The sequence below is a fragment of the Sus scrofa genome, chromosome 6, assembly GCF_054392235.1.
Source record: "Sus scrofa isolate SSC_HxYL_T2T_F1_AM1 chromosome 6, Sscrofa_HxYL_maternal_Yorkshire_Landrace_v2.0, whole genome shotgun sequence".
Classification (NCBI taxonomy): domain Eukaryota; kingdom Metazoa; phylum Chordata; class Mammalia; order Artiodactyla; family Suidae; genus Sus; species Sus scrofa.
In genome coordinates this window covers 62,956,976-63,025,744 of record NC_139388.1, presented here as the reverse complement: position 1 = coordinate 63,025,744, position 68,769 = coordinate 62,956,976, and the positions used below count along the sequence as shown (strand labels likewise).

General features: G+C 57.4%; 2 protein-coding genes, 1 long non-coding RNA gene and 2 pseudogenes across 9 annotated transcripts; 4 read left to right on the top strand and 1 right to left on the bottom strand.

Annotated features, from left to right (window-relative positions):
* Positions 1-5,288: 5,288 nt before the first annotated feature.
* Positions 5,289-13,810, top strand: LOC100521696 (leukocyte immunoglobulin-like receptor subfamily B member 3). Of its 3 annotated transcripts, XM_084962047.1 has the most exons (14): positions 5,289-5,400; positions 5,556-5,591; positions 5,765-6,049; positions 6,184-6,486; positions 6,700-6,996; positions 7,246-7,548; positions 8,103-8,153; positions 8,775-8,825; positions 9,814-9,936; positions 10,278-10,320; positions 10,398-10,435; positions 10,632-10,684; positions 11,436-11,588; positions 11,667-13,810. In XM_084962047.1, the coding sequence occupies exons 1-14, from the start codon at positions 5,367-5,369 to the stop codon at positions 11,811-11,813; spliced, it is 1,917 nt and encodes a 638-aa protein (XP_084818173.1). In that variant the 5' UTR covers positions 5,289-5,366; the 3' UTR covers positions 11,814-13,810. The 3 variants fall into 3 exon arrangements, with proteins under 3 accessions (XP_084818173.1, XP_084818174.1, XP_084818172.1); XM_084962048.1 differs by lacking the exon at positions 8,775-8,825; XM_084962046.1 differs by having other exon boundaries at positions 6,184-6,996.
* A 7,881-nt stretch (positions 13,811-21,691) lies between these two features.
* Positions 21,692-25,379, top strand: LOC100521875 (leukocyte immunoglobulin-like receptor subfamily A member 6; annotated as a pseudogene). The gene is made up of 8 exons (XR_014806692.1): positions 21,692-21,878; positions 22,089-22,124; positions 22,284-22,567; positions 22,721-23,026; positions 23,247-23,528; positions 23,801-24,100; positions 24,934-24,984; positions 25,132-25,379. The product of XR_014806692.1 is annotated as a leukocyte immunoglobulin-like receptor subfamily A member 6 (transcript).
* Positions 25,380-35,427: 10,048 nt separating this feature from the next.
* LOC146402476 (uncharacterized) lies at positions 35,428-38,408 on the bottom strand. Of its 2 annotated transcripts, none has more exons than XR_014806690.1 (3): positions 38,143-38,408; positions 37,427-37,525; positions 35,428-37,071 (listed from the first exon to the last, which is right to left on the bottom strand). It is a non-coding gene; the product is annotated as an uncharacterized LOC146402476 (long non-coding RNA). The 2 variants fall into 2 exon arrangements; XR_014806691.1 differs by having other exon boundaries at positions 38,252-38,408.
* A 1,981-nt stretch (positions 38,409-40,389) lies between these two features.
* On the top strand, positions 40,390-47,765 carry LOC100522579 (leukocyte immunoglobulin-like receptor subfamily B member 3). Of its 2 annotated transcripts, none has more exons than XM_084962030.1 (13): positions 40,390-40,501; positions 40,659-40,694; positions 41,078-41,162; positions 41,307-41,609; positions 41,822-42,118; positions 42,369-42,671; positions 43,223-43,273; positions 44,243-44,371; positions 44,708-44,750; positions 44,829-44,866; positions 45,060-45,106; positions 45,854-46,006; positions 46,085-47,765. In XM_084962030.1, exons 5-13 carry the CDS (start codon positions 41,866-41,868, stop codon positions 46,229-46,231), a joined length of 1,164 nt encoding a protein of 387 aa, XP_084818156.1. In that variant the 5' UTR covers positions 40,390-40,501; positions 40,659-40,694; positions 41,078-41,162; positions 41,307-41,609; positions 41,822-41,865; the 3' UTR covers positions 46,232-47,765. The 2 variants fall into 2 exon arrangements, with proteins under 2 accessions (XP_084818156.1, XP_020950608.2); XM_021094949.2 differs by having other exon boundaries at positions 40,878-41,162.
* Positions 47,766-55,744: 7,979 nt separating this feature from the next.
* Positions 55,745-60,025, top strand: LOC146402475 (leukocyte immunoglobulin-like receptor subfamily A member 6; annotated as a pseudogene). The gene is made up of 8 exons (XR_014806685.1): positions 55,745-56,130; positions 56,342-56,377; positions 56,549-56,833; positions 57,517-57,798; positions 58,072-58,375; positions 59,207-59,257; positions 59,392-59,619; positions 59,740-60,025. The product of XR_014806685.1 is annotated as a leukocyte immunoglobulin-like receptor subfamily A member 6 (transcript).
* The last annotated feature ends 8,744 nt before the right edge of the window (positions 60,026-68,769 follow it).

Sequence of the window (68,769 nt, the reverse complement as noted above, 5' to 3'; positions counted from 1 at the left end):
CCTAAAAGCACAAGCAACAAATACGTGAAGAGACAAGGAGGAGCCCGTCAAATGAAAGCGACTGCACACAAAAGAAACAGGCAACTGCGTGAAGGAGCAGAAGCAAGAAGATCCCTGCAAACCGTCTCTCTGACAAGCCGTCACCTCCCCAGACACAGGGGGAGCACACACAACTGCATGCAAAGCGGTAACAAGCCGCTTTTCATGGGCAAAGCACCCAAAGAGACGTTTCTCAAAAGAAGATCCAAACGGCCAAACAGTCCCTGAAAAGCTTCGGCCCCTCACCGACCAGCAGGGAAACCCTGGTCAAAACCACAGGGAGGGAGGGAGTTCCCTGACGGTCTAGGGCTTAGGACCCGGCGCTCTCCCCGCAGACCCCGGGTTCAATCCCTGCTTTGGGAAGGGAGATCCCACCTCAAACTGCAGTTGCCATGCATATATAAATACAGGTGTTTAATGGGGGCCTCCTTCCTCTTGGGGCAAATCATGAAACACACACGGGGAGAGACCCCCTTGCACCTGTTACAACAGCTGGTGGGAAAAGACCCAGGGCAGCAAGGGTGACAAACACGAGCAGAAAAGAGGGCCTTGGGCATGGTTGGTGGGAACGCAAACGTCTGTCAAAGAGAAGGAGAGAGACAGACCGGCACATGCAGCTATTTCCCATCTTGATCTATGTCCCCAGCAGGTGACATCAGCGTCACAGAGAGACACCTGCATGTCTCTGTCCACTGCTGCATCCCTCACGACAGCCGGAGCCGAGCCATGGAAACCACCTCGACGGCTGTCGGCAGATGAATGGGTCAGAAAACATCATTCTCACACACACTCACACACACACACTCACACACTCACACTCACACACTCAGGATATTCCTCGGCCTTCACAAAGAGGGACCCCTTCCTTTGGGGACAACATGGGGTAACCTGGAGGACCTCATGCCAAGGAAAACAACCGAGACACCGCAAGACCAAGACAGCGGATCTCACTTACCTGCGGGACCGGAAACTCTCAGGGAAACAGCACAGTGACAGCTGCCAGAGGCTGGGAAGGGGTCAAGGGCGGAGCGGCTGGTCCCGGGGTGCGAACAGCCAGTAACACAGATGATTCAGTTTTGGACGCAGTGATGTGGTTTGAGGTAACGGCACTCCTGGGTATATGCCTTGTTCTGCTGAGCAGGTGGACCTTCATGGTTCCCACCACACACACAGAGACGTGAACTATGTGACTGTGGTGACTATTTCACACTGAAAAATGAATCGAAGTGTCACGTGGTGAAGTTCCCATCAGGGATCAACGGAAACCAACCTGACGAGCATCTATGAGGCTTCGTGTTCCATCCCTGGCCTCCCTCAGTGGGTTAAGGGTCCCACATTGCTGTGAGCTGTGCTGTGGGTCACACATGTGTCCCAGATCCAGAGGGGTTGAGGCTGTGGCCCAGGCTGGCAGCTGCACCCCAATTCCACCCCTAGCCTGGGAACCTCCAAGTGACTCGGGTGCGGCCCTAAACCGAAAACAATAAAGAATCCACTGGTACCTCTTCCGCACGTACAATTTCCACCAATTTCATCTCAGTAAAGCTGGTTTCGTTTAATTTGACCAAGTACGTGGGAAGGTCCCTGCTCTGATTGGCGCCGGTCGCTCCCACGCTGCTCTTTCGGAACAAGCACGCCTTCCCCTCCCGCTTCAGAGGGGACTCGGTTCCAGGCATCGCGTCCTGGATGCTGAGCACTCGTACACACGAGTGTGTGTGTGTGCGCGTGTGCACGCCTCGGGCACATGTGCAGGCGTGTCTGTGTGGGCGCGAGTGTGTCTGCGGCACGTCCCACAGCTTCGGGGCCATGTCTCCCTCCCTGTCGCATCTCACTCTCTCCACGACATCACCTCGTGCTCCTCTCACGAGCGGGAAACCCTCACTGGGAACTCGCCTTCTTTCGCTCTCAGTCCATCAGGTCAGCGGAAAACGTTTGCTTCCTTCAAAAAACGTGTGTCACGCGGGGAAAGGAGAGGCAACGACAGGGCTGGTGAGGGGATCCCTGCCCCCTACCCCTCCTTCTCTCTGGTGAAGATGCAGCCTGGGGCGCCCCCCAGCAGCGCAGCCCGGGAAGGACCCGGCCTTGTCACTGCTGGGGTCTGGCTTCCACCCCCGCCCTGGGAACAGCCACAGGCCTGGGTCTGGCCACAACAGATGCAGCCTGAGGAGTGGGGGAGACCCAGCTCGACAGGGTCCGAGGTGCCCAGGATCTCTCTGTGTTCAGGGATTTCTCCCCTGATGACCCGGGCCCTGTTGACCCTTACAAACAAGTGGGCTCCCAATACACGCTCTCACCATTCATTCCTCGATGTGCTTCTCCAGTATCTTCGGGCATCACTTTCTGGTACGGTGGCGTCGCAGCCCAATATTAGCTCGTCATTCTCTCCGTGGTACCTTTCAGTTTCCAGAAGAAGACATTTAGGACATTTTTAGGGCCCCTCGCCAGTCCTCCTTGAATTTTTTAAGTAGAAATGTCCATAAAATAGAATTAGCCATTTTAAAGCATACAATTCAGGGCAGGAAACGGTTTTTCTAATTTGCCCTCTCTTCTCTTCATTTACCAGGAAGGCTCAAGATACAGAAGTCTTTTTTTTTGTTTTCTCTTTTTGTTTTTGTTTTTGTTTTGCCTTTTAGAGCCGCACCCATGGCATATCGAGCTTGCCAGGCTCGAGGTCGAACGGGAGCCACAGCTGCTGGCCTACACCCCAACCACAGCCACGCCAGATCCGAGCCGCATCTGTGACCACCACAGCTCAAGCAATGCTGGATCCTAAACACACTGTGCGAGGCCAGGGATCCACACACAACCTCATGGTTCCTAATCGGATTCCTTTCCACTGTGCCACAACGGGAACTCCCAGATGTCCTTTTAAATCTAAGCATTTCAGCACCGGGCTGGTCTGTCTTCACCTCTGCAAAATGCTCAGTTCCTTCTCTCTCTCGTTCCTCCCATGGCATATGGAAGTTTTGGGGGGCCAGGGAGCAAATCCAAACCACAGCTGCGACCTACCAGGCAGCTGCCGCAACACCAGATCCTGTAAGTTTCTGCACTGGGCTGGGGGGATCCAACGCCCGCCTCCACAGACACCCGAGCCACTGCAGTCAGATCCTAAACTCACATCCACATGGTGCGAAATCCGGGTATTTGTGTCCTGAGCATGAGTTTCTTTCCTTCTGATGCCCACAGCAGACACCAAGGGGGACCCCCGCATCTTCTGCAGGATCTGGAACTTCCACTTCTCACCTCTCTGCACAGCCTTCTGGAACAGCTCCAAGATTCCCTTTCCTCTTGCACCAAGGGCCTCGCTCGCGAGCTCCTCCTGCGATCAAGGGTCTCATGTGTTGATGCCACTGCATTTGTCATTGCTAACACTTCTGTTTTTGGAAACTGCCGGGGCTTCTAGCACATAACCCACACACTTGCTGCCACTTCCTTTCCAGAGACGGGAACGCGCTCCATGCAGGAGGGCGCCCCGGGTTTCCCCCACTGACGCCTCACCTCGCACGGACCGGCCCCCTTCCTCGGCAGCCTGCGGTCTGAAGGCCGGTCCCCCTCCGGAGGGGACCTGGACGCCTGCTGGGGCGCACACCCAGCCTGCAGAGCAGGCTTCTCCCAGGGCACTCCTGCGAGTCCGGCTGACCAGGGCAGGCCGGCAGCCCCTCTGGCCCCGCGGGGTCCAAGTTCTCAGAGGCAGCACCTGCTGGAGGGGCTGCCGGCAGGATGCCCAGGCAAGCCTCGCACCCACGCCCGGCCGCCCACACTGGCTGCACTCGGTTTCAGGCCCACGGGGGCCGCGGCTCAGCGCTGCCATGGGTCTGGGTCTGCGAGCAGAGCCACCTCACCCAGGACCTGCCCAGCAACACGGGAGACACAGAGGCACAACGTCCACCCTCGCCTGGAGCCCTGACCCCTCCCCACTGTGAGCAGCTGGGGTCCCCCTCCCCGAGGCCCCCAACTGACCCGGACCCCCTGGGGCTTCTCCTCTCCTTCCCTGGGCCCCTCTCCACTCTGGGAACTTTCTTCCTTTCCTTCTGCCTGTGCCTGTGGCCACCTGGGTCACAAACGGTCTGAGGGGCCTTTCTCAGGGTTCACAGCAGAGCCCAGCTCCGGGGGGAGGGGGGCGGTGGTGCTGGTGGTTGGGCACAGCAAGCATCGACTTTGCCAGGGAGTCTGAATCCACGGCCCATTCATGTCCCAACCCGGTCCTTCTGTCACTCAGTCGGGAAGGTAACGTGACCCGTCCTCCAAGGGACTCAGTCACCGCTCAGCCCACACCCCTCCCAGGAGTGGGGTTCCTGACAACAGGTGGAGGAGGAAACTCAGGCTTAGAGAAAGGGCACTGCTCTCGAGGCTCCAGGAGCAGAGGCGACACTTGAAGGAAGTGGTTTCCTTCAAAGGAAGCCCTCACCCACATCAGGGTCCTCTAAAGCTGCAAGGCAGGACCTCGGCAGGAGGAGGACGCCCCGCCAAGGACCAAGGGTCGGGAAGAGGCAGGAAGAGCTCAGGGCCTGAGCCCACGGAGGTGGGGGGGGACGCTGTTGCAGGAGAGACACAGAGAAGCCCCTGGAGGGGCTGGGACAGACAGAAGCCCACCCTCGGGGACAGGAGAAGAGGAGCCTCTCCTTCCCACATCTTCCTTCTTCCCCTCCCAGCTCACTGCCACCTTGCCTGAACTGGACTCAGAAGCCACACACAGGTCCGTGATGCACTGAGCCCTGGCTGTGGTGGGCACCTGCATCTTCCCTGAAGCATCGCCAGGGTCTGTGGCCCCGTCCACTCCCAGCACCCACAGGGACGTGCTGGTGGGCGGGTTGGGGAGGGAGCTAGACCCCAGGGGGAGCCTCTCAGAGGGAAGGACGGGCCCTGGTTCCCATCACTGGACAGGGATGCCAGGAAGGCACCAACGCTGTCCCCAAAACAAGAACCAGGGGAGTTTTTGGCATGGCTCAGTGGTAACACACCCGGGCCTTCCTTAGTGGGTTAAGATGCCGGTGTGGCCACAAGCTGAGGTGTAGGACACAGATGCGGCTCGGATGCCGTGTTGCCATGGCTGTTTTGCAGGCTGGCACCTGCTAGCTCTGATGCCACCATAGCCTGGGAAATTCCATATGCAGCAACAGGGGCCCTAAAAAGACCAGGAAAAAAAAAACCCACAAAAATAGAGCCAGGCTCCCGAGAAGAGGCAGTTCCCCTTCCTGTGGGGCTGCAGACCTGACAGCCCCGTGACAGGAAGGACCAGCCTCCGAGGGGCCACACCCTGGGCCCTGTCTGTCCTGAGGGCGCCGGGCTCTCCTCCAGCTGCACAGCCTGGACCACGGGGAGGAGACGCCATGACCCCCATGCTCCCGGGCCTGCTCTACCTCGGTGAGATGCAGGGCGAGGGGAAGCCCTGCTCCGGGGGTACCCGCCCCCTCCCCACACCGGCATCTTCTCTTGGGACACCCAGCACGCAGGGGCGCCCAGGCACGAGGGGTTCTGCTCAGAGTCCAGGGCGAGTCCTCACGGGTACTCTCTTCCAGGGCTGAATGTGGGCCTGGGGACCCAGGTGCAGGCAGGTGAGTCGCTGCCCAGGGGTCCCAGCGCCTCCTCTCCTCCGTGGGGACTTGGGGCCACCCCCAGGCACTGGGCATGGAGACGGCAGGGAGAGGCTGAAGGGGGGGGGGGAACCAGGTAGGGTTGGGCTGAGAGCTGGGGAGGTCTCGTGACCTGGTCTCTCATGTCCTTCCAGGGATTCTCCCCAAACCCACCCTCTGGGCTGAGCCAGGCCCTCTGGTCACCTGGAATAGCCCTGTGACCATCTGGTGTCAGGGGGCTCTGTGGGCCCAGGAGTTCCATCTGGTTAAAGAGGGAAGGCAAATTCCCTGGTACCAACTGAGACCACTGGAGGATCGGGTCACGGCCAAGTTCTCCATTCAATACATGACCCAGGTCTACGCAGGGAGGTACCGCTGTTACTACATCAGTCCCATTGGCGAGTCACAGCCCAGCGATGCCCTGGAACTGGTGGTGACAGGTGAGAGGACACTCAGGGGGCCCAGCCTCAGGTGCTGCCCTCAGGAAGGGAGTCTGCTCTCAGGGTGGGTCCCAGCCCTGGGGGAGCTCAGGGGCCATGAGCCCCATGTAACAAGCTGCCCCCTTCTCTCCTAGGAGACCACAGCAAACCCGCCCTCTCAGCCCTGCCCAGCCCTGTGGTGGCCTCAGGAGGGAACGTGACCCTCCAGTGTGGCTCATGGCACAGATATGACAGGTTCATCCTGACTAAGGAAGGAGAACACAAGTCCTCCTGGACCCTGGACACACAGAGACACCCCGATGGGCAGACCCAGGCCCTGTTTTCTGTGGGCCCTGTGACCCCTAGCCACAGGGGGACATTCAGATGCTATGGCTATTTCAGAGACAAACCCCAGGTGTGGTCAGAACCCAGTGACCCCCTGGAGCTCCTGGTCTCAGGTGAGGGGGGCCCAGCCTGGTCCCAGAGGCTTTGGGGCCCCAGGCAGGTCCCTGGGGGCCTGGTCAGAGCAGAGCCCCATGTGAGGGGGAGGCTCAGGGGGTGGGGCTCCTGGACAAGAACCCAAAGTGTGAGAGACAGTGAGACCTGGGGGCCAGGGGGGACAAGGGGGTCATGGGGGAAGCAGCCTCTAACCCAGAGCTCTCTCTCCCCAGGGGGCTCTGGGAAGCCCTCCCTCCTGACCCCGCAGGGCCCTGTCGTGGCCTCTGGACAGAGCCTGACCCTCCAGTGTCGCTCTGCCATCAGCTATGACAGGTTTGCTCTGGCCAAGGAGGGGGCACAGTACCTCCTCCAGTGCCTTGCCCAGCAGCCCCAGGCTGGGCTCTCTCAGGCCCACTTCCGCCTGGGCCAGGTGAGCGGCCTCCATGGGGGCCGGTACAGATGCTATGGTGGACACAACCTCTCCTCCCTGTGGTCGGTCCCCAGTGACCCCCTGGACATCCTGGTGGCAGGTGAGGAGCCAGCGGGTCAGACGGGGACCCACACTCTGCACAGGCCCTGCTGGGGGAGCCCCAGAGGGGATGCTGGGACCAGGGGGAGGGGTCCCCAGGGAGGGAGGGACAGCCAGACTGGAGGTCGGGGGGATGGAGAGGCTCAGAGAAACACAGACACACACAGATGAGGGTCCTCGGAGATGCCCTGCCGAGTCTCTGTTCAGAACCAGGGCGGCTGGCAGCCCCTCACCCCTTCCCTCTCTCTAGGACGGTTCCCTGCCACACCCTCCCTCTCACAGCAACCGGGCCCCTCAGTGGCCGCAGGACAGAACGTGACCCTGCTGTGTCGGTCATGGGTTCCCATGGACACTTTCCTTCTGTCCAAGGAGGGGGCGGCCCACCCCCCGCTGCGTCTTAGGTCACAGCCCCGAGCTGGGCAGAACCAGGCCCAGTTCTCCATGGGTCCTGTGACCTCAGCCCATGGGGGCACCTACAGGTGCTACGGCTCACTCAGCAGGGACCCCTACCTGCTGTCACAGCCCAGTCAGCCCCTGGAGCTCGTGGTCTCAGGTGAGGGGACCTGTCCTCTGTGTGTCCCCATGGCCAGCTCTAGGGGGACCCCCTTTCTAGGGTGCAGTGAAGTGGACTCAAGGGAGGGTCACCCCCCAGGGGGATGGAGGGATCCTGCCCCCTTCCCTCGTCTCGACTCCAGGGTCCTCGGGGGAGGAGGGAGAAGGCCATGGGGCGGCCCCAGGGCAGATTCAGGGAGGAGTGTGAGTGGAGATGGGGGGCCCCCAAGGAGCTGCAACCCCTCGCCCACCCACAGCCCTTTCCCAGGATCCTCTGGGGCCCCATCCCCACACACAGGTCCAACTCAAAGCTGGGGAGTCACGGGGGCCTCAGTCCAGCGAGTGCACCACTGGCCCCAGGCCTGTCCCTCGAGCTCTTAGCTGACCTAACTCCTGCTCCAATCCCAGCGCAGCTTGTGTCCTAGAGTGGGGGAGGGATCGGACAGAGATGTGGGGGGACCCCAGGGCTCCAGGGGCTCTGAGGGGGGGGGTCATGGGGGTCATGGGGAGGGAGATGTTGGGACCAGCCCTCTCACCTCCCATCCTGACCCCCAGGAGGCTCCCAGGATCAGCCCCTCCCCCCCACGGACTCAGGCCCCCGCAGGGGTAAGTGCGGGTCTGTGGATGGGGGTCCCCTACCTGCTGTCACAGCCCAGTGACCCCCTGGAGCTCGTGGTCTCAGGTGAGGGGACCCTGACCTTGTTGTGAGCTCAGGCAGCCCAGGACCCTGTCCCCTGATAGCGCCTGGCTGGGGTGGGCGTGAAGGGACCTGCCCCTCAGAGGCCCTGCCTCCCCCACTCACCCCCCCTCCCCTAGGTCTGGAAGGTGCCAGGCGGGCACCGGGAGGGTCTTGGGGAGGACACAGGGCAGGTGCAGGGAGAGTTTAGTGAGGTGGGGACTCCAGGGGCATCCCCAGCCCCCAGCCCCTTCCTGGCCTCATTCCCAGGACCCCTAGGAGCCCCAGCCCTCACCCCCAGGCCCCAATTCAGCAACAGGGAGTCTCGGGGCCCAGTTGCTCATGGGAAGCACAGGCCACCCAGGGCAGTTTTGAGTCTTGGAGGAGCTAATGCTGCTCAGAGGCTCAAGGAGAGGCTGGTCATCCAGGGGGTGGGGTCGGGCAGAGACTGGGGGGGACCCCAGGGCTCCAGGGGCTCTTGGGGGGGCGAAGGGGGTCACAGGGAGGGGGATGCTGGGACCAGCCTCCTCACCTCCCATCCTGACCCCCAGGAGGCTCCCAGGATCAGCCCCTCCCCCCCAAGGACTCAGGCCCCCGCAGGGGTAAGTGCGGGTCTGTGGAGGGGGGTCCGTGGGGGGCAGGGCGGGGCTGTGCCCCCAAGTCAGGCACCTCTGGACACTCGGACATGGATGCCCCCACCCCCCGAGGGCCTCTGCCTGTCCACATGTCAATGGAGAGAGTCGAGGCCCAGAGCTCGGGGGTCCTTCCAGGTCTGATTCTACCGGGACCCACGAAAACAGGAGGCCTCACAGGGAGGCCCCCAGGAGGGACTGGATGGGGCCTGTCCCCTCTTGGCCTGATGGTGACACTGTGGGTGGGAGGGGGCGGGGGCAGGACAGGGGCCCAGGGTTCCAGGCGCTTCCCCTTCAGCTCGGGGAGCTCAGCTCCCGGAGGAAGCGTGAGGGCTGGGCTCAGACTCCCGGCTGCAGTCCCAGTTCCCGCTGTTGAACCAGCCAGGGGCCTCCCTCCTCAGAGTCTCGGGTCCAAGGCTGGTGGGCTCCCTGGTCCCCTGCCCCGGGATCACAGGGCTGCCATCAGGTGAGGAGCAGTGACACCCACTTCATGGAGCTTGGGGGGGACACAGCCCCCAGCCCAGACCTTCCCAGGGCACCAGAGCCTGCAGGGGGGGTGCTCCTGGGGGGGGGGGACAAAACTCCATCCCAGGTGCCTCCCCACCCTGTGCCAAGTCCTGCTGGTCTGGGGTGGGCAGGGTGACAAGGAAGGACCCTCAGCCCCAGATGAGACCCTGGGACAGGGCCCCCTGCACAGGAGGAGACCCCGAGCAGGAAGCGGGTGTCTGCCTGGGGGGCAGCACGAGGAGAGCTCAGGGAGCCCAGAGTCCTGGGTGCCAGTCCCAGGGCTGTCGTCCAGGCTGGGTCGCACAGGGCCCTGATTTCCCCGTCTGGGCCTCAGTTTCCCCATCTGTAAAATGGGCGGGTGGGTAGGGGAGGTGAATGCACAGACCCCAGCAGGAGTCTGGCACACAGTAGGTGCACGATTAAATGGCTCATGACCTCACTGGTGCCCCAGGCCTCCCATGGTACCTGAGCCTTCTGATCGGGGTCTCGGTGGCCTTCGTCCTGCTGCTCCTCCTCCTCTTCCTCCTCCGACATCGACACCGACACCGGGGTCAGGACAGATGCAGGAAGTCAGGTGAGCAGGGAACAGGGGGACCCAGGCCCCCAGAGGCGCTGGGTTTAGGGCACCAGCCAAAGGGAACCAAAGAAAGAGGTGGGTAAGGTCAGCTTAGAAGGAGATGGTCCAGAGTCTCAGGTCTGAAAATCTGGAACAAAGACTCTTAACGTCAGGTCACAGGCAGACATGCAGGGGGTTTCTCGAGTCTCATGTCCTGAAACACTGACACCCACGTGCGGGAAGGAGTCAGGGTTTCCTTCTTGCCCTGGAGCCCCGTGGAGCAGGGGGCATAACAGGCCCAGGCTGAGGTGTGCCCGCTGACCCCGCCCAGGGCAACGCTGACCTCCGACTTCCTGCAGGGGCTGCAGACCCAGAGCCCGAGGACAGAGGCCTGCAGAACAGGTGACTCCTGCCCCAAGACCCCAGGCTCCCAGCTGCCCGCGACCCCATCCACCCCTAACACCCCCGTCTCCTCCCAGCTCCAGCCCAGCCGCCGACACCCAGGACCAGAACCTCTGTGAGCAGAAGAGGAGGGTGGCCCTGGGGGTGGGGGCGGAGAGCTCTGCGGGGGGTGGGGGGACGGGAGCCCAAGGTGGGGCAAGGACTGATGCAGCACCCATCACCTGCCTTCTGGGTGCAGGGGGCCCAGCCCTGAGCGATCTCAGGGAGTCCTGCCCAGCAAGGCCCCCGTCTCCCCGGTTCTGCCCCAGCAGATGCTGCCCTGAAGGACACACAGTCTGAGGAGGGGACGGAGCTGGACCATCTGGTGAGACCCCTGCTCCTGGCCAGGCCACCAAAGACCTTCTTGTGGCCCAACTTCACCCAGGGCAGCCGTCTCAGTGCCCACACCCCAGCCCCACCAGCACCCACACTGGCCTCTCCTCTGGGCCCCTGGGTATCCCCCTGTGCCTCCCCCTCCTGTTTCCTCATGACCCCACCTTCGGGGTCCCCTCTCCCGACTCCTCCTCCTCTGTCTGACCCTCTGGTGCTGGATGCAGCCCCGCGGCTCAGGAGGATGCGTGGATAAGGGAATGGCCCGCAAGTGCCCAGGCTCCCGACCTTCCTGCTCCCAACAGACGGGCCCAGGGGAGCACCTCGCCCGGCCCCCTGTAGGTGCTGCAGCTGCAGAGGGAGCACGGTCCACACTGCCTGAGCTCCCCTGCAGCGGGGAGAGAGGCACTATGCAGAGGGGCAGGCAGGGTCCTCGGATGCAGGGAGATAAAGCAAGAGAAGGGGACTGGGTGCCGGCGGCGGGGCCGCATGTCCAAAGGTCCTGGCTGAGGCCGAGAGGGGCTGTGGCAGGAAGGTGGGCGGTGTGGCTGGAGCCACATGAGCAAGGACAGGTGCTGAGACAGAATCAGGACCGCGGAAAGCGTCCAGAGGCCCCGAGGTGTGAGGGAGCCCTGGCGATTCCATCAGGAAAGGGCCCCCAGCGGACCACAGAGGGGAACACTGACTGCAGGAGGGGAGCAGGACCCGGGAGGTGCTGTTTCTGTCTCACTGTCTCCCTCCAGCAGAACGGGAAGCATGGAGCCCTCCAGGAGCAGACCTACGCCCAGGTCAACCACTCCAGATCGAGAGTGAGGCGGGGGGTGGCCCCCTCTCCTCCCTCCCCGTCGGGGGCACTGCTGGACAGACCAGCCGAAGACGACAGGCAGGGGGACGGTCAGGTGGGTGTCTGCCTCTCTGGGCCCCCAGGCTGCCCCTCACCCCAGAGGTACAGCTGGACTCTCTCTCCCCCACTGCAGGCTGCTGCATCTGCAGATGCCCAGGACGTGACCTACGCCCAGCTGAGCCACGGGACCCTCAGTCGGGGGACAACGGCACCCCCTCCCTCCCAGTCTGGGGAGCCCCCAGCAGAGCCCAGCGTGTATGCTGTTCTCGCCATCCGCTAGCCCCCCAAGGACCCAGACCCCGCATTCCAGGGACTGGATTGCAGGCACCCCAGCAGGCACAGGAGCTGCTGGCCGTGGACACCCCCTGAGGACCACCCCCCAGCCAGGACTCCTCACACGAGTCCAGGAGCTCCGGGGGCCCTCTGGGGTCACCTTCCACCCTAAGGAACTAACAACCCCACATGTTGGACATAAAGCAACAGACATCTCAACTACCAGGGATTTGGAAAGAGAATCGTACATTATTCCAAACGAAGGTAGAAGGAGGGAAATTAGAATGACAAGAATCACTACCAAGGAGGACAAGCAAAAACTGGAGGAAAATCCAGAGAGCCAACATGCCATTCTTGCCAACACCGATCACACGCTCAAACCCCAGGCACGGGAACCAAGGGTCAAGGGACGAAGGCACACGTGACCCTTGTCGGGACACTACGCAGACCCTACAGATGGGGTTTTCTGGGGTTTTTCTTTTCTGGCCACGCCTGCATCATGCAGAAGGTCCTGGACCAGGGATCAAACCCTCACCACAACAATGACAATGCCGGATCCTTAACCCACTGAGCCACAAGGGAACTCCCCTACAGTTTTAAGTAAAGAACTTTATGGAGTTCCCACCGTGGCTCACGGGATCAGCAGGATCTCTGACCACTAGGATGCAGGTTCGATCCCCGGCCTGGCACCGGGTGTTAAGGGTCCAGCATTGCCGCAGACACTGCATACGACTCAGACCTGATCCCTGGCCTCGGAATTCCGCATGCCGCAGGGAGGCCAGAAAAGAAAAACTAAATACACAAATAAACAGAACTGTGTGAACAATTTTATGCCACAAGAAAATTCAGATGAAATCCAGACAGGTTTGAGGGACAAAAATCCTCAAAAATACAATTTACTAAAATGATGGAGATAAACAGAAATAACAAACCTTGGAGTTCCCGTCATGGCTCAGTGGTAATGAATCCAACTAGCATCCATGAGGATGCAGGCTGGATCCCTGGCCCCGCTCAGTGGGTGAAGGATCCGGCGTTGCCATGAGCTGTGCTCTAGGTCGCAGATGTGGCTCTGACCCCGTGTCGATGTGGCTGTGGTCGAGGCTGCCAGCTGCAGCTCTGGTTTGAACCCTAGCCTGGGAACTTCCATAGGCCTCGGGTGTGGCCCTGAAACAGGGAAAAAAAAAAAAAAAAAAAAAAAAAAAAGGCCAAAAACAGATCTGAATTGTGGTCTGTGTTAAATATGTTGAAACTGTGGTTTAAAATTTGACCCCCAAGTGGCCTCTGCGTCTGGAAGTGTGTCTGGATTTCACGTGCTTCTGAACAAGCACGTCCTTATGAAACACACACACGCACAGACACACAGCGGACTTACCCCGGCTGCTCCAGAGAACAGGGAAGGACCGGACTGCTCTCCCCAGCACATCTGACTCGGCCACAGCAAAGCCGAACAGATACCAACACCTGGCCAGGGAGCTCGAAGACAGGGAACGCGCAGGGAGCTCGGCTTTTGTGTTCTGGGTTTCATCCTCCAAAGCCAACCAACACTCGTCAAACACTGAAAGATGACAGAGGGAGTCCCACTATGGTGCAGCAGCTTAAGCCTCCAGGCATTGTCTCTGCAGCAGCATGGGTTCCAACCCCAGACCAGCACGGCAGCCGGCTTCAGGGTCCGCTGTTGTCGCAGCTGCTACCAACGTCACAGCTGTGGCTTGGAGTCTGTCCCTGGCCCAGTGACTTCATATGCCATGGGTGTGGCCAAGGAAGAAAAAGATTAAATAGAAAAAAAATACTGATGGAGTTCCCTGGTAGCTCTCGTAGGTGAAGGATCCAGCATTGTCACTGCTGTGGCTCTGATGATGGGTTCAATCCCTGGTCCTGGAATCTGGGTATGACATGAGTGTGGCCAAAAATATATATATATATACCAAAAGATAAAAAGCTTTTGATAAATATGTCACCAATCTATAATTTAAAAACACAGAAATAAAAGAACATAAACTATCATTTATCAAAGTATCTGTAAAAATCTAAAATAAAATATTATTTTTTGTCATGCCTGGAGCACGTGGATATTTCCCCGCCACGAATGTCATCTGAGGCACAGAAGTGACAACGCCAGATCCTTAATCCACTGAGCCACCAGGGAACTCCAAAAATCTTTCTTTCTTTTTTTTTTCTTGAGACTTAAGTTTTATTGGGGAGAAAATGAGTACTTAAGCCAGGAAGCAGCAGCACAAGTAACCCTGAGAAAATCACTCCTCGGAAATCATTTTCTATTGGGGTTTTCTTGGCTTCTTTTGGGGAGGGAGCCACAACGGCAGCATATGGAGGTTCCCAGGCTAGGGGTTGAATCGGAGCTACAGCGGCCAGCCTACTGCACAGCCACAGTGACACAGGATCCGAGCCGCGTCTGGGACCTACGCCACAGCTCACGGCAAGGCCAGATCCTTAACCCATGAGCCAGGCCAGGGATCGAACCTGCAACCTCATGGTTCCTCGTCAGATTCCTTTCCACTGTGCCACAGCAGGAACACCAGAGATCATGTCTTAAAGGTAAATAATGTGAAATCTGTCTTTGCAGTTAAGGCTGAGTCAAGAATGTTCCCTCTTACACTTTTATTCGGCAGGACACTGGAAGAACCAAGCCATTAAATAAAGTTTGCCAAAGGTGATAAGTGCCGAGGGATGGAATAAAACTCTATGGCTCACGATTACCACGCTGCACGCACAGAAAATCAAAAATAAGATTAAGCATCTCTCCCTCTCATTTGAAAATATTTACCTCATGTCCCCGAGTGCCTCCTCGATGCATACAAATCAGCTGCACCTCAGACTTGCAGGCGAGGATCAGGAGGAGACAGAAGCGTGTCTCCCCATCTTGCCCCCATCAAGCAGAGCTCCACTCCTGGTGTGACATGTATAAGGTAGAAACAGGCGTATCGCCTTTTATTGTGTTCTATACCACTGCACTTCCTAGAAATGAAGTTTTTTCTTTTTAAATTGAAGGGTTGTGGCAGCTGATAGACTGAGCAAGTCTATTAGTGACAGTTTTCCAAGAGCGTTATTGTTTAATTGAAGGGTGTACACTGGTTTTGTGCGGTGGGGGGGGGGGTTGGTTGGTTTGGTTTGGTATTTTCGCTTTTTTTTTTTTTGGTCATTTGTCGTTTTAGGGCCATACCTGCAGCACACAGAGGTTCCCAGGCTAGGGGTCAAATCGGAGCTGTAGCCACCCACTTACACCACAGTAACACAGGATCCGAGCCACGTCTGCCACCCACACCACAGCCCATGGCCATGCTGGATCCTTAACCCACTGAGCGAGGCCAGGGATCAAACTCGAGTCCTCATGGAGACAAGTCGGGTTCCTTAAGCCCTGAGCCCCAGCGGGAACTCCTACGGTCGAATTCGTAACCCACTGCGCCATGGGAACTCCAGCGTCTTTGGTTTCTCTACGATCATTTTAAGAAACAGAGTAAATGAGAGTTTGGCTTCAGTTCCCAGAGCCTGCACAGTGACGACAGGCGTTTCAAGTTCAGGCTGAGCCCTTGGGACAACCAAGAAGCATCCAGAGCCGTGCCCTCCTCAAGAGGCCAAAGAAACCCTAGGATGTGCCCACACACAGATGTAACACAGATTTTTTTTTTTTAAGCCTTCAAAGGATACACTGACCCACAAAGTCACGGAATCAGCGTCCAAAGCAGAGTCAGTCTCGAAAGACAGGAAAGCGAATCTCCCCCTGACAAGGTAACTCCGACAGGCCCTGCACGGTGAAGCCAAACCAGCCCTCACTCAGGTGGACTAGCAGGGACCAGGGCCCCCCTCACACACCCAAGAGAGGTGGTGGTGGGGGCCCACAGAGCCCTGCTTACGACAGCAGCCTGGCCCCTGAGAAACAGAACGGGTCAAGGGTACTTGAGGCTGGCAGTTCCCGAGGGGCCCAGCGAGGTCAGGGTCTGGCTTTATCACTGCTGTGCCTCAGGTCACTGCTGTGGCACGGATGCCATCCCTGGCCCTGGAACTTCTGCAGGCCATGGGCGTGGCCAAGCAAGGGGGGTGTTGGATGGTGGAGTGCCATGACTTCACCCAGCGCCCACCCACCCCTGTCACAGCTGCTGTGCCGCATGGATACCATCCCCAGGAGAGAACTGGGCAGCCTTTGGTCACGTGACTGTGGCTGTGCCCCAAGGAAGTAAGCAGCTGCTCCTCTTCACCTGGGAGGGGGGACAGTACACATTCACCCTTGGGACAAATCCACCTGCCCTCGGTCACAGCACAGCCCAGGGACCCTGAGCACTGGTCCACCAGGCTGATGGCGTCTTGTGAACGGGGCATGAGGAAGAGAGGGTGGGGGTGTTCAAGTTGCTCTGAGACAGACTCCATGTGCTGGGAGTGATGGCAGGTCTTTTTTTTTTTTTTTTTTCCTTTTTTTATAGGGCCACACATGCAGCATATGGAGGTTCCCAGGCCAGGGGTCCAATCAGAGCTGCAGCTGCCGGCCTACACCACAGCCACAGCCACACCACATCCTTAGCTCGCTGAGCGAGACCAGGGATCAAACCCACGTCCTCATGGATACTAGTCAGGGTCTTAACCCAATGAGCCCCAACTCTTTTTTTAAGAAAAAAAGAAACTCAAGGATTCAGAGCCTGCCAAAGCAGAGATCCTGGCAGAGGACCTGTTCTCTGAGACCCGCCAAGACACAGCCCCTCCAGCAAGGCACACGCCACTGCACCCGGCAACACCCAGCACAGAGAGCGGCACAGCTCTGGGTCCGCATCCTTGGACTGTGGAAGCAGCAGGTGTCATACCTGAGAGGAGAAGGGACTTCTCAAGGGACTGAGACCGGTGCGGGTCTGAGGGGAGCCCACGGTTTTAGAAACGGGGCTCTGCCAGAGCCTCGGGCTACCGTCCAGGACCCGACGAACCCGTGGGCACTGGGAGGCCTGGCGATTCTCGCGGAGCCCAGGGGCTGAGGGGAGGTTCGGTCCCTGCAGGTTCAGGTCATCTCATCCATCACCTGCAGCGGAAAGCCAGGTGCCATCGCAACACGGCTCCTGACAGGCCCCCGGTGCCCGATAGACACTGACGGAAAGATACATCGGGCGTCTGTGCGGATGGAACTTCCTGTGACGACCTGGGCACTGCCATCCCCACCAAGTCACAAGGCTGCAACCCACTGATGGGGGACAGGTAAACCTGCGCCAGGAACGGGTCTGGAGGTCAAGGTGAGTCCCCCAAAGACAGGGCTAGGAGGCCCACGATACCGCCCCCACCAACAAAGTGACACCCTCAGCTGTCGACTACAGCGTCAGGGCCTGGGTCACCGCTGGGCAGTGCCAGGTTTGGGGGAAGCAGTGATGCTCGGGGCTCTGCAAGATGCTAAGGAGACCAGAGGCATTCAGCCCTTGCTGGATGCCAGCTGCTGCATGCGGGTGGGTAAGCAGTGGGATCCTGCTGGATCGCCCGGGGAACGGAATCTGAGCACTTGTGACGGAATATGCTGGAGGAGGGTGTGAAGGAAGGAACCAATGCGTATGAACGGGTCACTGTGCTGTGCCACAGAACATGGTAAGTCGCCTATAGGAAAACATTTTAAAAGGAGTTCCCGCCGTGGCGCAGTGGTTAACGAATCCAACGAGAAACCATGAGGTTGCGGGTTTGATCCTTGGCCTGGCTCAGTGGGTTAAGGATCTGGCATTGCCGTGAGCGGTGGTGTAGGTTGCAGATGTGCCTCGGATCCTGCGTTGCTGTGGCTCTGGCTAGGCCGGTGGCTACAGCTCCGATTAGACCCCTAGCTTGGGAACCTCCATAGGCCATGGGAGCGGCCCAAGAAATGGCAAAAAGACCAAAAAAATTTTTTTAATGAATAAATTTAGAAAATGCTTCCAATGCGCAGACATCTGGGGGCTGAACAGGATACTACACTCGTGGGCAGGAGAACAGGCTAGACAGAGAGACGTCCCCGGACTCGGGCAGAAGAGGCTCTCCAGGAAGGAGACGGGGCCACAGGGGTGGGCACAAAGCCCTTGGGGCTTTTTTTCCTGTCTTTTTTTTTTTTTTTTTTTACCTTTTCTAGGGCCACTCCCATGGCACATGGAGGTTCCCAGGCTAGGGGTCTAATCAGAGCTGTAGGCACCGGCCTACACCAGAGCCACTGCAACGCAGGATCCGAGCTGCGACTGCAACCTACACCACAGTTCGTGGCAACACTGGATCCTTAACCCACTGAGCTGGGCCAGGGATGGAACCCACAACCTCATGGTTCCTCGTTGGATTCGTTAACCACTGAGCCACAGTGGGAACTTCAGCCCTTGGGGCTTTGACTGTGGTGTCACCATCCCCTGAGCCCCACCACACACAGGGCCCTTGGTAACCAGGGGACGGGGCCGCTGGTTCAGGGGCTGCTCTCCAGCCTCTGCCCCAGTGTGGACACTGGACCTTCCACCAACACGTGCTGGTCTCCGTTCCCCTAAACACGGCTTTGGCTGCATCCCCCAAAGACGAGGGGGCTGTACTTTCATTTCCATCCAGTTCAAAATAGTTTCCAGTTTTCCCTGAGGTCTTCTTTGCCTTGTGCATTAGGCAGAAGGGTGCCCTTTAATTTCCAAATTCCCAAATGGGGTCCTTTAATTCTTGGCCCAGTCTGACGATGTCCACCAGTTAGTGGTGCTGTCACCGCTTACAGGTCATGGAATGACCAACGAGGCTGTTTCTAAGCTCGCCCTTCGGTCCGCTCCTTGTCCCCGCTCTTGTTTGCTCTTCGGGTGTCCCCCTCCTGCCTCCTTCTGGCTTTGGGAGTATTTCTTAGTATCCACTGTATCCACTGGTGTTCCAGCTGTAGCTCTTGCTGTGCTGTGCAAGTGGCTGCACCAGGCAGTATAATACACGCGCCCAATGTCAGACCGAATGTTGTCAGCGCCTCAGAGAAACACAGAACCCGCATCTTCCTAAGACCCCTGCACCCCCCGCCCTCTCGCTGCAGCTGCTCTGCGTCTTCGTCTGCATGCACCAAACTCCCCACCACACGCGATGTTTGCTTTCAATAGCCCCACGGGATTCAAAGAGCTGAGGGGAGAACACACCCGCTGCCTTTACCTGCTACTGCCCACCTGGGGGTCTCCCTTCGCTGGGGACCCTGCATGTGCCCCCGAGAATGGCTTCCTTTCCACCCGAAGACTCCCCCTCACCATTTCCCTTCGAGCAGGTCTGTGGGCACCAAGTCTCTCCACACTCCTCCCTCTAACGATGCCTGTCTTGCCTTCACGCCCCAAGAATGTCGCCAGGAGACTCCCAAGCCGGCCCGTTCCATCTCTCCAGAACTCCCCCTCTGCTGACAGCACTGGTTTCGGAGGTGGAAGCTCGACTCGTCCGAACCGCTTCTCCTCAGGATGGAACATGACGTCGTCCCTGGATGCTTCTCATCGTTTCCACTGGTTTCATTATGACTGTGATGGGTGAGCGGACTTCATAAAGCCTGTGCTGGTTTTCATTCACAAAGCTTCTGGGACACGTAAATTTGTGGCTTTGAGCAAACCTACAAGATGACCGGCTCTTTCTTTCCTCAGATACTATTTTGTCTTCACTGACATCACTCTCTTTTTGCGGGGAGATGGACGGTCCAGGCTCTCGCAGCAGCCTTATCTGGTTTCCTTTGTTAATACCGGCTTTTCCTGCAGCCTGCGTTTTTACCCAGTGCCTGGAGACAGCATTCGGGTCTGAGATGAGGAGGGGGTTGTGCCAGGGGAGGAAGGGGCAGCGAGGGGGCAGAAAGGACTCAGAGGTCGTGAAGAAGGGTGATGAGAAAAGCGGGTGCTGAACTGCAGAAACAAGGACGTCAGGGAAGGAGTTCCCGCTGGGGCTCAGCGGATGACGAACCTAACCAGCATCCAGGAGGACCCAGCTTCCATCCTCGGCCTCCCTCAGTGGGTTAAGGATCTGGTGTTGCCATGAGCTGTGGTGAAGGTCGCAGACACAGCTTGGATCCTGTGTTGCTTGGGCTGTGGTGTAGACTGACAGCTCCAGCTCCAGCTCAACCCCTACCGTGGGAACCTCCATATGCTGTGGGTGTGGCCACAAAAAGAAAAAAAAAAAAAAAAAGGAACTCAGTGGAGGGAAGGGCTTGAGGGAAGAAAACCCACAACCCCAGGTCAGGAGGCAGGGCTGTGCCCTCCTCCCGCCAGGCCCCGCTCTATGGGCATCCTCCTCCCGCTGCTGGCGGCCCCGTTGGCTCCTCCAGAAAACCAAGGCCCACACTGGCAGCACCGGCAGCATCCCCCTCTCCCCCACCTCACACTCAATCCCCGAATCCACACTGCTGGGCCCCTGGGCCCTGCTCCACAAGGTCCCTGACCCCCGGGAGCCCTGAGTCGTCCCGTCTATGCCGGCACATCCACCTCCTTCCTGGTCCTCCAAAGGGGGTCCCCGCTCACTCGGGCTCATTCCTCTCCCACCTCCAAAGGCCTCTTCCTAGAGCCCGACTGCACCCGCCCCTGTGAGCACAGCGCCCCCTCCTCAGCCAAGCCCATCCCAGGGAAGCCCTTCCCCGCGAACACACGTGCTCCCAAGGGCTCCCTGTGTGCTGCACCCCCGGACACGGCGCCTTCGGCTAGTCTGAACGGGCCACGGCCTTGCCTGTCTGCCGGACGAGGAAGCCTGCCTTTTGCTTTCCACTCCACCAAGAACATGTTTAGAGCCACAGGTTCCTGGGAAGTGTCATATGAGAAAACCACGGGGAACGACCTAAAACACTGATCAATACACCATCCGGGAGCCAGCATGACGCTGGGGGTTGCCTCTTAAGAAGTTAATTATCACTGGAGCCCTCCTCCTGCATTACATCCCCTCCACGGTGGCAGGCTTTTTTTTTTTTTTTTTTTTTTTTTTTTTTTGCCTTTTGGTGCCGCACCCATGGCATATGGAGGTTCCCAGGCTATTGATCGAACGGCAGCTGCAACCACTGGCCTACACCACAGCCACAGCCACAGCAACGAGGGATCTGAGCTGTGTCTGCAACCTATACCAGAGCTCACAGCCATGCCAGATCCTTACCCACTGAGCAATGCCAGGGATCGAAACCGTATCCTTGTGGATACTAGTCAGATTCTTTTCCACTGAACCACAAGGGAATTCAGTGGCAGTCTTTTTAAAAGAGAAATCTGTCCGCACTCTCTACTGACGAAAACCTTCTCAGGGCTTTAAAGAGAAAATCCAAAATACTTGCACGGTGCTCAAGACCCTGCGTGACCCGGGGCCTGACTGCTCTCCCTCCTGAGAACAGCTCAAGACCTGTCTGGTCCAGGTGACCCCACCACCACCAGGACCGCCCATAGCGCACCCGCCCCCACGCATCCAGCCACCAGGAGGCGCCCTCCCAACCCGCACCCAGGCTTCAAGACACTCACCTGGTCATGAGGCTCAGGGTCTTGCTTTCTTGTTTTTTCACACCTTGGAACGGTCTCCTAAGACTACACCGAATTGTTGCCACGGAAGCAGTGGTGATGCCTGGCTTCATTCATTTCAGCCCTGCGAGTCCAGGGAAAGCCCAGTGTCAGCAGTCCTGACTGAACGTGCTCCTTACTCAACAAATACCGACCGAAAGGACGCGCTGATGAAAGGCAGGAACAAGGCGTGCATTTGCAGAAGCACAGGAAAGGGAAGTTCTTGCTGAAGATTCCACGGCCCATGTCAGAGGCAGAGGGAGAACCAGACAGCTCGGGGCAGCCCTGGGCCCTGCCGCTGCCTCTCGCCCCTGGGTCTGGGACAACAGCACTCTCTGGATGTGCATCTGGCAGGAGCTAGAGGCCGGAGGGCAGACCCTGGGAGGGGATGCAGGGAGGCTCAGAGGTGGCCTCAGAGGTGCTCAGAGACGGCCACGCCCTCGGCCACATCCTCTAGGGAGAGTGGAGTCGGGCTGAGGAGGAACCCCCCCTGAGCAACTCGGAGCCTGTGCCTCGTCACACGCTCTGTGTCTCTCTGTCCCGCTGCCTCTGAGGACTGGGCGAGTCACCTCAATGGCTGAGGACCATGGGAGGTGGCAGCACAACCCCGAGCCTCACGGCCCTTCTCTGCCTCGGTGAGCTGTGGGGAAGGAGGGATTGGGCCCCTCTCCCCCAGGGCTGGGCCCTGAGAGACCCGGGGACACAGGAACCTCAGTCGGGGGAGAACTTCTGGGATGGGGGGATGGGCTCAGCCCCAGATCTGACCCCAGCACCCAGGGGCCAGACCAGACCTGGAGCATCTGTGTGTGAGGGGTGGGGCTCACCTCATGGGGACTCTCTTCCAGGGCTGTGCTGGCGCCCATGGGACCAGGTCCAGGCAAGTGAGTCCCCCAGACCTCCTGCTTCCACCCAACCAGCCTTCTGTCCTGGGGGAGGGGGGCACAGCGGGTGGGGCTGATGGTGACCAGGCTGGGAGGGCCCTGGGGAGACAGGCCGAAGGAGAAGGGCACCCTGACACTCCAGGTCTGATTCCTTTCCAGGGGTCCTTCCCAAACCCTCCATCCGGGCTGACCCGGGACCCACTGTCCCAAGGGGAGCCCTGTGACCCTCTGGTGTCAGGGGTCCCCACAGGCTGATGTCTACCGTCTGTATAAAGTGGGGGACTCTGGACTCTGGGAGGATGAAGCCACACAGGACTCCAGGAACACAGCCCGGTTCCACTTTGAATCCTTGAGCTCCCGCCATGCAGGGCGGTACCAGTTTACTTATCAGAGCAGGAACAGCTCGTCCAGGCGGAGTGACCCCCTGGCCCTCGTGGTGACAGGTAAGAGGGAGGACCCGGGTCCCTCCCACCTGGGGCTCCTCCTCACAGGCAGGGCGAGCAGACTGTGGGCTCAGGGGGCCTGTCCCCTCACAGCACACAGCTGGGGAGTGGGGTGAAGGCCCCCCTTTAACACCATCCCTCCTGCCCCCTCAGGACTGTACACAGCACCCTCCCTCTCAGCCCACCCGAGCCCCATGGTGGCATCAGGAGGGAACGTGTCCCTCTCCTGTAGCTCACAGTTCTGGTCAGGCATACTACACCTGCTGAAGGAGGGAGGCGCTGACGCACCCTGACGTAGCGGGTGGAGGAAATTCGGGAACTCGGGAGGGAGGCAGACCCTCTTCCCTGTGGGCCCCGTGAACGCCTCCCACGGGGGCACCTACAGATGCTATGATTCCCCCAGCTCCCATCAATACGTGTGGTCATGGCCCAGTGACCCTCTGCATCTCCAGGTCAAAGGTGTGGGCACTCAGACCCATCTATTTCCTGGACCCTTGATCTAAGCTTGGTGCCCAGTGGAGTCCTGGGGCTAAGGGGGCACCAGGGAAGGGACTCACATGAGATTCGCAGGGGAACTATGAGCGGGAGGCTTTGGGGCGACCTAAGTGAACTCTCCCTGCAGCCCCAGGGAACAATGTGGGGGGCACGTCCCTCAGGGCCACCGCCCCTGCCTCCCCAGGTGTGTACAGGGAGCCCTCCCTCTCGGCCCAGCCGGGCTCCCTCGTGCTCCTCGGAGACAGACTGACCCTCCAGTGTCGCTCAGACGCCGGCTTTGGCAGATTCGCTCTGACCAAGGACGAGGGAAGCACACCTCCCCTCCGCCTTGACGGCCAGAACAGCCCCGACTTCACCCTGGGTCATGTGAGCCACACCCGAGGGGGCCGGTACAGGTGCTACGCTGCACACAACCTCTCCAATGAGTGGTCAGCCCCCAGTGCCCCCCTGGACGTCCTGATCGCGGGTGAGGAGCCCCTGTCCTGCCCATGGCCGGACTCTCTGTCCAGGAGGCATACAGTGGTGATGGGGTCCCGAGAGAGGGGCCTGGAGCAGAGACTGAGAAGGGGCAGTGGTCTAAGGGAAAGGGGGTGGGAATGTGGAGATAAGAGACCCACACAGAGGGCCTGAGAAGGGGTCCCAGACAGGGTCCCTAGAGAGAGGACAGTGTCCCTCAGCTCAGGGTCAAGGCTGTGTGGCAGGGGCAGCTCTCTATACATCCCCCCTCCTCTCCTCCAGGAATGTACCAGAAACCCTCCCTCTCAGCCCATCCAGGGACCTCAGTGTCCTGGGGAGAGAACGTGACCCTGCAGTGTCGCTCTGAGATCGTGTTGGACACCTTCCATCTGTTCAAGGAGGGGTCGCTGGCTCCTGCCCAGAGCCTGAGTCTGCAGGACACAACTGCACCCCTTCAGGCCAACTTCACCTTGAGTCCTATGACCTCAGCCCACCATGGGACCTACAGGTGCTACACCTCACACAGCACCTCCCCCTACGTGCTGTCAAACCCCAGTGACCCCCTGCAGCTCTTGATCTCAGGTAAGGAACCCCAGCCCAGGTCCTCTGGGTCCTGGTCAGTTCAGGGTGCTGATGACCCCAGAGCAGCTCTTGGCTTGGGGGGGAGTAAGGAGGTCAGAGAAGGAGGGGAAGCCACTCTCAGAGGGATGGCAACTCCCTTCCCCCCACCAGCTGCATCCTCATTGCTGGGGTCCAACATTGCTCCTGGAGAGTAGAGGGAGGCTAGAGGACTCAGGGCTGACCCAAAGGGGGAAATGTTAGAGACCCACGTCTCGATCCCCTGGTCTGCAGGCCTTGCAGCCCCTCACATGGGGAGAACAACACTAGGACACGGAGTGACCAGAGGCCTCGATCGCCTAGGGACCAAGATCACAGACCCCAGCACGGCTGGTGTCTCAGGAGGGCTGGGATTTGGGCAGGAGATGCAGGGGGACCACAGGACTCCAGAGGCACCAAGGGTCAGAGGGTGATGGAAAGGGGGTCACGGTGAGGGAGTGTAGGCGCTCAGCCTGGGAGAAGCAGCGCCCCTCACCTGCCCTGAGGATGGGCTCTGAGGCTGGGCTCACAGAGTCAGGCTTGCAGAGGGGAAAGGGAGGGTCGGCTGCAGGTGGGGGTGTGTCATGGGAAGCAGGGCTGTCACACCCTCGTGACCCACGGGAGCTCATGGTCTCAGGGGAGGGGTGCCAAGTCTGCCCTGTTGGAGCTCAGTCAGCACAGGGTCCTGACCCCAGAAAAGTCTGAGACAGTCATACAAGAGGGGACACAGGGCAGACTCCACAGAGGGGGACACAGAACCCAGGGAAGGGCTGCGTGTCCCCAACTCCACACTCACACCCCCACTTCATGATTCTCAGGACCAGCAGACACCATCCACCCATCACAAAACCATTCAGATCCCAGGAGTGGTGAGGAAGAGAAATCCTGTTATGGGGCTGAGTTCTGGGGTGCAGGTCCTATAAAGGGGAGGCTGTGCCCAGGATTCTGGGGGGACTGCGATCTGCCCTGATCTCTGTGACCTCTCAGTCCGCAACCCCTACCCTCTCCCCCACAAGACTACACAGTGGGGAACCTCGTCCGGATGGCCATGGCTGCCCTGATCCTCCTGGGCCTCGGGATTCTGCTCTTCCAGGCTCAACACAGCCATGGAGGAACCCAAGACACGGCCAGGAGCTGAGCACAGAGGCAAAAGGGCACCATCCAGAGTGCAGAGCCTTGGCAATGACCTGATGGGCCCAGGAGGTTCTGGAAGAGAATCTGCAGTGTTGTGAGAACTGCCTGCTGAGACCGTGGAGGGAGAGACGGGGTGTGGGTGCAGGCGGAGGACTGGGGATTCCCCGTGCAGGGCTCTGCCTCTGTTAAACCGAGGTGCTCTCCTCCTGCACGGATGCCTCTCCCTGACGGCCTGTCCTCTCTCACCTGGGACATGAGGCACAGCCCACACGGCAGGTGTGTCCCCACACCTGACACACCTGCATGCTCTGGCCCTCGTTCATGGGGGATATTTGTCCTTTAATTTAATTCCACATTCTCTCATGTGTACTACTGACCTCCACCTCTGCAGCCAGAAGCAAAAGATGGTTGAAAGAAATGAATAAGAGGGGGGAAAAAAGAGTGAGAGAGAGAGAAAAATAAACAAATAAATAAATAAAAATAAAGAAAGAACTGAACAAGTGAAGAAGATTCATGTACTGTTTGGAACGGATGAATCCAAAACGATTCCCTTAAGCCCTTTCTGGAATCTCCAGCCCTCCCCTCCTCATCACATGTCACCCAGTGCAGTTCTTCCAGAAGCACCTGCACTTTGCAGGGACACCCTGGTGTTTGAGGTGACAGCCAGGTGCCGTGCTGATAAATGGACCCTAAGAATATGTCATTTGTCAAAAGCCCATCCTCGTGGCCTTTGTCTATCTTTAGACTGTCTCTTCCTGGCCACTGTCAGGGTGCCCGTGCAAATGCACTGAAGGCAGAGGTGGGAAGCAGGGAAGAGAGTTGTGTGATGGGAGTTCCCGTCGGGGCTCAGGGGTAGTGAATCTAATGAGTATCCGTGAGGACACAGGTTCCATCCCTGGCCTTGCCCAGTGGGTGAAGGTTCTGGCGTGCCTGTGACCTGTGGTGTAGGCAGGCAGCTGAAGCTCCAATTTGACCCCTGGTCCTTGTACCATGGGTTCGACCATAAAAGCAAATATATATGTATAAATTAGTTAAAAATTTCTTCAAGTCCACAAAAAAAAAATGCTGGGGAGGCTGTGGAGAAACGGGAACCCCCCTACGGCGCTGGTGGGAACGTAACTTGGTGCAGCCACCATAGAGAACAGTATGGGGGTTCCTCAGAAAACTAAATGTAGAACCACCACAGGACCCAGCAATCCCACTCCTGGGCATCTATCCAGGGAAAACCACCATTTGAAAAGATCCACGCACCCCCGTGTCCAGCGCAGCCCCATTTACAACAGCCAACCTTGTGGCCGTCGGCAGAGGAGGGAGACGAAGACGTGGTACGTGGATATGACAGGTGAGGCTCAGGGAGGGAAGCCGAATGGAAGAGTGCTGTTTGCAGCAACACACATGGACCTCGAGACGCGCACACGGAGGTCAGTGACTCAGACAGAGAAAGACAGAGAGCATGCGACAGACAGCATGGACACAGGGAATCTCGGTTTTAACATGGTATCAATAATGCATTTACAAAACAGACACAGACGGACACAACAGAAATCAAACTTCAGGTTTCCAAAGGCGAAACGTTGGGAGAGGAATCAGGCATTTGGGACTAACCTGCATGCACAGAAAATAACAACCATCAGGGAGCCTGAAAGGCATAGGGTCATCCACTCAATCATCTGGAATAAACTGTATACTAAAGAACCGGAGGAGTTGCCTCTGGTGGCACCCACAGCGAGTGAAGGGCCCGACTCGTCTCCATGAGGATGTGGGTTGGATCCCTGGCCTCGAACAGTGGGTTAACTACCCGGCATCGCCAGAAGCTGTGCTGTAGGTCACAGACACAGCTCCGATCTGGCGTGGCTGTGGGTGTGGAGGCGTCTGGCGCAACAGCTCCGATGCAACCCCAGCCTGGGAACTTCCATATTTCTCAAGTGTGGCTCTAAAAATGAAACCAAAGAAAAAAAATCTGAGCGAGGGTGTATATATGTACATACAGATGCAATTCACTTCGTTGTACACCTGAAACTAACACGACATACTCAACCATACTCGGATAAACTTTTTTAAAAATCAAATAAAACAAAAGCCATTTCTTTAAGACAAAGTAACGGCAAAAGACCCACAAGAGCCGAAACATCTTGACAAAGAACAACGGAGTTGGACACCGCATACCTCCTCAAGTAAAACTTTATGACAGAGTCGCAGGATCTCAGCACCATGGTGCCGGCATCAGGATGCATGCTTGCAATAAAACCGAAGGACAACACGCAAACCCACATGAAGGATCAGCTGAGCTTTTACAAAGTGGCCAAGACTCCCACGTGGGGAAAGGACACTCTCTTCAACCAGCGGAGCGGGGAAATCGGGGTCTCCACCTGCAGAAGAACAACGCTGGAGCCTTACCCTCATCATACCCACAAATCAGCTCCAATGGAGCAGTGGAAGAGCAGAAAGGCTTCTAGAGAAAACAGAAGTAAGTCACTGTAACTGTGAACTTCACAGCATTTGTTAGAGAGGCCACGTAAGGAATTATAGAGGAATCGCCTCAAAATATAAAGTATACAAGCATCAAAAACAATAAAGAGCATAAAGAACAAGGTAAACATTCAAAAAATGCCTGCACACCTTCTGTCTCATCGGAGTAGAGGATCCTGAGAGAGAAAGAACACCTGTAACTCAATCATAAGAAATGACCCAGTATGTTAAAAAATTATCAAGAGGCTTCAATATACATTTCCACAGGGGACAGCGAGCACAGAAAAGGGGGTTCAGCACACTGGCCATTAGAGAAATGCAACAAACACCAAGGGAAATTCCACCTAAAACCAACCACACTGACCAAAACGTGAAAATAACGATTAACCACTGGCGAGGAGCAGGTGGGGAGATCCGAACCCACACACACGGCTCCTGGGAACGTGAACTGCGTCAGCCTCTGTCCACAGCCAGTGGGCACGTCCTGAAAAGCTGGAACCCGGAACGACCAGATAACCTAGACATTCCACCTCTAGCAGCGTCCTGAGGTCTAGAGAGCTGCTGTCCAAGTGTGAGCCCACAGTTTCCAACAGCCGGATGTGACCCCCCATGGGTACAGGAGCTGGGTCTCAGGGGAAGAGCTCTGCCTGCCACAAAGAAAAAGGACAAGAAAATTCAGCCAGCAGGTTCCAGCACGTCTGCAGGTGGGCTCACCGGGGAATTCACAAGAAACACAACAGGACAACCACCCAGAAGCCCGACACTGATGAAGACACACACACAGAAACCACAGCTCCTGGTCGCCACTTGGTGCTCTGCCCACAGCACGGAAACGGAGCCGACAGCATCAGAGGAGGAATGACTGGCCGGGGGCAAGTGGTGGGCAGGAAATGACTCTAGGTCTGGATGAAGAGGGATGACGAGGGGGGGCTGCTGCTGAGAGCAACGAGGACGTGGGAAAGGGCGAGGGTTTGGGAGAAACACAACCACACATCCAGCCCAGGAGGGTGGGGGGGCCTCCAGGGGTCAGAGGACAGGAGCATCAACACCTCCCTGAGCCCCTTCTGCCCCGGGCTCCTCCATCCTCCGATGGCCCCACTTGTCCCCTGGACCAGCAAGGGGACACCGCAGGGGCCCTCGAGTCTTCGCCCTCTCCCAGCCCACAGACAACAAACCAGCCCACAGGCCTGGCCCTGAGCCCTTCCCATTCCCGGCCTGGTCCCACACCACAGTCCAGCTCAGGGCAAGACGCAGGAGGATGTGCTGGTGCGACCCCAGGCAGCCTCCTTCCTGGCGTTCCTGCCCCAGGACCTCATGCCCAGCTGCGGGATTTGCTTCGCATGGCCCCAACCTCCACTACCGCAGGACCCGCCCCTGCAAAGCATCCTTCCAGGGTCTCCACCTGCCCTCAGGAAACTCCAAGGGCCCCCACCTGACATCCCACGAGGCTGGTGGTCAGAATGAGCTGACCTCTCCAGCACCAGCCAAGCTGACGCCCCCCTCAGGCCCAACTCATCCAGGAGTCATCTCCTCTCCCCAGACACACACAACCAGAGGTATCACGTGAGGTTCTTCTCAAGGGCCGACCCTTGAGCCAGGTTTTCACATCACAGACTCCTGCCCAAACCTCCCGGACCATGAAGACAACAAAGAACTCCGTTCCACAGGGAATGTGCTTGTTGTAGGATTCATTTAAGGGTTTCCTGAGAAATGCACACGCACCACTCAGGTACTGATCCAGGCATCACTTCGTGGTCAGACTGATGCTGGGGCCGTCTCACTCTGTATTCCCACATCCTGCTGCCCTCCCTTCCCGACAGCCACGTCTCCATACCTTCCTTCCTCAAGGCTGTGGCCTGAAGGACAGACTCCAGGCACACTTGCAGGGGCCCCAGACCCTGTGGGATGAGGGGCAGGAGCCCTGATGGCTCCAGCCCTTGGCACAGCTCCCCTCTCCCTGGTCGAGGATGCCAGCCCCTCACCGTACCTGTGCTCATCTCTGTCCGTCTGGGTCTGTCCTTCTGCAAAAGGTCCTCACACTCACGCATCACAAGGCTACTGGATGTTCACCTGTTCCTGTCGCGCTGTCCTCTGTCCTTCTCTGCCTACACAAGTCACCAAACCAGAGCCATCACCCACACACGCACTGCCCATTGTCACCATCAGAGTTCCATGAGTCCAGGGAAGGACCTGGCCACCTTCACAAGGAAGCTCATGTCTGGATATAGCACCTGCTCCATAATCCCTGGCTGTCGGCCTGGGTGGTGGGAGGAAGAAAGGCTGCATTGACAAGTCTCAGGAAGGGAAGTGACCTCCCCAAGGCCCACAGGGTCAAGGAAGAGCAGAGTCAGAACTGGAAGCAAAGCAGTGCTCTCACTGGCCCCTCAGCTGGGTCTTCGGCTCCAGCCGTGTCTGGACGGAACAGACCCAGGGAAGCCCTCCGTCCAGCCTCCGACCTCCCTCCAAGCGTTTCCCAGTCCCAGCCTTGGAACAAACCGCTCCCCCATCCTCTGCCTCCAGGACCAGCCCACACCATCTTCTGAGCTTCACTCCGTATTGCTGACCCACCAGGAGCGCCCAGATGCGTCAGAATCATTCCACCGAGGTGGAGGCCACCATCGACCGCCTGGTCAACAGGCACCTGCCCACATCTCACACCTACCTCTCGCTGGCCTTCTTTGTCCACTGTGACGACGCAGCTCAGGAGGGTGTGGAAAATTCTCCCATGAATTGCTGAGCAGAATCACGAGGGTGCCGAGCTCTCCGGAAAATGCAAAGGTGCAGAGGGGGCTGCAGCCTCTTCCAGGACGAGCAGAAGCCACCTCAGGAGCAGGGGCGAAAACCCAGGAGGCCATGGAAGCTGCTGAGTTGCTGGAGAAGACCTGGACTGGGCCCTCTGGACCTGAAGGCCCTGGGTTCTCCCCAGTGCACACGCCCACCTCCCTGACTTCCCGTGGAGCTGCTGCCTGGGGAGCAGGTGAAACTCACCAGGAAGATGGGCCACCACCTGACCGCCCTCTGCAGGCTGCCCGCCCCCGGGCTGGGCTGGGCCACTTTCTCCTGCAAAGCCTCCCCCTCCGGTGCCCCCAGGAGCCTCTGGGAACCAGCCCGAGCCTGGGCTTCTGCCTTAAGTCTCTCTGCAGACACGAGGCAGCTCTCGAACCACCCTGGACCCTTCACCCCAGCTGTGAACCTAAGGGAAACAAATACATTATGGCAGATAAAGGAACTGGAATTAAACAGGACTGCTCCTGGCCCTGCCCTGCATCCTCACCTGCCTGCCCTGGACCCGTCTCTCTCCCTGGATGTGGCTTTGGCATGAGGGTGTGTGGGGCCCGGTGAGACTCAGATAGGGCCTCACCTGAGGCATATGTGAGTTCCCAGGCTAGGGGCTGACCTGGAGCTACCGCTGCTGGCCTATGCCACAACCATGGCAGTGCAGAATTGAAGCCACATCTGCAACCTACACCATAGCGCATAGGAATGCCGGATCCCTGACCCACTAAGTGAGGCCAGGGATCGAACCTGCATCCTCATGGATACTAGTCGGATGGTTTGTTTTGTTTTGCTTTGCTTTACTTTTTGCTTTTTAGGGTCACACCTTGGGCATATGGAGGTGCCCAGGCTAGGGACAGAATTGGACCTGTAGCTGCTGGACTACCCCACAGCCACACCAATGCAGGATCCAAGCCATGGCTGTGACCTACACCACAGCTCATCACAATGCCAGATACTTAACCCAACGAGCAAAGCCAAGGATCGAACCTGCATCCTCACGGATGCTAGTCAGACTCGATAACCACCAAGCCACAAAAAGAACTCTACTAGTCGGATTCTTTTCCACAGAGCCACAGTGAGAACTCCTGCAGCACTTGTTTATAACAGAAAGATATAGGAGCAACAAGAGGCCAGCAATAGACCGTGGCTTAAGATCTGGTGTCTAGGAGTTCCTGTCGTGGCTCAGCGAAAATGCATCCCACTAGGAACCATGAGGTTGTGGGTTTGATCCCTGGCCTCGCTCCGTGGGTTAAGGATCTGGCATTGCCATGAGCTGTGGGGTAGGTCATAGACCTGTCTTGGATCTGGCATTGCTGTGGCTGTGGTGTAGGCCGGCAGCTACAGCTCCAATGCGACCCCTAACCAGGGAACCTCCATATGCCCTGGGTGTGGCCCTCAAAAGCAAAGCAACACACAACAACTGGTGTTTAAGCCACTGCTCCAGGCCATGGTTCAAACAGGCCCCTCCACAGAGACAAGCCAGAGCATTAAACCCCTGGGCCTCAGCGGGAACTCCACGTCACTGCTCACTATAAACGCGGTGCTGAGTGTTAGACCCCGACTCATTCATCCTCAGACTGAAGTTTGAAGCAACAGCAGGTGGTGAAGCTGACCTGCTTTATGATATTTTATGAATATGCCAAAATTTGCTTTAACCTACAATCCCTTTTATCTTATTTTATTTTATTTTTTATTTTTTTTATTTTTTGTCTTTTGCCTTTTGGAGGGCCACACCCACAGCATATGGAGGTTCCCAGGCTAGGGGTCTAATTGGAGGTGTAGCCGCCGGCCTACACCAGAGCCACAGCAAGGCGGGATCCGAGCCCCATCTGCAACCTACAGCACAGCTCCCAGCAACGCCGCACAGCTCCCGGCAACGCCGCATTCTTAACCCACTGAGCAAAGCCAGGGATCCAACCCAAAACCTCATGGTTCCTAGTCAGATTCGTTAACCCCTGAGCCATGACAGGAACTCCTACAATCCCTTTTTGTTAAAGAAATTCAATGTCTTCAATTTCTTGCTTAGTATTTATTTATTCTTCATTTTGGGGCTGAACCCACAGCATAGGGAGGTTAAGATCAGAGCTTCAGCTGCCAGCCTCCGCCACAGCCACACCAATGCCTGATCCAAGCTGCATCTGTGACCTACGCTACAGCTCTTGTGCTTATAAATATTGCTACTATAGACACCCTTGAAATATTTTACTCTTTATAATGCAAGTTTTTCTGGGTTTGACATGGCAAGGAACTGCTGGGTAGCACCGACATACCTGAAACTCTAATGGGTAATGACACAGTTCTCACTTAATTAAGGTCTTAATTTACACAACCAGAAACACGTACAGTAAACCCATCTGTCCCAGACTCACTAACACTTTTCTTGTCAGACTTTTTAAAAGCATTTGCCAAGCTCTCATTCAAGAAATTTAATTCACCGTTTAATAAAACTCTCCCCAAAGAGAACTCCAGGCCTCAGAGCCTTGGCTTGAAATTCCAGAAAACAGGTAAGAACCATAACACCAATTCTGCACAATCTCTCCCAGACACCAGATGAAGAGGAAATGCTTTGTACTTTATGAGGCCACACTCTAATGACAAAACTAAACAAAGACAATGCAAGACACACAACAAAAACCTGCAGGCCAGTCTCCCCCGAGAGCATAAACGTGACCTTCAAATCAAATTTTACACTGTCTTTTCAAAGTACTACGCCACATCCAAGGGGAGCTTATCCCAGGCACGCAAGGCTGGTTTGATATGCAGAAATCAAACCACCACACTGACAATCCAGGAAAGACAAACCACCCGCTCGAGTCAGAGAGGGGCCCAATCAACCTCCACTCACGAGGAACCACCCAACACAGCAGAACCCCTGGCGCTCTAGTCCTAAAGGAGCTTCCTCAGTCAGACAGAAGACAGGGCCACGAGCCTGCAGAGAAGAGCATATCTAATGGCGAACAATGAACTGAGGGGGGAAATATAGAGGAGGCAGGGGTACACAAGGACCTGGAGCTCAGGAAAAAGGTCCTGCCTGGGCATTGGGGGGGCCTTGAAAGGCCCTCTTCTCCCAGCTTAGAGCCATCGTCCTGGTGGCCATCAGAGGGCGCAAGAGAGACGCAGCAGAGCCTGTCCTTGGACCAAGACCATGTTCAGAATGGGACACACTGTACTTTAAACTTTAAAAATGTATTTAAAAATAAAAAACCAGAATGAGGAGTTCCCATCGTGCCTCAGTGGTTAACGAATCCGACTAGGAACCATGAGGTTGCGGGTTCGATCCCTGGCATTGCTCAGGGTTTAAGGATCTGTCATGGCTGTGAGCTGTGGTGTGGGTCTCAGACGCGCCTCAGATCCCGCGTTGCTGGGGCTCGGGCATAGGCCGGCAGCTACAGCATAGATTCGACTCCTAGCCTGGGAACCTCCATGTACCGCAGGAGTGGCCCAAGAAATGATTAAAAAAAAAAAAAAAAACAGAAAAAAAAAATATGAGACACACTGCACAACTTCCAGTGGAACAGGGGGCATTATTTCCCTCCAATGAAGAGTCTGCCCTCGGGAAACCCCGCGTGAATACCTCAAAGACTGTGTGCCCAGCTGGGCCAGCACAGGGTCTTTTTAAAGACCCTTCAGTTAGAGAGGCTGATAAAACAACAATATTTGGCCCATTTAACTTTCCTGCAAACTCCAGTGCCCAGATGAGTTGCAACACCGCGGAAAAGCAAAGAACCAAGAAAAACCACTTTGAAATGGAGAATAAGGGCAGCTTCACTTTAGCCCTGGCACCCCTCCATGGGGCTGGCACAGCTCCACACTGAGAGGCCCCCACCCTCTGCCCAGGCTTCCCCCTCCCTCTGAGGACAGTGAGTGAGGCTGCAGGTGACACCCCCAGGCTTTAGGTGCCGCCTGAGACCTGTCTGCCACTCCACTCAGATCACGGAGAGCACCGGGCTCCAGGCACACGTGGGGGCAGCAAAGAACTCGGAAAAGGGACAGGACTCTCAGCAGGGGCACAGCCGAGCTGCAAGATCGAGGGGAGGGGCCCTCGTCTGTAGGAGGAAGAGGGTGCTTGCCCCGTGCCTCAGCCTCCCCCATCATCCCTCAGGGAAATGGGGTGCAGGGCTGAGGGAGGGGCCAAGGCAAGCAACTCGGCATCTTCTACCCAGGAGGGAGGAAAGCAGAGTTGGCACGTCCACAGAAAATCTTTCAGAGCTTCCAGAATCTCTAATGGGCTGATGGGCAAACCCACTGACACCAAAGCAAAGCAACGAGGAACACGAAGACTCAGGGAAATGGGACACTGCCAACGCCACAGGATAAACCCCATCAACGGACCAAAGCACGTCAGAAACCTGTGACTTGCCTGACGGATGAGGTGAAAGAATTGTCTTCGAGAAGCCGTGAGCTAATCCTTGACAGGGTGCCAGAACACACGACCGGGGCAGGACAGCCCTTCCATAAATAAATGATGGTGGGGACACGAGACATCCACACACAGGATGGCATGGGCCCCAGACGCACCCCACACACAAAACCCACTCAGAATGGGTTCAGGACTTAACCATGGCGAGCACCCTGGTGGTGCAGCAGGGGAAGGACTGGCTCCCTGGCCCCAGAGCTTCTGCAGGCCCTCGGCTCGGCCCAAAAAAAAAAAAAAAAGGTTTACAAACTTAAACACAGGACTGACACCATAAAAGTGCAAGAACAAAACACTGGAAAAGCTTCTGCTTCTTTTCTTTTTTCTTTTTTTCTTTTTTTCTTTTTTTTTTTTTTTTTTTTTTTTTTTTACAACACCCGTGACATATGGACGTTCCCCAGCCAGGGATGGAACCTGCTGCACCACAGCAACCGCTTCAGCAGCTGCGGGGACACCGCTAGATCCTCAACCCGCTCCTGGCAAAGCTTCCTGACACAAGTTTGGACATGGCTTTTCGGTTACGACCCCAAAAGCACAAGCAACAAATACGTGAAGAGACAAGGAGGAGCCCGTCAAATGAAAGCGACTGCACACAAAAGAAACAGGCAACAGCATGAAGGAGCAGAAGCAAGAAGATCCCTGCAAACCGTCTCTCTGACAAGCCGTCACCTCCCCAGACACAGGGGGAGCACACAACTGCATGCAAAGCGGTAACAAGCTGATGTTCATGGGGCAAAACACCCGAAGAGACGTTTCTCAAAAGAAGATCCAAATGGCCAAACAGTCCCTGAAAAGCTGTGGCCCCTCACCGACCAGCAGGGAAACCCTGGTCAAAACCACAGGGAGGGAGGGAGTTCCCTGACGGTCTAGGGCTTAGGACCCGGCGCTCTCCCCGCTGACCCCGGGTTCAATCCCTGCTCTGGGAAGGGAGATCCCACCTCAAACTGCAGTCGCCATGCATATATAAATACAGGTGTTAAATGGGGGCCTCCTTCCTCTCGGGGCAAATCATGAAACACACACGGGGAGAGACCCCCTGCACCTGTTACAACAGCTAGTGGGAAAAGACCCAGGGCAGCAAGGCTGACAAACACGTGCAGAAAAGAGGGCCTTGGGCATGGTTGGTGGGAACGCAAACATCTGTCAAAGAGAAGGAGAGAGACAGACCGGCCACATGCAGCTATTTCCCGTCTTGATCTATGTCCCCAGCAGGTAACATCAGCGTCACAGAGAGACACCTGCACGTCCCTGTCCACTGCTGCATCCCTCACGACAGCCGGAGCCGAGCCACGGAAACCACCTCGACAGCTGTCGGCAGATGAATGGGTCAGAAAACATCACTCACACTCACATACACACACACACACACACACACACACACACAGAGAGAGACATGAACTATGTGACTGTGGTAACGATTTCACACTGAAAAATGAATCAAAGTGTCACGTGGTGAAGTTCCCATCAGGGATCAACAGAAACCAACCTGACGAGCATTTATGAGGCTTCGTGTTCCATCCCTGGCCTCCCTCAGTGGGTTAAGGGTCCCGCGTTGCTGTGAGCTGTGCTGGGGGTCACACATGTGTCCCAGATCCAGAGGGGTTGTGGCTGTGGCCCAGGCTGGCAGCTGCACCCCGATTCCACCCCTAGCCTGGGAACCTCCAAGTGACTCGGGTGCGGCCCTAAACCGAAAACAATAAAGAATCCACTGGTACCTCTTCCGCACGTACAATTTCCACCAATTGCATCTCAGTAAAGCTGAAGACTCTGGTTTCGTTTAATTTGACCAAGTACGTGGGAAGGTCCCTGCTCTGATTGGCGCCGGTCGCTCCCACGCTGCTCTTTCGGAACAAGCACGCCTTCCCCTCCCGCTTCAGAGGGGACTCGGTTCCAGGCATCGTGTCCTGGATGCTGAGCACTCGTACACACGAGTGTGTGTGTGCGCGCGTGTGCACGCCTCGGGCACGTGTGCAGGCGTGTCTGTGTGGGCGCGAGTGTGTCTGCGGCACGTCCCACAGCTTCGGGGCCATGTCTCCCTCCCTGTCGCATCTCACTCTCTCCACGACATCACCTCGTGCTCCTCTCATGAGCGGGAAACCCTCACTGGGAACTCGCCTTCTTTCGCTCTCAGTCCATCAGGTCAGCGGAAAACGTTTGCTTCCTTCAAAGAACGTGTGTCATGCGGGGAAAGGAGAGGCAACGACAAAGCTGGTGAGGGGATCCCTGCCCCCAAGCCCTCCTTCTCTCTGGTGAAGATGCAGCCTGGGGCGCCCCCCGGCGGCGCAGCCCAGGAAGGACCCGGCCTTGTCACTGCTGGGGTCTGGCTTCCACCCCCGCCCTGGGAACAGCCACAGGCCTGGGTCTGGCCACAACAGATGCAGCCTGAGGAGTGGGGGAGACCCAGCTCGACAGGGTCCGAGGTGCCCAGGATCTCTCTGTGTTCAGGGATTTCTCCCCTGATGACCCGGGCCCTGTTGACCCTTACAAACAAGTGGGCTCCCAATACACGCTCTCACCATTCATTCCTTGATGTGCTTCTCCAGTATCTTCGGGCATCACTTTCCGGTTCGGTGGAGTCGCAGCCCAATGTTAGCCCGTCATTCTCTCGATGGTACCTTTCAGTTTCCAGAGGAAGACATTTAGGACATTTTTAGGGCCCCTCGCCAGTCCTCCTTGAATTTTTTAAGTAGAAATGTCCATAAAATAGAATTAGCCATTTTAAAGCGTACAATTCAGGGCTGGAAACGGTTTTTCTAATTTGCCCTTCCTTCTCTTCATTTACCAGGAAGGCTCAAGATACAGAAGTCTCTTTTTTTGTTTTCTCTTTTTGTTTTTGTTTTTGTTTTGCTTTTTAGAGCCGCACCCATGGCATATCGAGCTTGCCAGGCTTGAGGTCGAACGGGAGCCACAGCTGCTGGCCTACACCCCAACCACAGCCACGCCAGATCCGAGCCGCATCTGTGACCACCACAGCTCAAGCAATGCTGGATCCTAAACACACTGAGCGAGGCCAGGGATCCACACACAACCTCATGGTTCCTAATCGGATTCCTTTCCACTGTGCCACAACGGGAACTCCCAGATGTCCTTTTAAATCTAAGCATTTCAGCACCGGGCTGGTCTGTCTTCACCTCTGCAAAATGCTCAGTTCCTTCTCTCTCTCTCGTTCCTCCCACGGCATATGGAAGTTTTGGGGGCCAGGGAGCAAATCCAAACCACAGCTGCGACCTACCAGGCAGCTGCCGCAACACCAGATCCTGTAAGTTTCTGCACTGGGCTGGGGGGATCCAACGCCCGCCTCCACAGACACCCGAGCCACTGCAGTCAGATCCTGAACTCACATCCACACGGTGCAAAATCCGGGTACTTGTGTCCTGAGCATGAGCTTCTTTCCTTCTGACGCCCACAGCAGACACCAAGGGGGACCCCCGCATCTTCTGCAGGATCTGGAACTTCCACTTCTCACCTCTCTGCACAGCCTTCTGGAACAGCTCCAAGATTCCCTTTCCTCCTGCACAAGGGGCCTCGCTCACGAGCTCCTCTTGCGATCAAGGGTCTCATGTGTTGATGCCACTGCATTTGTCATTGCTAACACTTCTGTTTTTGGAAACTGCCGGGGCTTCTAGCACATAACCCACACACTTGCTGCCACTTCCTTTCCAGAGACGGGAACGCGCTCCATGCAAGAGGGCGCCCCGGTTTTCCCCCACTGACGCCTCACCTCGCACGGACCGGCACCCTTCCTCGGCAGCCTGCGGTCTGCGGGCCGGTCCCCCTCCGGAGGGGCCCTGGACGCCCGCTGGGGCGCACACCCAGCCTGCAGAGCACGCTTCTCCCAGGGCGCTCCTGCGAGTCCGGCTGACCAGGGCAGGCCGGCAGCCCCTCTGGCCCCGCGGGGTCCAAGGTCTCAGACGCAGCACCTGCTGGAGGGGCTGCCGGCAAGATGCCCAGGCAAGCCTCGCACCAGCGCCTCGCGGAGGTGCACAGCCGCCCACACTGGCTGCGCTCGGTTTCAGGCCCACGGGGGCCGCGGCTCAGCTCTGCCATGTGTCTGGGTCCGCGAGCAGACCCAGGCCCGCCCAGCAACACGGGGGACACAGGGGCACAGCGTCCACCCTCGCCTGGAGCCCTGGCCCCTCCCCACTGTGAGCAGCTAGGGTCCCCCTCCCTGAGGCCCCCGGATGACCTGGACCCCCGGGGCCTCTCCGCTCCTTCCCTGGGCCCCTCTCCACTCTGGGAACTTTCTTCCTCTTCTTCTGCCTGGGCCTGTGGCTACCTGGGTCACAAACGGTCTGAGGGGCCTTTCTCAGGGTTCACAGCAGAGCCCAGCTCCGGGGGGAGGGGGGCGGTGGTGCTGGTGGTTGGGCACAGCAAGCATCCACTTTGCCAGGGAGTCTGAGCCCACGGCCCTTTCATGTCCCAACCCGGTCCTTCTGTCACTCAGTCGGGAAGGTAACATGACCAGTCCTCCAGGGGACCCAGTCAGCGCTCAGCCCACACCCCTCCCAGGAGTGGGGTTCCTGACAACAGGTGGAGGAGGAAACTCAGGCTTAGAGAAAGGGCACTGCTCTCGAGGCTCCAGGAGCAGAGGCGACACTTGAAGGAAGTGGTTTCCTTCAAAGGAAGCCCTCACCCACATCAGGGTCCTCTAAAGCTGCAAGGCAGGACCTCGGCAGGAGGAGGACGCCCCGCCAAGGACCAAGGGTCAGGAAGAGGCAGGAAGAGCTCAGGGCCTGAGCCCACGGAGGTGGGGTGGATGCTGTTGCAGGAGAGACACAGAGAAGCCCCTGGAGGGGTGGGACAAACAGAAGCCCGCCCTCCGGGCCAGGAGCAGAGGAGCCTCTCCTTCCCACATCTTCCTTCTTCCCCTCCCAGCTCACTGCCACTTGCCTGAGCCAGACTCAGAAGCCACACACAGGTCCGTGCTGCACTGAGCCCTGGCTGTGGTGGGCACCTGCGTCTTCCCTGAAGCATCGCCAGGGTCTGTGGCCCCGTCCACTCCCAGCACCCACAGGGACGTGCTGGTGGGCGGGTTGGGGAGGGAGCTAGACCCCAGGGGGAGCCTCTCAGAGGGAAGGACGGGCCCTGGTTCCCATCACTGGACAGGGATGCCAGGAAGGCACCAAGGCTGTCCGCAAACAAGAAGCAGGGTAGTTGTGGACATGGCTCAGCAGTAAGAAACCCGGGCCTTGCTTAGTGGGTTAAGACACCGGTGTGGCCATAAGCTGAGGTGTAGGTCACAGATGCGGCTCGGATGCCGTGTTGCCATGGCTGTCTTGCCGGCTGGCACCTGCTAGCTCTGATGCCACCATAGCCTGGGAAATTCCATATGCAGCAACAGGGGCCCTAAAAAGACCAAACAAAAACAAAAACAACCCCACAAAAATAGAGCCAGGCTCCCGAGAAGAGGCAGTTCCCCTTCCTGTGGGGCTGCTGAGGTAACAACCCCGTGACAGGGAGGACCGGCCTCCGAGGGGCCACACCCTGGGCCCTGTCTGTCCTGAGGGCGCCGGGCTTTCCTCCAGCTGCACAGCCTGGACCACGGGGAGGAGACGCCATGACCCCCACGCTCCCGGGCCTGCTCTGCCTCGGTGAGATGCAGGGCGAGGGGAAGCCCTGCTCCGGGGGGGACCCGCCCCCTCCCCACACCACCCTGTGCTCTTGGGACACCCAGCACCCAGGGGGCGCCCGGGCATGAGAGGTTCTGCTCAGAGTCCAGGGCGAGTCCTCACAGGTGCTTTCTTCCAGGGCTGAGTGTTGGCCTGGGGACCCAGGTGCAGGCAGGTGAGTCGGTGCCCAGGGGTGCCAGCGCCTCCTCTCCTCTGTGGCGACAAGGGGCCACCCCCAGGCACTGGGCATGGAGACGGCAGGGAGGGGCTGGAGGGGGGGGAGTCAGGCAGGGTTGGGCTGAGAGCTGGGGGCCTGGGGTGGGGAGGTCTTGTGACCTGGTCTCTCTTGTCCTTCCAGGGACCCTCCCCAAACCCACCCTCTGGGCTGAGCCAGGCCCTCTGGTCACCTGGGGGAGCCCTGTGACCATCTGGTGTCAGGGGGCTCTGTGGGCCCAGGAGTTCCATCTGGTTAAAGAGGGAATCCCAACTCCCTGGGACAGACAGACCCCACGGGAGGCTGGGGACAAGGCCAAGTTCTCCATTCAATACATGACCCAGGTCTACGCAGGGAGATACCGCTGTTACTACATCAGCCCCACTGGCAGGTCAGAGCCCAGTGACACTCTGGAGCTGGTGGTGACAGGTGAGAGGACACTCAGGGGGCCCAGCATCAGGCTCTGCCCTCAGGCAGGGATCTGCTCTCAGGGTGGGTCCCTCTCACAGCCCAGCCCTGGGGGAGCTCAGGGGCTGTGAGCCCCAGGTAACAAGCTGCCCCCCTCTCTCCTAGGAGCCTCCGAAAAACCCGCCCTCTCAGCGCTGCCCAGCCCTGTGGTGGCCTCAGGAGGGAACGTGACCCTCCAGTGTGGCTCATGGCACAGATATGACAGGTTCATCCTGACTAAGGAAGGAGAACACAAGTCCTCCTGGACCCTGGACACACAGAGACGCCCCGATGGGCAGACCCGGGCCCTGTTCCCTGTGGGCCCCGTGACCCCCAGCCACAGGGGGACATTCAGATGCTATGGCTATTTCAGAGACAAACCCCAGGTGTGGTCACACCCCAGTGACCCCCTGGAGCTCCTGGTCTCAGGTGAGGGGGTACAGCCTGGTCCCAGAGGCTTTGGGGCCTCAGGCAGGTCCCTGAGGGCCTGGCTCAGAGCAGAGCCCCATGTGAGTGGGAGGCTCAGGGGGTGGGGCTCCTGGACAAGAACCCAAAGTGTGAGAGACAGTGAGACTGGAGGTCAGGGGGGACAAGGGGGTCATGGGGGAAGCAGCCCCTAACCCAGGGCTCTCTCTCCCCAGGGGACTCTGGGAAGCCCTCCCTCCTGATCCCGCAGGGCCATGTCATGGCCACTGGACAGAGCCTGACCCTCCAGTGTCGCTCTGCCATCAGCTACGACAGGTTTGCTCTGGCCAAGGAGGGGCCACAGGACCTCCAACAGAGCCCTGCCTGGCAGCCCCTGGCTGGGCTCTCTCAGGCCCACTTCCCCCTGGGCCAGGTGAGCAGCCACCCTGGGGGCCGGTACAGATGCTACGGTGGACACAACCTCTCCTCCCTGTGGTCGGCCCCCAGTGACCCCCTGGACATCCTGGTGGCAGGTGAGGAGCCAGCGGGTCAGACGGGGACCCACACTCTGCACAGGCCCTGCTGGGGGAGCCCCAGGAGGAATGCTGGGACCAGGGGGAAGGGTCCCTAGGGAGGGAGGGACAGACAGACAGGGGGTGGTGGGCGATGGAGAGGCTCAGAGAAACACAGATACACACAGAGGAGGGTGCTCGGAGAGGCCCTGCCGAGTCTCTGTTCAGAACCAGGCTGGCCGGCAGCCCCTCACCCCTTCCCTCTCTCCAGGACGGCTCATTGGCACAGCCTACATCTCGGTGCAACCGGGCCCCTCGGTGGCTGCAGGACAGAACGTGACCCTGCTGTGTCGGTCATGGGTTCCCATGGACACTTTCCTTCTGTCCAAGGAGGGGGCGGCCCACCCCCCGCTGCGTCTTAGGTCACAGCCCCGAGCTGGGCAGAACCAGGCCCAGTTCTCCATGGGTCCTGTGACCTCGGCCCACGGGGGCACCTACAGGTGCTACGGCTCACTCACCAGGGACCCCTACCTACTGTCACAGCCCAGTCAGCCCCTGGAGCTCGTGGTCTCAGGTGAGGGGACCTGTCCTCTGTGTGTCCCCATGGGCAGCTCTAGGGGGACCCCCTTTCTAGGGTGCAGTGAAGTGGACTCAACGGAGGGTCACCCCCCAGGGGGATGGAGAGATCCTGCCCCCTTCCCCCATCTCATCTCCAGGGTCCTCGGGGGAGGAGGGAGAAGGCCATGGGGCGGCCGCAGGGCAGATTCGGGGAGGAGCGTGAGCGGAGGTGGGGAGCCCCGAGGAGCTGCAACCTCTCGCCCACCCACAGCCCTTTCCCAGGATCCTCTGGGGCCCCATCCCCACCCACAGGCCCAATTCCAAGCTGGGGAGTCACGGGGGCCTCTGTCCAGTGAGTGCACCACTGGTCCCAGGCCTGTCCCTCAAGCTCTCAGCTGACCTAACTCTTGCTCCAATCCCAGCGCAGCTTGTGTCCTGGGGCGGGGTGGGGTTGGGCAGATATGTGGGGGGACCCGAGGGCTCCACGAGCTCTGAGGGGGGGGTGGAGGGGGTCATGGGGAGGGAGATGTTGGGACCAGCCCCCTCACCTCCCATCCTGACCCCCAGGAGGCTCCCAGGATCAGCCCCTCCGCCCCACGGACTCACGCCCCGACAGGGGTGAGTGCGGGTCTATGGAGGGGGGTCCACGGGGGGCAGGGTGGGGCTGTGCCCCCGGGTCAGGCACCTCTGGACATTCGGTCATGGATGCCCCCACCCCCCGCCTATCCACGTGTCAAAGGAGAGAGTCGAGGCCCAGAGCTCGGGGGTCCTTCCAGGTCTGATTCTGCCGGGAACCCCCGGGACAGGAGGCCTCACAGGCAGGCCCTCAGGAGGGACTGGATGGGGTCCTGTCCCCTCTCAGCATGATGGTGACACTGTAGGGGGGGGGGGGGAGCAGGACAGGGGTCTTGGCGTCCGTGTGCTTCCCCTTCAGCCTGGGGAGCTCAGCTCCAGGGGGAAGCACAAGGGCTGGGCTCAGACTCCTGGCTGCAGTCCCCGCTCCCACTGTCAGACCAGCCAGGGGCCTCCCTCCTCAGAGTCTCGGGTCCGAGGGTGGCGGGCTCCCTGGTCCCCTGCCCCGGGATCACAGGGCTGCCATCAGGTGAGACACAGTGACACCCAGCTTCACAGAGCTCCAGGGGATACAGCCCCCAGCATGGAACTTCCAAGGGCACCAGGGCCTGCAGGGGGTGCACCTGGTGGGGGGGGACACAGACTCCACCCCAGGTACCCCCCTCCCACAGTCCAGCTAGTCTGGGGTGGGCAGGGTGACAAGGAAGGACCCTCAGCCACGGATGAGACCCTGGGACAGGGCCCCCTGCACAGGAGGAGCCCCTGAGCAGGAAGCTGGTGTCTGCCAGGGAGGCAGCACGAGGAGAGCTCAGGGAGCCCAGAGTCCTGGGTGCCAGTCCCAGGGCTGTCATCCAGGCTGGGTCGCCCAGCGCCCTGATTTCCCCGTCTGGGCCTCAGTTTCCCCATCTGTAAAATGGGCGAGTGGGTAGGGGAGGTGAATGCACAGACCCCAGCAGGAGTCTGGCACACAGTAGGTGCACGATTAAATGGCTCATGACCTCACTGGTGCCCCAGGCCTCCCATGGTACCTGAGCCTTCTGATCGGGGTCTCGGTGGCCTTCATCCTGCTGCTGCTCCTCCTCCTCTTCCTCCTCATCCGACATCGACACCGACACCGGGGTCAGGACAGATGCAGGAAGTCAGGTGAGCAGGGAACAGGGGGACCCAGGCCCCCAGAGGCACCGGGCTTAGGGCACTAGCCAACGGGAACCAAAGAAAGAGGTGGGTGAGGTCAGCTAGAGATGGTCCAGAGTCTCAAGTCTGAAAATCTGGAACGAAAACTCTTAACGACAGGTCACAGGCAGACATGCAGGGGGTTTCTCGGGTCTCATGTCCTGAAACACTGACACCCACGTGCGGGAAGGAGTCAGGGTTTCCTTCTTGCCCTGGAGCCCCGTGGAGCAGGGGGTATAACAGGCCCAGGCTGAGGTGTGCCCGCTGACCCCACGCAGGGCAATGCTGACCTCCAACTTCCTGCAGGGGCTGCAGACCCAGAACCCGAGGACAGAGGCCTGCAGAACAGGTGACTCCTGCCCCAAAGACCCCAGGCTCCCAGCTGCCCGCAGCCCCGTCCGCCCCTAACACCCCCATCTCCTCCCAGCTCCAGCCCAGCCGCCGACACCCAGGACCAGAACCTCTGTGAGCAGAAGAGGAGGGTGGCCCTGGGGGTAGGGGCGGAGAGCTCTGCGGGGGGTGGGGGGACGGGAGCCCAAGGTGGGGCAAGGACTGATGCAGCACCCATCACCTGCCTTCTGGGTACAGGGGGTCCAGCCCTGAGAAATCTCAGGGAGTCCTGCCCAGCAAGGCCTCCCTCCCCGTTCTGCCCCAGCAGATGCTGCCCTGAAGCAGTCTGAGGAGGGGACGGAGCTGGACCATCTGGTGAGACCCCTGCTCCTGGCCAGGCCACCAAAGACCTTCTTGTGGCCCAACTTCACCCAGGGCAGCCGTCTCAGTGCCCACACCCCAGCTCCACCAGCACCCACACTGGCCTCTCCTCTGGGCCTCCGGGTCATCCCCCTCCTGTCCACTTGTGGCCCCACCTTCGGGGTCCCCTCTCCTGACTCCTCCTCCTCTGTCTGACCCTCTGGTGCTGGATGCAGCCCCGCGGCTCAGGAGGATACGTGGATAAGGGAATGGCCCGCAAGTGCCCAGGCTCCCGACCTTCCTGCTCCCAACAGACGGGCCCAGGGGAGCACCTCGCCCGGCCCCCTGTAGGTGCTGCAGCTGCAGAGGGAGCACGGTCCACACTGCCTGAGCTCCCCTGCAGTGGGGAGAGAGAGGCTATGCAGAGGGGCAGGCAGGGTCCTCAGACTCAGGGAGATAAAGCAAGAGAAGAGGACTGGGTGCTGGCGGGGGGCAGCAAGTGCAAAGCTCCTGGCTGAGGCCGAGACGGGCTGTGGCAGGAAGGTGGGCGGTGTGGCTGGAGCCACATGAGCAAGGACAGGTGCTGAGACAGAATCAGGTGCTGAGACAGAATCAGGACCCCCAGAGGCCCCAAGGTGTGAGGGAGCCCTGGCGATTCCATCAGGAAAGGGCCCCCAGCGGACCACAGAGGGGAACACTGACTGCAGGAGGGGAGCGGGACCCGGGAGGTGCTGTTTCTGTCTCACCGTCTCCCTCCAGCAGAACGGGCAGCATGGAGCCCCCCAGGAGCAGACCTACGCCCAGGTCAACCACTCCAGATCGAGAGTGAGGCGGGGGGTGGCCCCCTCTCCTCCCTCCCCGTCGGGGGCACTGCTGGACAGACCAGCCGAAGACGACAGGCAGGGGGACGGTCAGGTGGGTGTCTGCCTCTCTGGGCCCCCAGGCTGCCCCTCACCCCAGAGGTACAGCTGGACTCTCTCTCCCCCACTGCAGGCTGCTGCATCTGCAGATGCCCAGGACGTGACCTACGCCCAGCTGAGCCACGGGACCCTCAGTCGGGGGACAACGGCACCCCCTTCCTCCCAGTCTGGGGAGCCCCCAGCAGAGCCCAGCGTGTATGCTGCTCTCGCCATCTGCTAGCCCCCCAAGGACCCAGACCCCGCATTCCAGGGACTGGATTGCAGGCACCCCAGCAGGCACGGGAGCTGCTGGCCGTGGACACCCCCTAAGGACCACCCACCAGCCGGGACTCCTCACACGAGTCCAGGAGCTCCGGGGGCCCTCTGGGGTCACCTTCCACCCTAAGGAACTAACAACCCCACATGTTGGACATAAAGCAACAGACCTCTCAACTACCAGGGATTTGGAAAGAGAATCGTACATTATTCCAAACGAAGGTAGAAAGAGGGAAATTAGAATGACAAGAATCAGTACCAAGGAGGACAAGCAAAAACTGGAGGAAAATCCAGAGAGCCAACATGCCATTCTTGCCAACACCGATCACACGCTCAAACCCCAGGCACGGGAACCAAGGGTCAAGGGACGAAGGCACACGTGACCCTTGTCGGGACACTACGCAGACCCTACAGATGGGGTTTTCTGGGGTTTTTCTTTTCTGGCCACGCCTGCATCATGCAGAAGGTCCTGGACCAGGGATCAAACCCTCACCACAACAATGACAATGCCGGATCCTTAACCCACTGAGCCACAAGGGAACTCCCCTACAGTTTTAAGTAAAGAACTTTATGGAGTTCCCACCGTGGCTCACGGGATCAGCAGGATCTCTGACCACTAGGATGCAGGTTCGATCCCCGGCCTGGCACCGGGTGTTAAGGGTCCAGCATTGCCGCAGACACTGCATACGACTCAGACCTGATCCCTGGCCTCGGAATTCCGCATGCTCCAAGGAGGCCAAAAAAGAAAAACTAAATACACAAATAAATAGAACTGTGTGAACGATTTTATGCCACAAGAAAATGTAGATGAAAGGGACAAAAATTCTCAAAAATACAATTTACCAAAATGATGGAGATAAACGGAGATAACAAATCTTGGAGTTCCCGTCATGGCTCAGTGGTAATGAACCCAACTAGCATCCAGGAGGATGCTGTGACCGTGCGGGTATTTTTTTCAGGAATGCAGGATTGGTTTCATCCTCCAATGCCAACCAACACAAGCCAAACACTGAAAGATGACAGAGGGAGTCCCACTATGGTGCAGCAGCTTAAGCATCCAGGCATTGTCTCTGCAGCAGCGTGGGTTCCAACCCCAGACCAGCCGGCTTCAGGGTCCGCTGTTGTCGCAGCTGCTACCAACGTCACAGCTGTGGCTTGGAGTCTGTCCCTGGCCCAGTGACTTCATATGCCATGGGTGTGGCCAAAGAAGAAAAAGATTAAATAGAAAAAAAATACTGATGGAGTTCCCTGGTACTCTCGTAGGTGAAGGATCCAGCATTGTCACTGCTGTGGCTCTGATGATGGGTTCAATCCCTGGTCCTGGAATTTGGTATGCCATGAGTGTGGCCAAAATATATATACATATATACCAAAAGATGAAAGGCTTTTGATTAAAGACATCACCAATCTATAATTAAAAACTCAGAAATAAAAGAACCTATACTATCATTTATCAAAGCATCTGTAAAAATCTACAATAAATTGGGTTTTTTGGTCATGCCTGTACCTCGTGGATATTTCCCAGCCAAGGATGGAACCCGAGGCACAGCAGTGACAATGCCAGATCCTTGATCCACTGAGGCACCAGGGAACTCCAAAACTCTTTCTTTTTTCTTGAGACTTACGTTTCATTGGGGAGAAAATGAGGATTTAAGCCAGGAAGCAGCATCACAAGTAACCCTGAGAAAAATCACTCCTCAGAAATCATTCTTTTTTTTTTTTTGGTTTTTTGGGGGGAAGCCACACCAGCGGCATATGGAGGTTCCCAGGCCAGGGGTCCGATCGAGGCTACAGTGGCCAGCCTACTGCACAGCCACAGTGACACAGGATCCAAACCACGTCTGCGACCTACACCACAGCTCACGGAAACGCCGGATCCTTAACCCACTGAGTGGGGCCAGGGATCGAACCTGCATCCTCATGGTTCCTAGTGGGGTTCGTTTCCACTGCAACACATTGGAAACTCCTGGTATTTTTTGCTTTTTTTAGGGGTCCACCCTCAGCATATGGAAGTGCCCAGGCGAGAGGTCAAGTCGGAGCTGCAGCCGCCGACCTACACCACAGCCACAGAAACACAGGATCCTTAACCCACAGAGTGAGGCCAGGGATCAAAACCGCGTCCTCATGGATACTAGTCGGGTTTGTAACCCGCTGAGCCACAGCGGCAGCTCCCCACATTGGTTTTTGACACACACAGTGCTACTGCACACTCACTAGACAACACTGCCGTGAACACATAGCTTTTATGAGCGCTGGGAAAAGCAGGTGTCTGTGTGCCTCCCTTTCGTGTGATATTTGCCTGAGGGCCGTGGTCTGCACCTGAGCCGCAGTCGCTCTGTGCTCTGAAGAGTGGAGGGAAGGCAGCGGAAAAGGCACCACGACTGCGGAGGCCCCGGGAGTGACACAGAGGCTGTCAGAGGAGACCGCGTCGGGCACCTGACTGTCCCCTCCACCTGGCAGGAAGGAGTCCGCATGGGTCGGAAAAGTCCTTCTGTGGCAGACGGTTTCCTTAGCTGAGACCCAGAGCCTCGTAGCATAACGTCCAGGTCCCGACTGGAAAAAGCATCCACCTGCACACAAACCAGGAGAAGCTCATCTGGAGGGAGAAATAAACATTGTTATCAGATGCTAACACCGAGGTGACACAGATACTGGCATTCTCCAAAAGGATTGTAAAACAGCCACAATAAACACGCTTTGCGGAGTTCCTGGCATGGCGCAGCGGAAATGAATCTGACTAGGAACCATGTGGTTGCGGGTTTGATCCCTGGCCTCGCTTGGTGGGTTAAGGATCCAGTGTTGCTATGAGCTGCGGTGTAGGTCGAAAACTCGGTTCGGATCTGGTGGGGTGTGTCTGTGGTGTAGGCTGGCAGGTCCAGCTCCGATTAGACCTGGGAACCTCCATATGCCGCAGGTGCCGCCCTAAAATGACAAAAAACAAAACCAAAAAAAAAAATGCTTTGAGGAGCAATTACACACACGCAGAAAGTAAATCTAAAAAGAATAGAACGTGTCAGTGAGGAAACAGAAGAACACAATGGAAACTGCAGCTCTGAAAGATACATTCCTCAAAACACAAGGCTCCATGGATGGATGGGCTCCAGAGCAGGAAGCAGGTGACAGAGGGAATAACGGTGTAAGCTACAACCACAGAAACTGCTCCATCTGAGAGTTCCCGTCGTGGCACAGTGGTTAGCAAATCCGACTGGGAACCATGAGGTTGTGGGTTCGATCCCTGGCCTTGCTCAGTGGGTTAAGGATCCGGCGATTCTGTGAGCTGTGGTGTAGGTCACAGATGCGGCTCGGATCCCGAGTTGCTGTGTCTCTGGTGTAGGCTGGCGGCTACAGCTCTGATTGGACCCCTAGCCTGGGAACCTCCATATGGCACGGGTGGGGCCCTAGAGAAGGCCAGAAAAAGAAAAAGAAAAAAAAAAAAGAAACTGCTCCATCGGAACGACGGGAAGCACATACTCTGGGAAAGCATATGAACAGGGTCACAGCGATCTCACATCCCTGGGATCTGGGATCTGGGTCCTCGAAGCAGAGGAGAGAGAAGACAAGACTGGAAAACTATTCAAGAAATAACGGCTGAAATTGCCCCCGAACCTGGCAAAAGGCCTAAATCCATGCCTTCGGGAAACTCAGGGAAGCCCCACCAGGAAAAACCCAGAGAAACCCCTGCCAGGACCTGCCGCAGTCCAACGACAGAGGAATTTCCTTGAAGGCAGCGAGACGGAGACGCCACCCCACTCCCGAGGGAAGAACCCCCTCGAGACACCACCCCACTCCCGAGGGAAGAACCCCCTCAAATGACAAAGGACATAGCCAACGACGACGTGCGAAGGCAGGAAGGAAGCGGCCCAACGCTTTCCAAGGGCCGGAAAGAAAACACCGGACGACCCCCAGTTCCACACGCAGGGAAACTGCCCTTCGCAGTGACGGGGAATGAACATTCCGGGGAAGGTGAAGCAGAGCCTCTGTCACAAGCACCCCTCCCTACAGGCCTGGCCAGGGCAGCTCTGGCCCCAGAAAAGGGAGCATCAGGACGCAAGAAAGAAGACGGGAAACTGCTGTGGCCGGGAGGCCAGCACGTCCCACCTGCCCGCTTGTTTTTCCTCCATGAGCACCAGCTGCACGCGGTTTCCAAACGCCAAGGCAGCAAACTCAGCTCGTGCATGCTGTCCTCCAAGGAAGTTGGCATCTTTCGTTTTCCTTTTTTGACATTTATGGCCACCCATCAAAGCACGTGTAAGTTCCCAGGCCAGGACTGAATCTGAGCCACAGGTGAGACGTAGAGCACAGCGGGGGCGGGGGCAGCTTCAGACCCTCAAAGCCACTGTGCCTGGCTGGGGGGCAAACCTCCACCTCCACAGCGACCCGAGCCTCTGCAGTCACAGTCCCGCTTTTTTACTTTCTTTTCTTTCTTTTTTCTTTTCAGAGCTGCACTTGCAGCATATGGAGGTTCCCAGGCTAGGGGTCGAATCGGGACTGCAGGTGCTGGCCTACACCACAGCCACAGCAGCAGCGATCGGAGCCATATCTGCAGTCTACACCACAGCTCACAGCAACGCCAGATCTTTAACCCACTGAGCGAGGCCAGGGATCCAAGCTGCATCCTCATGGATACTAGTTGTTTTAGTCACTGCTCAGCCACAGTGAGAACTCCTGCAGTCGGATTTTTATTTATTTATTTATGCGCTCATTTGTTTTTTTAGGGCCGCAACCACGGCACATGGAGGTTCCCAGGCCAGGGGTCCAATCAGAGCTACAGCTGCCAGCCTACACCACAGCCACAGCATCGCCAGATCCGAGCCACATCTGGGAACTACACCACAGCCACAGCAACACCACATCCTTAGCTCGCTGAGCAGGACCAGGGATCGAACACACGTCCTCATGGATACTAGTCAGGGTCTTAACCCAATGAGCCCCAACTCTTTTTTTAAGAAAAAAAAGAAATTCAAGGATTCAGAGCCTGCCAAAGCAGAGATCCTGGCAGAGGGCCTGTTCTCTGAGACCCGCCAAGACACAGCCCCTCCAGCAAGGCACACGCCACCGCACCCGGCAACACCTGGCACAGAGAGCGGCACAGCTCTGGGTCCGCATCCTTGGACTGTGGAAGCAGCAGGTGTCATACCTGAGAGGAAAAGGGACTTCTCAAGGGACTGAGACTGGTGAGGGTCTGAGGGGAGCCCACGGTTTTAGAATCGGGGCTCTGCCGGAGCCTCGGGCTACCGTCCAGGACCCGACGAACCCGTGGGCACTGGGAGGCCTGGCGATTCTCGCGGAGCCCAGGGGCTGAGGGGAGGTTCGGTCCCTGCAGGTTCAGGTCATCTCATCCATCACCTGCAGTGGAAAGCCAGGTGCCATCGCAACACGGCTCCTGATGTGCCCCCAGTGCCCGACAGACACTGACGGAAAGTAACATTGGGCGTCTGTGCGGATGGAGCTTCCCGTGACGACCTGGGCACTGCCATCCCCACCAAGTCACAAGGCTGCAACCCACTGTTGGGAGACAGGTAAACCTGAGCCACGAACAGGTCCAGAGGTCAAGGTGAGCCCCCCAAAGACAGGGCTAGGAGGCCCACGATACCACCCCCCCAACAAAGTGACACCCTCAGCTGTCCTCTACAGCATCACTACCTAGGTCACGGCTGGGCAGTGCCAGGTTTGGGGGGAGCAGTGATGCTCGGGGCTCTGCAAGATGCTAAGGAGACCAGAGGCATTCAACCCTTGCTGGATGCCAGCTGCTGCATGCGGGTGGGTAAGCAGTGGGATCCTGCTGGATCGCCCGGGGAACGGAATCTGAGCACTTGTGATGGAATATGCTGGCGGAGGGTGTGAAGGAAAGAACCAATGCATATGAACAGGTCACTTTGCTGTGCCACAGAACCCGGTAAGTCGCCTATAGTAAAACATTTTAGTGAATAAATTAACAAAATGCTTCCAATGCGCAGACATCTGGGGGCTGAACAGGATGATACACTCATGTGGCAGGAGAACAGGCTAGACAGAGAGATGTCCCCGGACTCGGGCAGGAGACGAGGCTCTCCAGGAAGGAGACGTGTCCACTGGGGTGGACACAAAGCCCTTGGGGCTTTGACTGCGGTGTCACCATCCCCTGAGCCCCACCACACACAGGGCCCTTGGTAACCAGGGGACGGGGCCGCTGGTTCAGGGGCTACTCTCCAGCCTCTGCCCCCTGTGTGGACGCTGGACCTTCCACCAACACGTGCTGGTCTCCGTTCCCCCTAAACACGGCTTTGGCTGCATCCCCCAAAGACGAGGGGGCTGTACTTTCATTTCCATCCAGTTCAAAATAGTTTCCAGTTTTCCCTGAGGTCTTCTTTGCCTCGTGCATTAGGCAGAAAGGTGCCCTTTAATTTCCAAATTCCCAAATGGGGCCCCTTAATTCTTGGTCCAGTCTGACGATGTCCACCAGTTAGTGGTGCTGTCACCGCTTACAGGTCATGGAATGACCAACGAGGCTGTTTCTAAGCTCGCCCTTCGGTCCGCTCCATGTTCCCGCTCGTTTGCTCTTCGAGTGTCCCCCTCCTGCCTCCTTCTGGCTTTGGGAGTATTTCTTAGTATCCACTGTATCCACTGGTGTTCCAGCTGTAGCTCTTGCTGTGCTGTGCAAGTGGCTGTACCAGGCGGTATAATACACATGCCCAACGTCAGACCCAATGTTCTCAGCGCCTCAGAGAAACACAGAACCCGCACCATCCTAAGACCCCTGCACCCCCCGCCCTCTCGCTGCAGCTGCTCTGTCTTCGTCTGCATGCACCAAACTCCCCACCACACCCGATGTTTGCTTTCAAAAGCCCCACGTGTTTCAAAGAGCTGAGGGGAGAACACACCCGCTGCCTTTACCTGCTACTGCCCACCTGGGGGTCTCACTTCACTGGGGACCCTGCAAGTCCCCCCCCCCGAGAATGGCTTCCTTTCCACCCGAAGACTCCCCCTCACCATTTCCCTTCGAGCAGGTCTGTGGGCACCAAGTCTCTCCACACTCCTCCCTCTAACGATGCCCGTTTCGCCTTCACACCCCAAGAATGTCGCCGGGAGACTCCCAGAACGTCCTGTCTCTCCAGAACGCCTCCTCTGCTGACAGCACTGGTTTCCAAGGTGGAAGCTCGAGTCGGCCAAACCGCTTCTCCTCTGGATGGAACATGACATCGTCTCTGGACGCTTCTCATCGTTTCCACTGCTTTCATTACGACTGTGATGGGTGAGCAGACTTCATAAAGCCTGTGCTGGTTTTCATTCGCGAAGCTTCTGGGACGCGTAAATAGGTGGTTTTGAACAAACCTACAAGACGATCGGCTCTTTCTTTCCTCAGATACTATTTTGTCTTCACTGACATCACTCTCTTTTTGCGGGGAGATGGACAGTCCAGGCTCTCACAGAGGCCTGATCTGGGTTCCTTTGTTAATACCGGCTTTTCCTGCAGCCTGCGTTTTTACCCAGTGCCTGGAGACAGCATTCGGGTCTGAGATGAGGAGGGGGTTGTGCCTGGGGAGGAAGGGGCAGCGAGGGGGCAGAAAGGACTCAGAGGTCGTGAAGAAGGGTGATGAGAAAAGCGGGTGCTGAACTGCAGAAACAAGGACGTCAGGGAAGGAGTGCCCACTGGGGCTCAGCGGATGACGAATCTAACCAGCATCCAGGAGGACCCAGCTTCCATCCCCGGCCTCCCTCAGTGGGTTAAGGATTTGGCGTTTCCAAGAGCCGTGGTGAAGTTCGCAGACCCAGCTCGGATCCTGTGTTGCTGGGGCTGTGGTGTAGGCTGGCAGCTCCAGCTCCAGTTTGACCCCTACCATGGGAACCTCCATATGCTGTGGGAGCAGTTCCTAAAAAAAAAAAAAGCAAAAGAAAAAAAAAAAGAGAGAGAGAGAACCTCAGTGGAGGGAAGTGCTTGAGGGAAGAAAACCCACAACCCCAGGTCAGGAGGCAGGGCTGTGCCCTCCTCTAAGGGCCGGAGTTCCATCCTCCCGCCAGGCCCCGCTCCTGTGGGAATCCTCCTCCCGCTGCTGGCAGCCCCGTTGGCTCCTCCAGAAAACCAAGGCCCACACTGGAAGCGCCAGCAGCACCCCGCTCTCCCCCACCTCACACTCAACCCCCAAATCCACACCGCTGGGCCCCTGGGCCCTGCTCCACAAGGTCCCTGACCCTCAGGAGCCCTGAGACGTCCCGTCTATGCCGGCGCATCCACCTCCTTCCTGGTCCTCCAAAGGGGGTCCCCGCTCCTTCGGGCTCATTCCTCTCCCACCTCCAAAGGCCTCTTCCTAGAGCCTGACTGCACCCGCCCCTGCGAGCACAGCGTCCCCTCCTCAGCCAAGCCCATCCCAGGGAAGCCCTTCCCCACGAACACACATGCCCCCAGAGCTCCCTGGGCGCTGCTCCCCCCCACACGGCATCTTCGGCCAGTCTGAATGGGCCACGGCCGTGCCTGTCTGCCAGACGAGGAAGCCTCCCTTTTGCTTTCCACTCCACTGAGAACATGTTCTGTGCCACAGGTTCCTGGGAAGGGTCATATGAGAAAACCACGGGGAACGACCTAAAACAACGATCAACACACCATCAGGGAGCCAGCAGGATGTTGGGGGTTGCCTCTTAAGAAGTTAATTATCACTGGAGCCCTCCTGCATTACATCCCCTCCACAATGGCAGACTTTTGTTATTTTTATTTGCTTTTTGGTGTTGCACCCACGGCAATGGAGGTTCTCAGACTAGGGTTCAAATGGCAGCTGCAACCACTGGCCAACAACACAGCCACAGCCACAGGGGATCTGAACCGCGTCTGCAACCTATGCCAGAGCTCACAGCCATGCCAGATCCTTCACCCACTGAGCAAGGCCAGGGATCGAACCCATATCCTTGTGCATACTAGTCAGATTCATCTCCACTGAGCCACACGGGAACTCGGTGGCAGTCTTTTTAAAAGAGAAATCTGTTCACACTCTCTACTGCCTAAGACCTTCCCATTGCTTTAAAGAGAAAATCCGAAATACTTGCACGGTGCTCAAGACCCTGCGTGATCCGGGGCCTGACTGCTCTCCCTCCTGAGAACAACTCAAGACCTGTCTGGTCCAGGCGAACCCCCCCCTCAACCAGGACCGCACAGAGCACACCCCCCGCATCCAGCCCCCAGGAGGAGCCTTCCCAACCCGAACCCAGGCTTCAAGACACTCACCCGGTCATGACGCTCAGGATCTTGCTTTCTTGTTTTCTCCCACCTTGGAACAGTCTCCTAAGACTACACCGAATTGTGGCCACGGAAGCAGTGGTGATGCCTGGCTTCATTCATCTCAGCCCCGCGAGTCCAGGGAAAGCCCTGTGTCAGCCGTCCTGACCGAACATGCTCGTTGCTCAACAAACACCGACCGAAAGGACCCGCTGATGAAAGGCAGGAACAGGGCGTGCATTTGCAGAAGTGCAGGAAAGGGAAGTTCCTGCCGAAAATCCCACGGCCCATGTCAGAGGCAGAGGGAGAACCGGACAGCTCGGGGCAGCCCTGGGCCCTGCCGCTGCCTCCGGCCCGCGGGGTCTGGGACACGGCGCTCTCTGCATGTGCATTTGGCAGGAGGTGGAGGCCAGAGGGCAGACCCTGGGAGGGGATGTGGGGAGGCTCAGAGGTGGCCTCAGAGGTGCTCAGAGACGGCCGGGCCCTCGGCCACATCCTCTAGGGAGAGCGGAGTCAGGCTGAGGAGGAACCCCCGCTGAGCAACTCGGAGCCTGGGCCTAGTCACACGCTCTGTGTCTCTCTGTCCCACTGCCTCTGAGGACTGGGTGAGTCACCTCAACGGCTGGGGACCATGGGAGGTGGCAGCACGACCCCGAGCCTCACGGCCCATCTCTGCCTCGGTGAGCCATGGGGAAGGAGGGGTTGGGCCCCTCTCCCCCCAGGGCTGGGCCCTGGAGACCTGAAGACACAGGAGCCTCAGTCAGGGGAGAAGTTTTGGAGAGGGGGATGGGCTCAGCCCCAGATCTGACCCCAGCACCCAGGGCCCCAGACAAGATCTGGAGCATCTGTGTGGAGAGGGGTGGAGCTCACCTCATGGGGACTCTCTTCCAGGGCTGTGCTGGCGCCCATGGGACCAGGTCCAGGCAGGTGAGTCCCCCAGACCTCCTGCTTCCACCCAACCAGCGTTCTGTCCTGGGGGAGGGGGGCACAGCGGGTGGGGCTGATGGTGACCAGGCTGGGAGGGCCCTGGGGTGACCCCTGGGGAGACAGGCCGAGGGAGAAGGGCACCCTGACACTCCAGGTCTGATTCCTTTCCAGGGGTCCTTCCCAAACCCTCCATCCGGGCTGACCCGGGACCCATTGTCCCCAAGGGGAGCCCTGTGACCCTCTGGTGTCAGGGGTCCCCGCAGGCTGAGGTCTACCGTCTGTATAAAGTGGGGGACTCTGAACACTGGGAGGATGAAGCCCCACAGGACCTCAGGAACACCGCCCGGTTCCACATTGAATCCTTGAGCTCCTGCCATGCAGGGCGGTACCAGTATGCTTATCAGAGCAGGAACAGCTGGTCCAGGTGGAGTGAACCCCTGGCCCTTGTGGTGACAGGTAAGAGGGAGGACCCAGGTCCCTCCCACCCGGGGCTCCTCCTCACAGGCAGGGCGAGCAGACTGTGGGCTCAGGGGGCCTGTCCCCTCACAGCACACAGCTGGGGAGTGGGGTGAAGGCCCCCCTTTAACACCATCCCTCCTGCCCCCTCAGGACTGTACACAGCACCCTCCCTCTCAGCCCACCGAGCCCCGTGGGGGCGTCAGGAGAGAACGTGTCCCTCTCCTGTAGCTCACATTTCATGTCCAGCACACTACACCTGCTGAAGGAGGGAGGCGCTAAACCGCCCCAATGCAGCGCGTGGGGGAAACTCGGGAACTCGGGAGGGAGGCAGGCCCTCTTCCCTGTGGGATCCGTGAATGCATCCCACGGGGACACCTACAGATGCTATGATTCTCCCAGCTCCCATCCCTACCTGTGGCCTCAGCCCAGTGACCCTCTGTATCTCCAGGTCACAGGTGAGGGCCACCAGCACCACCTATTTCCTGGACCCTTGATCTAAGCTCAGCGCCCATTGGAGCCCTGGGCTAAGTGGGCATCAGGGAAGGGACTGACACGGGACTCCCGGGGGGAACCATGGGCAGGAGGCTTGGGGGGGCGGGGACCAGAGAGAACTCTCCCTGCAGCCCCGGGGAGCCATGTGGGGTGCATGTCCCTCGGGGCCACCATACCTTCCTCCCCAGATATATACAGGGAGCCCTCCCTCTCGGCCCAGCCGGGCTCCCTCGTGCTCCTCGGAGACAGACTGACCCTCCAGTGTTGCTCAGATGCCAGGTTTGGCAGATTCGCTCTGACCAAGGATGAGGAAAGCACATCTCCCCTCCGCCTAAATGGCCAGCACAGCTCCGACTTCCCCCTGGGTCGTGTGAGCCACACCCGAGGGGGCCGGTACAGATGCTACGCTGCACACAACCCCTCCGATGCGTGGTCAGCCCCCAGTGCCCCCCTGGACGTCCTGATGGTGGGTGAGGAGCCCCTGTCCTGCCCATGGCCGGACTCTCTGTCCAGGAGGCATACAGTGGTGATGGGGTCCCGAGAGAGGGGCCTGGAGCAGAGACTGAGAAGGGGCAGTGGTCTAAGGGAAAGGGGGTGGGAATGTGGAGATAAGAGACCCACACAGAGGGCCTGAGAAGGGGTCCCAGACAGGGTCCCTAGAGAGAGGACAGTGTCCCTCAGCTCAGGGTCAAGGTTGTGTGGCAGGAGGCAGCTCTCTATACATCCCCCCTCCTCTCCTCCAGGAATGTACCGGAAACCCTCCCTCTCAGCCCATCCAGGGACCTCAGTGTCCTGGGGAGAGAACGTGACCCTGCAGTGTCGCTCTGAGATCACAGGTGTTGGACACCTTCCACTTGTTCAAGGAGGGGTCGCTGGCTCCTGCCCAGAGCCTGAGTCTGCAGGACATAGCTGTACCCCTTCAGGCCAACTTCACCTTGAGTCCTATGACCTCAGCCCACCATGGGACCTACAGGTGCTATGGCTCACACAGCACCTCCCCCTATGTCCTGTCAAACCCCAGTGACCCCCTGCAGCTCTTGATCTCAGGTAAGGAACCCCAGCCCAGGTCCTCTGGGTCCTGGTCAGTTCAGGGTGCTGATGACCCCAGAGCAGCTCTTGGCTTGGGGGGGAGTAAGGAGGGCAGAGAAGGAGGGGAAGCAACTCTCAGAGGGATGGCAACTCCCTTCCCCCCACCAGCTGCATCCTCATTGCTGGGGTCCAACATTGCTCCTGGAGAGCAGAGGGAGGCTAGAGGACTCAGGGCTGACCCAAAGGGGGAAATGCTAGAGACCCACGTCTCCATCCCCTGGTCTGCAGTCCTTGCAGCCCCTCACATGGGGAGAACAACACTAGGACACGGAGTGACCAGAGGCCTCGATCGCCTAGGGACCAAGATCACAGACCCCAGCACGGCTGGTGTCTCAGGAGGGCTGGGATTTGGGCAGGAGATGCAGGGGGACCACAGGACTCCAGAGGCACCAAGGGTCGGAGGGTGATGGAAAGGGGGTCACGGTGAGGGAGTGTAGGCGCTCAGCCTGGGAGAAGCAGCGCCCCTCACTTGCCCTGAGGATGGGCTCTGAGGCTGGGCTCACAGAGTCAGGCTTGCAGAGGGGAAAGGGAGGGTCGGCTGCAGGTGGGGAGTGTCATGGGAAGCAGGGGTGTCATACCCTCCTGACCCACGGGAGCTCATGGTCTCAGGGGACGGGTCCCGAGTCTGCCCTGTTGGAGCTCAGTCAGCACAGGGTCCTGACCCCAGAAATGTCTGAGACACTCATACAAGAGGGGACACAGGGCAGACTCCACAGAGGGGGACACAGAACCCAGGGAAGGGCTGCGTGTCCCCAACTCCTCACCCAAACCCCACTTCATGATTCTCAGGACCAGCAGACACCATCCACCCATCACAAAACCACTCAGATCCCAGGAATGGTGAGGAGGAGGAATCCTCAGTTATGGGCCTGGGTTCTGGGGTGCAGGTCCTATAAAGGGGAGGTGCTGCCGAGGATTCTGGGGGGACTGGGATCTGCCCTCACCTCTGCGACCTCTCTGTCCACAACCTCTAGCCTCTCCCCCACAAGACTACACAGTGGGGAACCTCGTCCGGATGGCCACGGCTGCCCTGATCCTGCTGAGCCTTGGAATTCTGCTCTTCCAGGCTCAACATGGCCATGGAGAAACCCAAGACACGGCCAGGAGCTGAGCACAGAGGCCACAGGGCACTGTCCAGAGTGGCAGAGCCTAGGCAATGACCCGATGGGCCCAGGAGGTTCTGGAAGAGAATCTGCCATGTTGTGAGAACTGCCTGCTGAGACCATGGAGGGAGAGATGGGGTGTGGGTGTCGGGGGAGGACTGGGGAGTCCCCGTGCAGGGCTCTGCATCTGTTACACCGAGGTGCTCTCCTCCTCCACAGATGCCTCTCCCTGACGGCCTGTCTTCTCTCACCTGGGACATGAGGCACAGCCCACACGGCAAGTGTGTGCCCACACCTGACACACCTGCATGCTCTGGTCCTCGTTCATGGGGGATATTTGTCTTTTAATTTAATTCCACATTCTCTCATGTGTGCTACTGACCTCCACCTCTGCAGCCAGAAGCAAAAGATTGTTTAAAGAACTGAAAAACAGGGGGAAAAAAAGAGTGAGAGAGAAAAATAAACAAATAAATAAATAAAAATAAAGAAAGTACTGAACAAGTGAGGAAGAATCAGGTATGCTTTGGAACGGATGAATCCAAAACGATTCCCTTAAGCCCTTTCTGGAATCTCCAGCCCTCCCCTCCTCATCACATGTCACCCAGTGCAGTTCTTCCAGAAGCACCTGCACTTTGCAGGGACACCCTGGTGTTTGAGGTGACAGCCAGGTGCTGTGCTGATAAACGGACCCTAAGAATATGTCATTTGTCAAAAGCCCATCCTCGTGGCCTTTGTCTGTCTTTAGACTGTCTCTTCCTGGCCACTGTCAGGGTGCCCGTGCAAATGCACTGAAGGCAGAGGTGGGAAGCAGGGAAGAGAGTTGTGTGATGGGACTTCCCGTCGGGGCTCAGGGGAAGTGAATCTCATGAGTATCCATGAGGACACAGGATCCATCCCTGGCCTTGCCCAGTGGATGAAGGTTCTGGCGTGCCTGTGACCTGTGGTGGAGGCAGGCAGCTGAAGCTCCAATTTGACCCCTGGTCCTGGTACCATGGGTGCGGCCATAAAAGCAAATATATATATGTATATATATAAATTAAAAATTTCTTCAAGTCCACAAAAAAGTAAATGCTGGGGAGGCTGTGGAGAAAAGGGAACCCCCCTACGGTGCTGGTGGGAAGGTAACTTGGTGCAGCCACCATGGAGAACAGTATGGGGGTTCCTCAGAAAACTAAACGTAGAACCACCACAGGACCCAGCAATCCCACTCCTGGGCATCTATCCAGGGAAAACCATCATTTGAAAAGATCCACGCACCCCCGTGACCAGCACAGCCCCATTTACAACAGCCAACCTCGTGGTCGTCGGCAGAGGAGGGAGAAGAAGACGCGGTACGTGGATACGACGGGTGAGGCTCAGGGAGGGAAGTCGAATGGAAGAGTGCTGTTTGCAGCAACACACATGGACCTCGAGACGCGCACACAGAGGTCAGTGACTCAGACAGGGAAAGACAGAGAGCATGCGACAGACAGCATGGATACAGGGAATCTCGGTTTTAACATGGTATCAATAATGCATTTACAAAACAGACACAGACAGACACAACAGAAATCAAACTTCAGGTTTCCAATGGAGAAATGTTGGGAGAGGAATCAGGCATTTGGGACTAACCCACATGCACTACTCCACAGACAATAACAACCATCAGGGAGCCTGAAAGGCACAGGGCCATCCACTCAATCATCTGGAATAAACTGTAAGCTAAAGAACCGGAGGAGCTGCCTCTGGTGGCACCCACAGCGAGTGAAGGGTCCGACTCATGTCCATGAGGATGTGGGTTGGATCCCTGGCCTCGCTCAGTGGGTTAACTACCCGGCATTGCCAGAAGCTGTGCTGTAGGTCACAGACACAGCTCTGATCTGGCGTGGCTGTGGGTGTGGAGGCATCTGGCGCAACAGCTCTGATTCAACCCCAGCCTGGGAACTTCCATATTTCGCAAGTGTGGCTCTAAAAGGCAAACCAAAGAAAAAAAATCTGAACGAGGGTGTATATATGTACATGCAGATCCAATTCACTTCGTTGTACACCTGAAACTAACACGACATACTCAACCATACTCGGATAAATTATTTTGAAAATCAAAGATATTTCTCTAAGAGAAAGTAACAGCAAAAGACCCACAAGAGCCGAAACATCTTGACAAAGAACAACAGAGTTGGACACCGCATACGTCCTCATGTCAAACTTTACGACTGTCCCAGGATCTCATCACCATGGTGCCGGCATCAGGATGCATGCTCGCAATAAAACCGAAGGACAACACGCAAACCCACACGAAGGATCGGCTGAGTTTTTACTAAGCTGCCAAGACTCCCACGTGGGGAAAGGACACTCTCTTCAACCAAATCGGGGTCTCCACCTGCAGAAGAACAATGCTGGAGCCTTACCCTCATCATACCCACAAATCAGCTCCAAAGGATCAGTGGAAGAGCGGAAAGGCTTCTAGAGAAAATAGAAGTCACTGTAACTGTGAACTTGACAGCATTTCTTAGATAGGACACTAACAAGGACAAGAAGAAAAGGAAGCATAGATGAACTGAACCTCATCAAAATATAAAGTACACATGCATCAAAAACAATAAAGAGGATAAAGGACAAGGTAAAAATTCAAAAAAATGCCTGCACACCCTCTGTCTCATCAGCGTAGAGGATCCTGAAATAGAAAGAACACCTTTAACTCAATCAAAAGAATGACCCAGTTTTATTTACTTATTATCTTTTTAGGGTGGCACCTGTGGCATATGGAGGTTCCCCCACTAGGGGTCGAATGGGATCTACAGCAGCCGGCCCACACCACAGCCACAGCAACACGAGATCCAGGCAGCATCTGCGACCTACACCACTGCTCACGGTAACGGCGATTCCACAACCCACTGAGCGAGACCAGGGACCGAACCCCATCCTCATGGATACTAGTTCGGTTCATTAACCACTAAGCCATGAGGCAAACTCCCAATATTTTGAAAAATTATCAAAAGGCTTGAATAGACATTTCCACACAGACGATACCCAGGGGGACAGCGAGCACAGAAAAGGGGGTTCAGCACACTGGCCATTAGAGAAATGCAACAAACACCAAGGGAAATACCAGCTAAAACCAACCACACTGACCAAAACGTCAAAATAACCGATTAACCACTGGCGAGGAGCAGGTGGGGAGATCCGAACCCACACACACGGCTCCTGGGAACGTGAACTGCATCAGCCTCTGTCCACAGCCAGTGGGCACTTCCTGAAAAGCTGGAACCCGGAACGACCAGATAACCTAGACATTCCACCTCTAGCTGTGGCCTCCGTCGTGCAGCGTCCTGCGCTCTAGAGAGCTGCTGTCCAAGTGTGAGCCCACAGTTTCCAACAGCCGGATGTGACCCCCCATGGGTACAGGAGCTGGGTCTCAGGGGAAGAGCTCTGCCTGCCACAAAGAGAATGGACAAGAAAACGCAGCCAGCAGGTTCCAGCACGTCTGCAGGTGGGCTCACGGGGGAATTCACAGGAAACACAACAGGACAACCACCCAGAAGCCCGACACTGATGAAGACACACACAGAGAAACCACGGCTCCCTGTCACCACTTGGTGCTCTGCCCACAGCATGGAAACGGAGCCGACAGCCTCAGAGGAGGAGTGACTGGCCGGGGGCAAGCGGTGGGCGGGAAATGACTCTAGGTCTGGATGCAGAGGGATGACGAGGGGGGGCTGCTGCTGAGAGCAACGAGGACATCGGAAAGGGCAAGGGTTTGGGAGAAACACAACCACACACCCAGCCCAGGAGGGAGGAGGGCCTCCAGGAGTCAGAGGACAGGAGCATCAACACCTCCCTGAGCCCCTTCTGCCCCGGGATCCTCCATCCTCTGATGGCCCCACTTGTCCCCTGGACCAGCAAGGGGACGCCGCAGGGGCCCTCGAGTCTTCGCCCTCTCCCAGCCCACAGACAACAAACCAGCCCACAGGCCTGGCCCTGAGCCCTTCCCATTCCCGGCCTGGTCCCACACCACAGTCAAGCTCAGGGCAAGATGCAGGAGGACGTGCTGGTGCGACCCCAGGCAGCCTCCTTCCTGGCGTTCCTTCCCCAGTACCTCATGCCCAGCTGCGGGATTTGCTTCGCATGGCCCCAACCTCCACTACTGCAGGACCCGCCCCTGCAAAGCATCCTTCCAGGGTCTCCACCTGCCCTCAGGAAACTCCAAGGGCCCCCACCTGACATCCCACGAGGCTGGTGGTCAGAATGAACTGACCTCTCCTGCACCAGCCAAGCTGACGCCTCCCTCAGGCCAAACTCATCCAGGAGTCATCTCCTCTCCCCAGACACACACAACCAGAGGTATCACGTGTGGTTCTTCTCAAGGACCGACCCTTGAGCCAGGTTTTCACATCACAGACTCCTGCCCAAACCTCCCGGACCATGAAGACAACAAAGAACTCCATTCCACAGGGAATGTGCCTGTTGTAGGATTCATTTAAGGGTTTCCTGAGAAATGCACACACACCACTCAGGTACTGATCCAGGCATCACTTCGTGGTCAGACTGATGCTGGAGCCGTCTCACTCTGTATTCCCACATCCTGCTGCCCTCCCTTCCCGACAGCCACGTCTCCATACCTTCCTTCCTCAAGGCTGTGGCCTGAAGGACAGACTCCAGGCACACTTGCAGGGGCCCCAGACCCTGTGGGATGAGGGGCAGGAGCCCTGATGGCTCCAGCCCTTGGCACAGCTCCCCTCTCCCTGGTCGAGGATGCCAGCCCCTCACCGTACCTGTGCTCACCTCTGTCCGTCTGGGTCTGTCCTTCTGCTAAAGGTCCTCACACTCACGCATCACAAGGCTACTGGATGTTCACCTGTTCCTGTCTCGATGTCCTCTCTCCTTCTCTGCCTACACAAGTCACCAAACCAGAGCCATCACCGACACACGCACTGCCCATTGTCACCATCAGAGTTCCATGAGTCCAGGGAAGGACCTGGCCACCTTCACAAGGAAGCTCATGTCTGGATATAGCACCTGCTCCATAATCCCTGGCTGTCGGCCTGGGTGGTGGGAGGAAGAAAGGCTGCATTGACAAGTCGCAGGAAGGGAAGTGACCTCCCCAAGGCCCACAGGGTCAAGGAAGAGCAGAGTCAGAACTGGAAGCAAAGCAGTGCTCTCACTGGCCCCTCAGCTGGGTCTTCGGCTCCAGCCGTGTCTGGACGGAACAGACCCAGGGACGCCCTCCCTCCAGCCTCCGACCTCCCTCCAAGCGTTTCCCAGTCCCAGCCTTGGAACAAACCCCTCCCCCATCCTCTGCCTCCAGGACCAGCCCACACCATCTTCTGAGCTTCACTCCGTATTGCTGACCCACCAGGAGCGCCCAGATGCGTCAGAATCATTCCACCGAGGTGGAGGCCACCATCGACTGCCTGGTCAACAGGCACCTGCCCACATCTCACACCTACCTCTCGCTGGCCTTCTTTGTCCACTGTGACGACGCAGCTCAGGAGGGTGTGGAAAATTCTCCCATGAATTGCTGAGCAGAATCACGAGGGTGCCGAGCTCTCCGGAAAATGCAAAGGTGCAGAGGGGGCTGCAGCCTCTTCCAGGACGAGCAGAAGCCACCTAAGGAGCAGGGGCGAAAACCCAGGAGGCCATGGAAGCTGCTGAGTTGCTGGAGAAGACCTGGACTGGGCCCTCTGGACCTGAAGGCCCTGGGTTCTCCCCAATGCACACACCCACCTCCCTGACTTCCCGTGGAGCTGCTGCCTGGGGAGCAGGTGAAACTCACCAGGAAGATGGGCCACCACCTGACCGCCCTCTGCAGGCTGCCTGCCCCCGGGCTGTGCTGGGCCACTTTCTCCTGCAAAGCCTCCCCCTCAGGTGCCCCCAGGAGCCTCTGGGAACCAGCCCGAGCCTGGGCTTCTGCCTTAAGTCTCTCTGCAGACACGAGGCAGCTCTCGAACCACCCTGGACCCTTCACCCCAGCTGTGAACCTAAGGGAAACAAATACATTATGGCAGATAAAGGAACTGGAATTAAACAGGACTGCTCCTGGCCCTGCCCTGCATCCTCACCTGCCTGCCCTGGACCCGTCTCTCTCCCTGGATGTGGCTTTGGCATGAGGGTGTGTGGGGCCCGGTGTAACTCAGATAGGGCCTCACCTGAGGCATATGTGAGTTCCCAGGCTAGGGGCTGACCTGGAGCTACCGCTGCTGGCCTATGCCACAACCATGGCAGTGCAGACCTGAAGCCACATCTGCAACCTACACCATAGTGCACAGGAATGCCGGATCCCTGACCCACTAAGTGAGGCCAGGGATCGAACCTGCATCCTCATGGATACTAGTCGGATGGTTTGTTTTGTTTTGTTTTGCTTTGCTTGTTGCTTTTTAGGGTCACACCTTGGGCATATGGAGGTGCCCAGGCTAGGGACAGAATTGGACCTGTAGCTGCTGGACTACCCCACAGCCACACCAATGCAGGATCCAAGCCATGGCTGTGACCTACACCACAGCTCATCACAATGCCAGATACTTAACCCAACGAGCAAAGCCAAGGATCGAACCTGCATCCTCACGGATGCTAGTCAGACTCAATAACCACCAAGCCACAAAAAGAACTCTACTAGTCGGATTCTTTTCCACAGAGCCACAGTGAGAACTCCTGCAGCACTTGTTTATAACAGAAAGATATGGGAGCAACAAGAGGCCAGCAATAGACCGTGGCTTAAGATCTGGTGTCTAGGAGTTCCTGTTGTGGCTCAGCGAAAATGCATCCCACTAGGAACCATGAGGTTGTGGGTTTGATCCCTGGCCTCGCTCCGTGGGTTAAGGATCTGGCATTGCCATGAGCTGTGGGGTAGGTCATAGACCTGTCTCGCATCTGGCATTGCTGTGGCTCTGGCATAGCCCGGCGGCTACAGCTCCAATGCGACCCCTAACCAGGGAACCTCCATGTGCCGTGGGTGTGGCCCTCAAAAGCAAAGCAACACACAACAACTGGTGTTTAAGCCACTGCTCCAGGCCATGGTTCAAACAGGCCCCTCCACAGAGACAAGCCAGAGCATTAAACCCCTGGGCCTCAGCGGGAACTCCACGTCACTGCTCACTATAACCGCGGTGCTGAGTGTTAGACCCCGACTCATTCATCCTCAGACTGAAGTTTGAAGCAACAGCAGGTGGTGAAGCTGACCTGCTTTATGATATTTTATGAATATGCCAAAATTTGCTTTAACCTACAATCCCTTTTATCTTATTTTATTTTATTTTTTATTTTTTTTATTTTTTGTCTTTTGCCTTTTGGAGGGCCACACCCACAGCATATGGAGGTTCCCAGGCTAGGGGTCTAATTGGAGGTGTAGCCGACGGCCTACACCAGAGCCACAGCAACGCGGGATCCGAGCCCCATCTGCAACCTACACCACAGCTCCCAGCAACGCCGCACAGCTCCCGGCAACGCCGCATTCTTAACCCACTGAGCAAAGCCAGGGATCCAACCCAAAACCTCATGGTTCCTAGTCAGATTCGTTAACCCCTGAGCCATGACAGGAACTCCTACAATCCCTTTTTTGTAAAAGAAATTCAATGTCTTCAATTTCTTGCTTAGTATTTATTTATTTTTCATTTTGGGGCTGAACCCACAGCATAGGGAGGTTAAGATCAGAGCTTCAGCTGCCAGCCTCCACCACAGCCACACCAATGCCTGATCCAAGCTGCATCTGTGACCTACGCTACAGCTCTTGTGCTTATAAATATTGCTACTATAGACACCCTTGAAATATTTTACTCTTTATAATGCAAGTTTTTCTGGGTTTGACATGGCAAGGAACTGCTGGGTAGCACCGACATACCTGAAACTCTAATGGGTAATGACACAGTTCTCACTTAATTAAGGTCTTAATTTACACAACCAGAAACACGTACAGTAAACCCATCTGTCCCAGACTCACTAACACTTTTCTTGTCAGACTTTTTAAAAGCATTTGCCAAGCTCTCATTCAAGAAATTAAATTCATCATTTGATAAAACTCTCCCCAAAGAGAACTCCAGGCCTCAGAGCCTTGACTTTAAATTCCAGAAAACAGGTAAGAACCATAACACCAATTCTGCACAATCTCTCCCAGACACCAGATGAGGAGGAAATGCTTTGTACTTTATGAGGCCACACTCTAATGACAAAACTAAACAAAGACAATGCAAGACACACAACAAAAACCTGCAGGCCAGTCTCCCCCGAGAGCATAAACGTGACCTTCAAATCAAATTTTACACTGTCTTTTCAAAGCACTACGCCACATCCAAGCGGAGCTTATCCCAGGCACGAAAGGCTGGTTTGATATGCAGAAATCAAACCACCACACTGACAATCCAAGAAAGACAAACCACCCACTCGAGGCAGAGAGGGGCCCAATCAACCTCCACTCACGAGGAACCACCCAACACAGCAGAACCCCTGGCGCTCTAGTCCTAAAGGAGCTTCCTCAGTCAGACAGAAGACAGCGCCACGAGCCTGCAGAGAAGAGCATATCTAATGGCGAACAATGAACTGAGGGGGGAAATATAGAGGAGGCAGGGGTACACAAGGACCTGGAGCTCAGGAAAAAGGTCCTGCCTGGGCATTGGAGGGGCCTTGAAAGGCCCTCTTCTCCCAGCTTAGAGCCATCGTCCTGGTGGCCATCAGAGGGCGCAAGAGAGACGCAGCAGAGCCTGTCCTTGGACGAAGACCATGTTCGGAATGGGACACACTGTACTTTAAACTTTAAAAATGTATTTAAAAATAAAAAACCAGAATGAGGAGTTCCCATCGTGCCTCAGTGGTTAACGAATCCGACTAGGAACCATGAGGTTGCGGGTTCGATCCCTGGCATTGCTCAGGGTTTAAGGATCTGTCATGGCTGTGAGCTGTGGTGTGGGTCTCAGACGCGCCTCAGATCCCGCGTTGCTGGGGCTCGGGAATAGGCCGGCAGCTACAGCATAGATTCGACTCCTAGCCTGGGAACCTCCATGTACCGCAGGAGTGGCCCAAGAAATGATTAAAAAAAAAAAAAAAAAAAAAACAGAAAAAAAAAATATGAGACACACTGCACAACTTCCAGTGGAACAGGGGGCATTATTTCCCTCCAATGAAGAGTCTGCCCTCGGGAAACCCCGCGTGAATACCTCAAAGACTGTGTGCCCAGCTGGGCCAGCACAGGGTCTTTTTAAAGACCCTTCAGTTAGAGAGGCTGATAAAACAACAATATTTGGCCCAATTAACTTTCCTGCAAACTCCAGTGCCCAGATGAGT

Coding starts and splice junctions, on each gene's coding strand:
- LOC100521696 (XM_084962046.1), top strand. CDS start 5,367: ATGACCCCCATGCTCCCGGGCCTGCTCTACCTCG. Junction 6,050..6,183: donor CCTGGAACTGGTGGTGACAG/GTGAGAGGACAC, acceptor CTTCTCTCCTAG/GAGACCACAGCAAACCCGCC. Junction 9,937..10,277: donor GGACAGATGCAGGAAGTCAG/GTGAGCAGGGAA, acceptor GACTTCCTGCAG/GGGCTGCAGACCCAGAGCCC.
- LOC100522579 (XM_021094949.2), top strand. CDS start 40,468: ATGACCCCCACGCTCCCGGGCCTGCTCTGCCTCG. Junction 42,119..42,368: donor CCTGGACATCCTGGTGGCAG/GTGAGGAGCCAG, acceptor CCCTCTCTCCAG/GACGGCTCATTGGCACAGCC. Junction 46,007..46,084: donor ACAGGCAGGGGGACGGTCAG/GTGGGTGTCTGC, acceptor CCCCCACTGCAG/GCTGCTGCATCTGCAGATGC.